A 71486-nucleotide genomic window follows, 5' to 3' on the forward strand; every position below is an offset into this window, starting at 1 on the left:
ATAGGACTGGATGGTTTAAACAACAGAAATTTACTTTCTCAGTCCTGGAGGCTGGAAGTCTGAGGTCAAGGTGTTGGCAGGTTGGGTTCTTCTGAGGTCTCTTTGCTTGGCCTGCAGATGGCCATCCCCTTGCTGCCTCTTCACATGATCATCATTCAGTGCACGCCCCCCGGGGGTCTCTGTGTGTGTGCAAATTTCCCCTTCTTATGAAGACACCAGTCAGACTGAATTAGGGCCCACCCTAATAGCCTCATTTTAACTTAATTTAGTCTGTACAAGCCCTATCCCCAAATACAATTACATTCTGAGGTACTAGGGGTTGGGACTTGAATGTAAAAATTTGGAAGGGACACAACTCAGCCCATACGGGCTAGGTAATAAAAGGTGATACAGTTTCTTCTTGGCTTTCTCTTGGGACAGTGCATCAGTCTGGGTCCACTCAGGAAAGAAATCACATAGCAATTTGAACAGACTTAGTTTAATATAAGAAAGTATTAACTTTAACAGGGGATTGGAGTCATGAGGGATTGGCTAGTAAGAAGTAAGGAGAACTCTAAAGAATATAAAATTATCAGATGCAGGAGAAGCCCTACTCTTGAGACCCAAGGAAGGAGTCCCCCGGGGTTAAGATCCAGACCTTGCTGGAGATGGCAGAGATGTGAAACTGTGCTGGTGAAACCTGCTGGAAATCTGGAGCTCACCGGAAGTCCACCCTCTAGGGTACTGGGCACGTTTTACTGGAGGGACTCTGTTACAACGCCCCCTGAGGGAGGGAGTGCCAGGGGAGGCTGCTGGCCCCCGGTGCTGTGGGCAGCAGAAGCTGAAAGTGGAGAATGCTGCAGGAGCCTGGTGCCGAAGGAAGCTGACCCCCTGCAGGAGGCGGGCCCTGGGGAAGCCGCATGTGGTGCAGGAGGCTGGTGCTGGAGGAGTGGCCCGTGCTGCAGGAGCCTGCCTAGTGAGAACATTGAAACCAGGAAGCAAAGCCTTTCCTCCTAGAATGTCTCTCCACTGCCCTCTGCGGACACTGCTTCAGTGTCAGCTGGAAGGAAAAAAATATTTCCAACGCCATTTTCCCAGAGTGGGCAGAAAAGATGACTCCGGAGCTGAGAAGCAATAAATGGATAACTGGCACAGTCCACCTCTTTGACCGCTCTGCTTCCGTGTGTGCGCTTTGACGCACATTTGAACTCTGTACGGCAACAAAACAACTCTCTCTCTCTATCTAACAATATGAGGCTATCCTTCTTTCCAGTGAGGAAGTTCTCACCCTTTCCCCAACAGTCATGGGATCCATCACTAGCTATATTAATGGCTCCTCAAACTCAGTAACAGTCTCCCTGAATATTCTGTTGCCTAAAATGTAAAATTAAGTTCTGACAACTTGTGTATAAAGTAAAATTGGGAAGGAGAGAGAGGCAAATGGTGAGCATATCCAAGCGTAGCAATCAAAGAGAAAGTACACAAAGCTCCTACGGTTCTCCTTTCTGTAATCTCTCACAAGGCCATAGTTGATACTGATGGCTTTCTTCTCTCACTACACATTCCATATTTCCTCTGCCCTTAATGAGAATCTCAGCTGGTTGGGATTCTTTTCCTAGAGGAGTGACCTAAACTTTCATTCCTGAGAGGTTTGAGCCCTCAATCATCCTGCCTTTTGTGGTTACTGTAGTTTTTCATTAACTTTTACTATTTTCATTAACCTTTATTATTGCTGGATTTTTCATTAAACTTTGCTAATCGTCAGTGTCCCGGGAGGGCAAATCTCTGCCCCTTCCAAGACGGAGGAGATCCAGTGTAATCAACCTGCCACCAGGTGGCTGACTGGTGCCCACGGGGAATGGTGCCACATCAAGGATTCAATACTGGTCTCTGTTGTTGGCAGATGAGGCACTTAGTAGCAGTGTTTACCGGGTCAGCCTTGGTAAGGGGGAGTCCACATTGCTGAGACCATGCATAGGCTCCATTCCTCCCCCCTGGTCACTTTGATCATGGGCCCACTTAGCAAGCACTAGGGTGGCTGGAGAGAGAGGCTGACTGACATCCACAGAGGACGTCATTTTGTCCACCTGATCATGAACTGTCTCCTCTGCAGTGGATGCCTTTCGTTGGGCATTCACATGTCCATCAATATCTTCACAGTCTGTGCCTGTTCAGAGAGGTCCATCCACATATCTCTTCTCCAGACTTTCTTGTCACCAGTTGTGAGGGTTCATTTTATGTGTCAACTTGGCTTGGCCACAGTGCCCAGATATTTGGTCAAACATTATTCTGGATGTTTCGTGAGAGTGGTTTTTGGATGAGATTAACATTTAAATTGATAGATTTTGAATAAAGCAGATTGCTCTCCACAATGTGGATGGGCCTCGTCAAATTGGTTGAAGGCCTTAATAGAACAAAGTCTGACCTCCCCTGAGCAAGAAGGAATTTTGCCAGCAGACTACCTTTCAACTCAAACTGCAACTCCTCCCAGAGTTCCCAGCCTGCTGGCCCGCCCCAGTAGATTTTGGACACACAAAGCCTCCACAATCAGAAGGGCCAATTCCTTAAAATATCTATCTATCTATCTATCTATCTATCTATCTATCTATCTATCATCATCTATCTATCTAATCTATCTATCTATCTATCTATCTATCTATCTATCTATCTATCTATCTATATCTGTCTATCTATCATCATCTATCATGTTGATCGTTTCTCTGACTAATACACCAACCTTCCATTCCCGTTCCTTCCAAGTCTTTGATCATGCAGCCAAACCATTAACAACTGATCATGTATCAATGTAGATTCACACTTCTGGCCATCTCTCACTCCAGAAAATCAAATATACCACCCAAAGTTCTATCCACAGGGAGGATTTTTCTTTACCATTGACCTTCAGGGGCATCCCTGAGTGAGACGGTCATGCTGCAGCTTATAACGTTGGGGCGATATCGGCATCATATCACGCAGACCCATCTGTAAACCATGCTTGAGTTTTCTTATCCTCGGTAAACTGATCCTAAAGAACACCCCCGAAAGCCCTAGGCATGGGTTGAGGGAGAGGAGGCAATGCGACTGGAGTTGGTATCAAAGGAACCTGAGCCACCTGCTCCTGCAACTCAGCTATCCCTCCCTCACCTGCACGAGCACGGCCTCTTATCTGCCATTTCCATTTGACGACAGACTGCTGCTGCACACGTCCAACCTACGACTGGGAGGGCCCGACAACATCCAGATTGTTTTGGGCAGCTCAGGCCACATGGCCACCTGATGTCCCACGGTTGGGTGCTCAGTCTCTAACAGACCCCAGCAGCAAGCCAGAGTTGGTTCTCCAGAGGAGAGGAGTTACCTGAGGGGAGGGTACAGACATGCTCCACCGTCCTAGAGTCTGCACATTGAGGATTCTCCTATTGGCGCTTTCCAGAGCCTCCATTGAGCATCCCTATTTGCCATAAACGTCAATCATCAGATGACTCCCAGCCCAGCCACTGTCTGTTTGTAAGTGCATGGGAGACCTTGAACAAGAATCACCACGAGATGTAATAATAATCACTGACTGTTCTGCAGACCCTAGCCTCACTCTGGTTTCACTGCATCCCCTCTAGCCCCCTCCAATTTGATGTCCATGTTTCAGCCAAAGGGAGATTTTCAAAACCCCAATCTGACATAACCTGACAGTGGCTTCCTGCTACTCTCAGGATTAGACCAAAATCTTCAGGGGACGTCGCCCCCACCCCCGGTGCTCTGCCCTGCCGACCTCCCCATTTCACCTGCATTTGCCCCAGGATTCCGGGCTCCGGGCCCATCAGCCCAGCCCCTGATTCTGGACAGGGCTGTCTCCCTTCCACCCCACAGCCCATTACCTGGCTTACTCCTACTCGTCCTTCAGGTTCGGCTCAAATGCCGCTTCCCTCAGGGAGCCTCCTGAGGTCACGTGGCCTGTCCAAAGGTTCTCACAGAACCTTCCTGAGGTAAATTTACACTCTTATCTGCGATTTATTCTATTACTGTCTTATCTCCAAAAATTTAGTAAAGGCCGCCCCAGGGAAGAGTTTGCAAATATTCCGCCATTTTATCCCCAGATGCTGGCACAGTGCTGGGAGTACAACGGTTGTTGTTGTTTTTTTTAATAAGTGAATGAATGATTAAGGAATGTGCTGGGGGACCGGGATGGATAGGAGGCAGAAGGAAGAAGCCTTCGGCACCAGTGTCTTGATGCCTGTTCCGCATACACGGGGGACAGGGCCTGGGAGTGGGCACAAGTCCAAGACCAGGGTCTCCCCCGTTCTGGGCCCCATTTGCTCTGCCCAGGACAAAGTTCCACTCAGGGCTGGGAAAGTTTGTCAACAAAGCTGGGAACTTGAGGATTTCGCAATCCTGGTTAGCTGGCAGTTAGCTATTGGGGACTGACTGACGGCTTGCTCTTTGGTGCCTTATTTTTAGTTTCTGTAAGTTTTACTCTATTTGGTGATTTTTCAAAACTGGGAAAAAGCAGTTGCCTCGCTTCATCTGCTGTGCTCCTGGGGTCGGGGCACAGCCAGAACTGCTCAGGGAAGGAAAGTGGATGGAAGAGGGGCTGGGCTGGGCCTGGTGCCCCCCGAGGGCTGGCCCCATGACCCAGCAGGCTCAGGGCTCTGGCCCCCAGCCCCACCCTGGCTGTCTGCTCCCGCCGCAGTGGGCTGCTTCCCTACAACTGTCAGTTCAGCAGTGTTACTGACCATTCCCCTCCCCCATGTGCCAGCCACAGTGCCAGTCCTGGGGCAGCTGGGGTGAACACCATGGCTCCTGCTTGCAAGATGCCCAAGATGTCTGGCAGGGGAGACAGCACGGGACAGGTTGGCCCCCGGCCCTGCTTCCTTCAGGGCCCACTGGAGTGTAGAAAGCACACTCACCATCCCACAGCCTGAGCCTGACATTAGGGGCTGTAGCTGTTGAGAGTTTTTCAGCTAAAAGTGCCAGACACCCCAGTTCTGACTGCCTTAAGCGGAGTGAGTGCCTTCCTATTAGTGGCTCTTAGAAGTGAAGAGTTTAGAGATTGGGAGGGGCTTGCTTAAGGTGCTGTTTGATTTTGAGCTCAAGGGCTGACACCTCCTCTCAGCCCCTTGCTTTCTCTCTCTTCATCCCTCAGTCAGGCCTTCTACATGGCTTCCCACAGTGACAAGATTGCAACAACAGCTCCAAGACTCAATCACTTCAGCTTCAGATAGTGAGGGAGCAGCATCTTTTCCCAGCATTCCTAGCACAGGTCTCCCCGGACCTCTCTGGCTATAATTGGGTCAGGTGCCCACCCCTCAACCAGTCAGTCTGACCGAGGAAAGACAACGTATCAATTGGCTTAGGCCTGGCCTTGGAGTTAGAGTCCAAGACTTTATGGATAACAGAGTGGGGAGGGATCCCCAGGGAGGTTGGGGGCTACTTCCAGGAGAAGAGAGAGGATGCTGGGGAGGTAGAAGACTGGTGTCCAGTCAGCTGACCTTCCTCATTGTCCCCATAGTGCCCAGGGACATCAGCAAGAAAGAAGTTCCTGAAGGGCTTGTATTGCCAGGGGAATGGAGGGGCCCCCTCAGGCAGAGGGATGGGGTAGACACAGATCCTGCCTCCACAGGAAGGTTCGATGATTTTCAAAGCCAGCTAAGAGAGCTGAACAGAGGGGCCCTGTGCCCAGGTCAGGTTTCAAGAGCAAAAACAGGTAGGGCTGAGGTAGGTGAATTAGAGGGAAGCTAGAGCTTCCTGCTGGAGGAAAAGATAGAACAAAAAGGTACATAGCAGTGGGCAGGGAGCCCAGTTCTAAGACTGATGGTGGGGGAGATTTGTGGGTTGGAGGGTCCACTGACTGGTACCACTGCCACCCGAGAGAGAGGGCTGTGCTCAGGTACCTGCTCAGGAGGAGCATGACTCCCTTCCAGGGCCACACTGAGCCTTCCTGTCCGGCCCACTCCCATTACACTGTCTCTTCTCTGGGAACTTTCAGCTCTCGCCAAGGGCTAACTAGACCTCTATCTTCCCCTTCGAGATATACGCAATTTCCCCATGTGAGTGGGCAGGGTATGGGTGAGATGGGTGGAGAATTTCTTCCAGATGCCCTCATCTTGGCACTACTCAGGCACAGGGTTACTCCTGGGCATACTGGCTCTGGTTCCAGCCCACAGACACACTTCCTGTACATACTGGGCTCCACCGGTGCTGACTCTCTTCTCCAGTCTCTGGACCCTGCTAAGCTGACTTTGCAGGCAGCTAGAGTCTGCACATTCCCTTTACAACCAGCTGGTTCAGCAGTATCACTGGGGACCCATGCGTAAGCAGAGACGGCTGGCTTCCCGTACTCCCCTAACCCAAAGTGCTGGGGCTCATGCGAGTGGACGGGAGGCCTGGAAGGGGGCTGAGCACCTGCTCTGGGCTGGCAACAGTATCCATGGCTTTGGGGGCTTGTCTGGGATGAAGAAGGTTGATGGGGACAATGAAAAGAACCAGGAACCATGTCCAGGATGACAGAAGCTGGCTTGAGGAAAAGGACTCACACTGGGTCTCAGAGCCTCATTGACTCAGCGGCACAGCTCCTGTGTGGAATGTGTCTGTCAGGGAAGGCAGGTCAGACAGGGGAAAAAGGCTCCTGAGCACGCTAAACAGACATCACAGATACTTCACCTACTAAGGAAGGCTCCTCCACTCCTCACTTTGAGCCTGTTTCCTCTTGTTTATTCAGTGCTACGGGAAGTCCATATGGGCAAGCCCCCAAGTGAGCTTGTTCCCCCCAGCCTGTGCCTCAAGGTAACTTCCCTTATGGCCTGAATCACTGCCCTGGACTTTTCTCTTTGCCTTCTGGTGTCCGCACAAGACTTGAACTTCCCGAATGCAGAGGCTGTGGCTTATTCACTGAGGTCTCCTCACCACGTAGCCCACGCCTGGAGTGTGGAAGGTGTTTAATGAATGTAGAATGATGCCTCCCTTAGTGTAGACCCAGGTATTTGGAACTTGGAGGAGCAGGGAGGAGGATGACTGGAGTGGGACTGCCGGTGTGAAGGGGGATGCAGAAACCCACCCAAGCAGACGCTCAAGGATTGGGAACTCACGGAGGGCAAGCAGGTCTTAACTTCGGGAGCCTCGGAGGCAGCAGTGAACTTGAAGGACAGTGTTGACGTTCCTGAGGGCTCCAGGCCACTGAGCAAAGTTTAGAGACAGCAGAGTTCCGAGAGATTGCCCAAAGGTCTCTGTCCCCAGGGTGTGTGTGGGAAAGGTGGGGCTGCTTTAAAGGTCCATTCTGTGAGATTCACTCTCAGCTGCTTGAAACCCGCTCCACACGCCTCCCTCCCCTGGGTCTCTGACAGCCCAGACGTTTCTGTGACAGACCGCTGTCTCCTGTCTGGTCTTCTAGACCCTACAGGCAGCTGTGAAGCATGTAAGAGAGATTTTCAAGCTTTTTTCAGGATTTTAGAAACCTAATAGGTAAGGCTAGGCTGGCGAAACCAAGTGGTAACTCTATTTGCTTTGGGCTGGAATGAAATCAGCTCAGTGTGGTAACGGTTACGCAGTCTAATGAGTAGTTATGTGTATCCTAGTTAACAAAATAACGAAAAATGAAAATGAGTAGTTAGGTCCCCTCTCCCCAGCACCCAGCTCAGCGGACTCTGGGTGATCTTGTGGAATTGTTACTTGATAAATTCAGTTTTTTGGGGGAAAGCCATGTGGAGAATGAGGCAGAAATATGAAAATGCCTTTGGGGCTATGAGAGAAATGACTAGCAGCTTTCCTTCCAAGCAGCTTCCTCAGGGACCTGGGGGCCGGGAATTGGGGAGGAGGCTGGTGTGTGGCACATTCACCCCCTGGTGGTCAGTGGGGAGCACAGCACTTGGAACCACAGGCGAATGGCATCCTCCATTCGGGAGGATGGGGGAGGATCCTCCATTGGGGAGGAGGAGAGAAGCCATGGATCCTCTAAATCATAGACCGGCCATTGCTCTGGAAAGTTGTGCAGCAGAGAACGATGGTTCCCATTCTGTCACTCATTGGTCTTGGCCAAGGTGCATGACAGGTGTGTGTAGTTATGACACCTGTTGACTGGTGCCTGACTAAAGGGAAAGCTGCTACCATGTTGTTGTTATGTGAGATGTTTGCTGTAGAGACCCTTTCATCAGCTTAGGGAAGTTCCCTTCTATTCCTAATTTTTTTCATGAACGGGTGCTGAACGTTTTTAATGCTTTCCCTGTATCAAATGAGATGATCATAAGGTTTTCTCATTTAATCTGTTGTTCCAGTATCTACTTCTGAGTAAAAACCACCCAAACAACAATGACATTATTTGCTCATCAGTCTGTGCTTGGGGCATGACTCAGTAGGGACAGCCTATCTCTGCCCGCCCACTATCAGCTGGGAGGGTTCAAAGCCTGGGGACTGGAATCATTCGAAGTCTCCCTCATTCACATGCTTGACAGTTGATGGTATTGGCTGTCGGCTGGGACATCATTTGGGACTTTGGGCAGGAACAGTTATATGTGGCATCTCCATGCAACTTGCGCTTCCTCCCAATATGGTGGCTGGGTTTCCAAGAACAAGCGTCCTGAGAGAGAACCAGGCAGAAGCCTCTGATTCCTTAGCCTCTGGTGACCTAGCCTCGGAAGTCAAGCAGCATCACTCCTGCCACATTCCATTCATCAAGACAACCACATAAAGTCCTACTGAGTATCAAGGGTAGAGGAAATAAATTCATCTCCTGATGAGGGAGTGATAAGATCTGGAAGAGTATGTAGTGCTAGAAATATTGTGGTGGCAATTTTCGGAAATTACACTGATAGATTTTCTTTTTTATTGTTTTTGCATGTAACATTGCATTTCTTTAAAATTTTACTGTAACAAAGGCTAAAGTTAATTGGTATCTTTTTCCTCCTTCCAAATAATGTATTCTCCTCAACCTAAATGCTACTGTTGCCATGTATTTTAGTTTCATCTTGGCTTTTTCTTTCTAATTTTTTTGTAAAATTTCAAATCCCACGAGGCATTATTCCCACTGTTTTGTACAATCAGTGTTTGTTTAGACTTAATATTTACTGCTTTGTGTGCTCTTCATGCTTCTTGAATCTCAGACCTTTTAGCTGGAGTGGGTGCCTTGCTTTTCTGCCTGAAGTAAATCTCTCGGAATTTTCTTTAGCGAGTGTCTGTTGGTGGCAAATTCTCTCAAGTTATGTTTGCTGAAAATATTTTTGTGTTGCCTGGTATAAAATTTTAGGTTGGTAGTTGTTTTCTCTCAACAAATTGAAGATATTATTCCACTGGCTTTTAGCATCATTGTTACCAACGAGATGTCAGTTGTCACGCTGTTGCTCTTTTTCTCTCTGGCTGCCTTGGTGATTTTTGTCTTGGGTGTTCTGCAACTTCATTATAATAGGTCTAGGTGAGAGTTTCCTTTTATTTAGCCTGCTTGGGACTTGTTTGAATTTCTTAAATCTGTGAATTGGTGTCTGTGATGGTTAATTTTATATGTCAACTTGACTAAGCTATGGTACCCAGCTGTGGTCAAATACTGGTCTAAATGTTGCTGTGAAGGTATTTTGTAGATGTGGTTACCACATTTACAATCAGTAGACTTTAAGTAAAGCAGGTTACCCTCCATAATATGGGTGGGCCTCATCCAATCAGTTGAAGGCCTTCAGAGCAAAAGAAGAACAAGGAATTCTATCTCAAGACTCTAACATAGAAATTCTGCCCCAGTTTCTAGACTGCTGGCCTGCCCTGTGAATTTTGGACTCAAGACTGCAACTTCAACTCTTGCCTGGGTTTCCAGCCTGCCGGCCTGCCCTATAAATTTCAGACTTGCCAGCCCCCACAATCATGTGAGCCAGTTCCTTAAAATCTCTTCCTCTCTGTGAGAACCTTGACTGATACAATGTCTAATCAATTCTGGAACTTCTCAGCCATTCTCATTTTCATTTCATTTTCTTTAGGACTCCATTTGGATTTATGGTGTACTTTCTTGCTCTATTTTCTATGTTTATTAATCTATCATATTTTCTATCTTTTTGTTTCTCTGAACTACATTTTAATAATTTCTTTAGATCTACCTTCCAAGTCATTGATTTTTTTCTTCAGCTGGGTCTTTCCAGAAGTTTTATTTTATTCTTTTTTTCAACTATGCTTAGGCAGTTATTACAGTTTCCTGTTTTCCACATGTATTTTCAAGTTTGTCTTTTATTTCTTTAAACATATCAAACATAGTCATTTTATAGTTGTGTCTGATGATTCCATTATCTGAAGCCCTTGGGCTTCTGTTTATGCAGCCAGTTGTTTTTGCTAAATCTCATTCATGGTGGCTTGTTTCTTTATTTGGTCTTTTTTGTTACTGAAATCTGCTCATTTTCTTGGGATTTTACAGGGGATTGCTGCAAATTAAATTCTCAAGCATATTTTCAGTGTGAATTTGGGCTGCAAACTCACATGAGGTCCAACTTATGCTTTCTAATTCTTAGGGGTAATTTTTTCCACTCTGTTTTAAGCCAGGGCTTGAGATGGTTGACTTTTCTTGCAGTCTCCTGGGTGAGAGCTGGGGGTCAGTGGGTTTGCTTCTATTTTATCCTCATTATCTCCAAGGGTATAACTCTTTTGTGGTCCCAGTTTTCTTTTGTTTTTTTTTTTGAAGGGGAAGATTTTCCCTAAGCTAACATCTGTTGCCAATCTTCCTCCTTTTTTCTTCCTTTCCCCCCCTACAAGCCCAAGTACATAGTTGTGTATAGTTGTATGTTCTTCTGTTTTGTCTGTATGAGCCGCTGACACAGCATGGCTGCTGACAGACGAGTGGTGTGGTTCTGTGCCCGAGAACCAAACCTGGGCCGCTGAAGCAGAGCGTGCCCAACTTTAACCGTTAGGCCATCAGGGCTGCCTCAGTGATCCCAGTTTTATGGAGGAAGGATTTCCTGATAGACTGACCACCTGAGTGGGCCCCGGGTTTTATCTCTTGTACTTTGGGCTTTGGAAGGATGTGAAACCAAAGCTTAATCAAGCTCACCTGTTTCACAAAATCCTTTCAGGGCTCTGCTTATCTCTCTGAATTTCTACCTCCACTCTGTTCCTGATCCAAGAATGCTTTACATTTTTGCTATTTTAATGATGCTTATAAGAGAGTATTATATATTTTATTCGAGATTTTTAGTTTTCAGTAGAGGGAGTAATCCAGATACCTAGGTATCCCATATTATTGGAAACCGAAATGCCTATATATTTTAATGTTAAACCTTGCATTTCTGAGGTAAACCCAAATCTGTCATGATATATTATATATATATCATGTATACATAACATACATTATTGAAATGCGTTTACTAATAATCTGATTTTTACATCTTTGTTTATAGTTGAGATTGTCCTGTAATTTTTCTTGCTTGTCCTATCCATGACTGATTTAAAAAAAAATCCTGGTAATATCAGTCTTTAAAATGAGTTGGGGAGTGTTTCCTCCTTTTCTCCTAGACTAAGACCCAGAGAGAGAGGATGCGACTCGTCCAAGGCCACGTGAGTTTTGTAGCCTGATCAGAACTGAGGTCTCCTGACCCTGAGCCCAGGGCTCCTCCTTTGCCACCCAGCAACAGAGGGCACAAGCTGGCCAACCCCTCTGCACTGAGCGTCTGGGTTAGGAAGGTGCTGAGTAGTTGAGTGGGAAATAGTACAAAGGGATAGGTGCATGGATGCATGAATGGATGATGGATGATGGATGGATGGATGGATGGATGGATGGATGATGGATGGATGGATGATGGATGATGGATGGATGGATGGATGGATGGATGGATGATGGATGATGGATGGATGGATGCATGGATGCATGAATGGATGATGGATGATGGATGGATGGATGGATGATGGATGATGGATGGATGGATGGATGGATGGATGGATGATGGATGATGGATGGATGGATGATGGATGGATGGATGGATGCATGCATGAATGGATGATGGATGATGGATGGATGGATGGATGGATGATGGATGATGGATGGATGGATGGATGGATGGATGGATGGATGATGGATGATGGATGGATGGATGGATGATGGATGGATGGATGATGGATGGATGGATGGATGGATGATGGATGATGGATGATGGATGGATGGATGGATGGATGGATGGATGATGGATGGATGGATGGATGGATGGATGGATGATGGATGACGGATGGATGGATAATGGCTGGATGATGGATGATGGATGGATGGATGGATGGATAATGGCTGGATGGGCTTTCCCCCTCTGAGCTCTATGGCCCATCATGAAGTGGGTGGTTCAGTGCTTATACCTGGCCTGAAGCAACCTGCATGGGTCCAATTCCCGGCTCCAATCTTTAATAGCTGAGAGGTCCTTACATCTTTCAACCCCAGCTTCCCCATCTGTGCCCATCAGGCTGTGACCAGGGTGAACATGCTCAGCACAGTGGCAAGCCCAGAGCAAATGCAGGACATCTCCCATCCCAGACGGCAAGGTCAGGGCTCCCTTGCCTGGATTGTGCCAAGGCCCTGGGGCTCAGGTGGAGTGGAGCCTCTGTGTGTGGTGGTGGAAGGGGGCTCCTATTGTCCCTCCCAGCTACAGCCGATCAGCCAAACCTGGTGAGGCTTGGGTCTGTGTTCACCATGGAGATGTCACATGGCACTGCCAGACCCCCCCAGAACCTCCCTCCTCCTCATCTCTGAGTTGGGGAGCCCCCTTACCTCCCCCTGGATTCTCATTTCCTGCCCCTCTCCTGGCATAACCATCACCGAGTTTACACTTTTGAAAATAAAAAGCAAGAAAGGAAGATGTCTTCAGGCAAATTCTGCTTCTGCCCTGTGACCTGCAGCCTCCAGCTAAGGGGGTGTGCAGAAATGATTTCCTGGAACCGGCAAAGAAAACCGATCTGGGAACGAGATACAAATGGCGCCTCAAGAAGTCACTTTGCCCCCCAGCTCTGTGTATAGGCTGCAGGGCTGGAGCTTCTCATAAAGGATCCTGACTGTGGGCATCTCTTCCCGACTCCACCTTCCATGACGTCACACTGGGAGCTCGACATTGAGCGTGGAAACTGCAAATGCTACAATTCGGGGAATGTTAAACATTTACCAGCACAGCACTGGGCAGGAGCCACGGCTAATAGCAGCAGGGATGGGAGCGGCTGGGCCGAAATTCGGAGATAAAGCCAACAAGAGTCCCTCTCCTTTGTCCAGTTTATTTTATTAAAATATACAGGACTGAATATTGGTGGGCACTGAGAACAGGAACCACCCTCCCAGGCCGCACCGAGGGAGACGCTTCTGCCATGCAGACATGCCGCCAGTCCCCATCCCAGTGTGGGAGACAGACCCCTCCTGGTTGGACATATGTAGCCAGTCTGGCCCGAGGCCAAGGGGGGCAGGGGAAGGGTGGTGACCCTCTCCTATGGCCTTGGCCCCTTAGAAGCAGAGCTACACCAGCTGGGAGGGCCGGGTTGGGGGTGGGGAAGGCGGAGAAGATCCCTGAGCCAGGGAAAGCTGATGCCCTCCTGGAGGAGGGGAGAGGGACCCCCCAGTCAGACTGGAGATGGGGTGTCAGTGCAACTCCAAGGGGGAGGCTCACCTGTGTGTGGGTGTCAAGGGTCCCCCGTGGCCCAGCCAGGCCAGTCTCCACAGCCCCTGCCACCCAGCCTTGCCTCCGAGGGCCCTGCTCACCCTCGGGCCAGGACTGAGCAGCGATGTGGGGGGGAGGCAGCCGATGGAATGTATCATACGGGGATCTTCCTCGGAGGGCCCTTGCTGCCTGGGGCTGGGTTCCTTCTCGGGGAGGCCTGGGCAGGTGGGAGCAGCATCTCTCTCTCTCTCTTTCCTGGAGACTTCTGTCAACCTGCCACCTGGCGTCATGCCCCTCAGCCCTCACTGCTGGCTCTGGCTTCAGGCTTCCAATGGCTTCCATCCCCAGAGCAGGACCCAGCCAAGCAGAGTCCCCCGAGTTTGTGCTTTTGAATGTTGGTGAGCTGGGCTGGGCTGGGCTTCGAGTCCCCACTGCTTCGAGGCACAGAACTGACCCCCGTGCTCCTCCCCCAGGGCCACCTGTATTGGGGCTGCTGGGACCCAGGCCTTAGCCCCTCAAGGGGCCTTGTCTTGGAAAAGCAGTGTCCTTGGCTCCCCTCGTGGGCTGCTGCCTGAGCTGCTTGGGGGGCTTGTGCTTTTCGTAGGGGGCTGAGGTGAGCCTGGGCGGAGGGGTGGCCACACTGCTCCAGGACCCTAACCAGGAAGGGGGCGGTGCTCAGCCAAACCGCTGGGCCAAGGGGGACGCGGCAGAGGGGAAGGGGAGGGACAGGTCCCTTCCAGGCCCGCTCCGCCGCCCCCACCGGGGCTCCCTGGCTGCCAGTCCCTGGGCCATGCGACCTCTTCTCAAGACCAACAGTGACCTTGGGAGAACAGTCTAGAGCCTGAGGAGTATGGGCAGCCCCCCTGAGCCAGGACTGGGGCAAAGGAAGGCTTCTCCCATCCAGTGGCATTGGCAGACAATTCCCCTCAGATTCTCCACCAAGACACCCAATCCCTGAACTTGAAAGGCCCCCCTTCCTGGGGTGCAGGGAGAACGGAGCCCACTGGCCCCTCACCACCTGAGCTCGCCCAGCTCAGTGGAGCGGCAGGCATCCTGGGACCCCAGGGAAACATGTCCCCGAAGCAGCAGGCTCTGTCCCCATCACCACCTTTTTCCTCATCAGAACTCCCTGGACCTTCAGCTGCCCCTCCAGGGTCCTGCAGTGAGGGGCATTCTGGGAGTGTAGTCGGTGGGCAGGGAGTGGCTGGGGGGACAGGTAGGCCAGAGCAGCCCCCAGAACCTGGCCCATGTGTGGTGGGCAAGAAGGGTGGGAGGAGGGCGGGGTGCATGGGCTCACGCAGGCGGGGCCTTTGCTCTGGAGACCGCACCCTCCTCTGCAGGGGACCTTGTGCGCTTTCCTGGTGACACCCAGGGCCAGCGGCCAGCAGACTCTGTTCTTTCAGCTGCCCATCCCAGAGGCAGCTTCGCCCTGCTGGCCTGGGAGGGGACTGGCCAGGGGCGTTCGGCTCTCATCACCTTGATCCAGCTCCCAGCCAGACTCAGTCTTCCCTCACCCCTGTCCCCCTCTGCCAGCCCAGAGGAGTGGAGAGAGAAAGAGCGAGTGTGTGTGTCTCTGTGTGTGTGTGTGTGTGTGTGTGTCGGGAGCAAACTGTTCACTTTTTGCAAATATATTAGAAAAAAGTTTCTCATGGAGGCTGCTTCTGGCAGGACTGAGGTTTCTTTGGGGGCAGAGGTGGCAATGGCCACTCAGGGATCCCCCCACATGTCCTAGATGACATTCTCGAACAGCTGCATGGAGCTCATGATGTTCTCATCCTGCGTGGAGAGAAGGACAGGAGGCCTGGGTAGGCTCTCTGTGGGCAGGGCAGGGCAGGGCAGGGCCCAAATCCGACCCCCGTGAGCAGACTCTCGTCAGGGGCTCCGAAGCCCGCAGTGACTGCTCTGTCTGGCGTGCTGGGCGAGGGGCAAGCTGGTCAGGCAGCCCGTCTTCAGCTGCGCGGGCTGACTGCAAGCCCGTGCGGGAGATGCTAACTCACTGAGGGACAATCCTCCCTGCTGCACACGGCCGGAGCAACTGGAGGCCGCTCTGGGAGGGAGGCAGGTGGCTGAGGCCAGTGGAGGCCCAGTGTCCTGCCCCCCAAAGGGTGCTCTGCAGCGGAGGGTCAGCAGCAATGCTGGGGAGGCTCCAGGCGCCTTCCCCCAGCGTGACTCTGTCCCGCGGGCCCCAGGGCCTAATCACCCTCCCTAAGGACACCCACCCCGTCTGCCCCTCTGATGCGAGGCACTACAGGCCAGGGCTGAGGGACGCCGTGCCCACGTGGGCAGAGGGCTGGCAGGACCGCGTGGGGAGGGGATGGGCTCAGAGGAAAGAGTGAAAGTGGAGCTTGGAGGTGGGGAGGGGCCCGGGGACAGGCAGGGTGTCCTCAACTCCCGATGCTGCCCACCTTCTGACAGGTCTCCAGGAACTCGTCAATGGTGACCACCCCGTCTCGATTCCGGTCCATTTTCTGCAACCCAAGCCATGCCCTCAGTGAGTCTGTCTCACCAGGGATGGCCCCTGTGCAAGGCCTGAGGACACGGCAGTAGGTGGGCTCCCTCCACCCTAACCTGTCCCCTCTGTCCCCTCCCCTGGATCCAGGCTACAGAAAGAGCCTCCCCAGCCACCTCCCACCCACAGCTGACCTCTCTGGGTTCTTCCTAGTCTGCTCTCCCCGCCGCCCCAGCAACCCCCTGGTGGCCTCCTGGGCTTATCCCTCCCAGAATGCATGTCCCCACTCATCTGACCCCTCACCTCCCTGATGGGCAGCCAGGGCAGATGGAACAACCGAGGCACAGGACAGCAACAAGTCTAGAGGGCCCCCAGCCAGTGGGAGGTGGAGCCTTCAGCCCCTCTAGTCCCCGTGAGCACAGAGCAAAGTCACCCCAACTCCACTCCTCTCACAGAGAGTCTCCTCGGAGGAGCTGGAGGAGCTCTTGGAAGACACCAGAACACTGGCCAGGGTGTCGGCTGCCTTGGAATCCACGAGGCCCGGTCTGCCCTGAGATGAGGTTCAGCAGATTGGGAGTGGGGATGGTGTTTTAATTCACTCCTCGGGGTCCTGACAACCAGCCAGGTGGGGGATGCAAGTTTAACCTCACGGGAGGGAGAGAGGCTCAGAGTGGAAGCGGCTTGTCCAGGGTCGCCCTAAAGGCAGAAGCCCCCTCCTCTTCTGGCTGCCCTTCCCTGCATGGCCCGGGGCTGGAGCACTTACCTGGAAGAACCGCTCTACGTGCTCCAGAGGCGCGTCCTCCCGCAGGATGGGGTAGGTGTGGCGGCCCATCATGTCGTAGATGGACTTCATGATGGCCAGCATCTCCTGGAGGGGGGCCGGGGGGCCGCCATGAGCCCGGCTGCAAGGATGTAGGGGGGTGGGAAGGCTCAAGGGGAGGGGGCTCCATTACAAGGTGGGGGGCACCTCCAGGGCAGGGGTGAGTGAGCGGGGGGGGCCGTGCGGGCTGGACAGAGACCAGCTCACCCCCATGTAGTGTGCCCAGCACGAGCTTCTGACTCCAAGAGACGCCAGAGATAGGTTTTAATGTGCAATCTCCCAAATTTGAAACTGTAGTGATTTTTTCATATACAAAAAAAATCTGGGGCAAAAAAACTCTGACTGTAGGCCTGTGTGGTAAGGCCCCTGTTTGTACCCTGCCTGAAAGGACCACACTGCCTACATTGATTGGTGGGAGCCAAGGCCAGTCCCCCACCCCAGCTTGTGTCTCCCTCAGGCCCTCCCTGCAAGAAAGGATGATCTGAGAACACTTGCTGAACTGGATGTTCCAGGTGTCCAGGACCAGGAGCCCGGGAGTGGAGAAGAGCCCTTTGGCTGGCTGTCCCCCCCAGGGCTAGGTTGAGAGCCATATCTCTGGACACGGAGGGGTACAGGACAGCTGGGGCAGCAGGAGAGAGGAGGGGAAGAGAGGTTGGGGTGCGCAGCAGTGGGAGGGGAGGCGGGGCAGATAGGCCACCACCCCAGCCACCCCCGTACCTCTTTGGTGATGTAGCCATCTTTGTTAATGTCATAGAGGTTAAAGGCCCACTTGAGCTTCTCGTGGACTGTCCCTCGCAGGAGGATGGAGAGGCCAACCACAAAGTCCTATAGAGGAAGGGAGGCTGAGCAGTGACAATCCAAGCTCGGATTCTATTTCCAGTTCTCTGTGTGGCTTCCACTGAAATTCACACCTCTATTGGGGAGGAGCCTCCATGACAGAGCGGGCAGACGGTGTCCATTAGGGCAACACGGTGTGAGTGTGTGCGCGCGCGTGTGTGTATACATGTGCACGTGTGTGGCAGGGATGGCATGCTGGCTGATACTGATCTTCTCAAATACAGATATTCAAATATACGGTGTCTTAGACCCATTTAACGCATCGCTACTGACAGAGAAGACCTGAGGCACTTTTTGATATAGGGGAGCGCTCTACTTGATCCCTACTCAACTTTTAGATTTTCTGGATCTGAGGAAGCCTGTACCACAAGAGAGAAAGACTAAGGGAAACAGAGTCAAGCAATTTGGGAGAAACAAAACTTATTCCTGAAGAAAAAACTTAACAGCAACTATCAGATTTAGAGATTAGAAATCCGGCACCCTAAAATAAGACTAGGATGCTATGAAAAAGGATAAGTGAGAACGAGGAAGAGCTCTTAGGAATTCAAAAATAAGAAAGCAAAATGGCAGACTCAGAAGAAGGCTTGGAAGAGCAAATGGAATCTTCCATATAGTAGCATGAAAAGGCAGAGCTGGAAAACGGGAGAGAAAATAGGGAAATGAGAGGTCCCCTCCAGAGGGGCCAATACTCTAACAGCAGGAGTTCCAGGAAGAGCCGGAGGGAAGCGTGTCAGAGAAGCACTGAAGGACTTCCCAGAACGGAAGGCTGTGCGTGCCCAGGGCCCGCCGAGGCCCAGCACACGCGTGAGAGCAGCCCGCAGTGTCGCCTTCAGGCATACAGCATGATGACATAGCCAAGAGAGGATCCTATACGCTTCCAGAGAGAAAAACGAAACCAAACAGAAAAAACAAAACCAGGTCCCGTACAAGGGTCAGGAATCAGCAGGCTTTGCCTTTTGCCAGCAACACCCGAGGCAGGAAGCCAGCGGGGTGATGCCGCCACCGTCCGGAAGGAGCACAGCTTCCCCCCATAGCTCTGGCCCACACAACACAGCAAGCAAGAGTGAGAACAGAAGACGCTTCCAGACATCCACAGGCTCAAGTTACCCCATGTGCTCTTTCGTAGGAAGCTGCCGGAAGATGGGCCACCGAAAAGAGAGAGTAAAGCAAGAAAGAGGAAGGTGACAGATTTTGGAACCCACAGACACGACCCAGGAAAGAGGGGAAGAGGTCTGCAGAGGGCACCAGGTCCCCTTGGAGGCTGGGAGGCATCCGCAGGGAGATGCCCAAAAGACAACTGGAGAAGGGCCTGGTGCTAAATTAATGAGGAGGCCACAGACACCAGGCAGCTGAGCAGTCAGGGCAACATTTAACTGTGGGCAAAATAAGAATGTGTGCAGGAGAGGAAGACATCATCACAGTTACTGCAAGGCTCAGATGGGGGTCAAGTTCACAGCACAAGAGTGAACCGCGAGTCCCCGTCCAATCCGAGTCCTACAGTTCTGTCGGGAAGCCAGGGGTGGGAAAGGCACGTGTGCGAGGAGGCCTGACTCCTCATCACCCACGGCGGAGCCGACAGGCAGCATCTGAAACCAGGCAGCCAGGAAGGAGCAAAAGAGCGTGCTGTCGGGAGACGAGCGGACACACAGCGACAATCGGCTGATTGTCAGGGGAGGTGGCTGCCTCCGCGGTGTGTGCGGGGGTGGCTAACTGCTGTTTTTCCAAAGCACACCCTGTAAATCTATTGGACTCTTAAGTCACGTGTGTGTGTAAGGGAAGAAAATGAAAATACATGAAAGGAGAAACAATGGGAGGGCCCCGGCACCTCTGTCCTCTCATTCTGTCTCACAGTCCTGGGCCTGCCGCGTAGAAGCCCTCAAAGTCAGTCTCAACCGAGGAATGACCCCACTCAGCGTCCCCTAGTGTGTGTGATATAGTCATGACAGTACTAGGAGAGAGTGGGTGAGAATGTCTCCTGGATAACACACAGATGACCCCAAGTCCAGCCAGCCCATGTCCGGATGCTAGTTCTAACTTTACAGCCTCACACAGCACAGTTTCACGTGGGACCATCGCTAGTTGTAAGTCCTTGCTCTTAACTTTGAGGTGTACGAAGCCTGTCACCCCCACAGTCCCTGCTCTATGGCTGTCCCTGAGGCAGGGCCCAGGGAGGGTGAGGGTGGGTGGGTGGGCTCCTGCAGTGACAGTGACCCCAGGCTAAGACACCCCCAAGTGCACACACGGAACACTCGGCAGGGCGCAGAGCAGGAGCCCAGCCAGCGGGTGGGAGCAGAGGGTGTGACTACGGGGGTTGTGGGCATTCTCTCTGGTTACTGTAGTCACACTGCTCAGCTGATGGCATAGGGAGCGGGTTACTGCAGGGGGAGGTAATAGAGAGGCAGCCACCCCCTCCTCCAGACACCCACCCGGTCATAACTCTCCAAACGAGCAGCTTGGCCAACGTCACTTCAAACCCGGCTGGGGAGCCTGACTTGATCCTGGGTACTGAAAAGGCATCAGCAGTCTGAAGAATCATTTTTAAAGCTTTGCACGTTGCTGGCACGATGAACGAGTTGAATCAGACAGGCCCTGGATGGCACGAGGCGCATCTGTGTGTGCGTGGCCGGCGCCCGGCGGGAGGGGAGGCCAACACCAGGCTCCCTCCCGTGGGCACATCCCGAAGGACCCAAGAGGACCAGAGCAGCTGCTAGACCCTGAGGTGGGACGTGGGACGACGGCTCCTGCTTGGCAATGCTGAGTTTTGCTTGATTTGTCCTTTTGTTTTCTGTTACTCTTTTTGGTGAGGGCAGGGAAGTTACAATATTTTACCATATCAATAAACTTTAATTAATATATGTCTTGTCTCTCAAGAATATACAAAAAGGATTGATTTTGCAAATATTGATAAGCCGAGCTGACTTTCCATTTTGGGGGCATATTGAAAGGTGCAGTCCGAGGCAGTGAGGGGAGCCGAGTGTCACCCTCACCCCTCAGGATCCTTTCTGGCCACGGGGACCCCAACCCATGGTGCACCAGGATGGGGCTGTGCCACTTGGAAGGTCCCTGGGGAGATACATGCCCTTCTCCCCTCCTGAAAAAGCCTTCCTAGAGCAGAACACTGAAATCAAGAAGGTCCTCGAGGTAAACAAATGTACCTGGATGGAACTAGAGGAATTAATTCCACATGCAGAGAAGCACATGGAAGGCCCGGATGATGCCAGAGATGAATGACCTCCTGAGAAGGTGCTTAGCAGAGGGGCTTCAGCACCAGCACCCCCAACTCAGCCACTGACAGCACCTCCCCACACAAAGACCCACCACCCACCACCTTAAAGGAACCACAGGCCCCTCTCCCTCAGCGTAGTGAGAGCGATGACCGCAGGAGGGGGAACGGGACCTCCCTGACGCCTGCCATGCCGCCGGGGCAGGCTCAATCCTCTGACGTCTGAAAAAGAAAAGTCATCCAGCAAAGCCCTGGCTGGGTCCACGTGGCTGGAATCCCCTAGATTCCTTCTCACACTTTGTTCCCCGAAGTCTCAGGTGCCTCTTAAGAGACACACGAGAAATTGGTCAGCAGGAGGGGCGAGGGAGGACAATGCATTTTCCCAGTTTACTGCTTTGAACTGATGGGATTTTTTACTGTGTGCAGGCATTACTGAACTTTTTTTTAAAAAGACGAAAACATTGTACGTTTACACACGCACTGGCCGTGAGAGCGTGGCCCGGAGCGGGCGGGGCGCCCGCGGTCACCGAGCCAGGCGGCGGCCTGGGGTGGCCCACGGTCTGCGTGTCAGTGTGCCCGGGGGGCTGGCGGCATAAAAACACCCGGCGCAGCGTTACTGCCGGGTTATTATTACCCCCGGATCCCCAGGCGCTCTGAGCCTGCCCCGATCGCCGCCCTTGGCCTGGACGCCGGGCGGGGCGGTTATCGATCCAGCCCGGCTCTCCGCGAGGTTTTCCTCTCTGAAGAGGTTTCAGCTTTTAGCCTGCAGCTATTTTTAGGGGTCTGGGCTCCACAGATGGGGCCTCTGTCAAACGATCCCATGTGGCCAGGCCTGGGCGGAGCCCACATGCTGCGTGTGCAGAGCCCAGCGCGGTGGGGCAGGTGGCCGGGGGCAGGCTGCTGACAGCGGGGGCACCAGGCCACTCACGGTCCCAGCTGGGATGACCCCGGAGCCCGCTCAGGCTGGGGTGCTCTGCCTGTTTTCTGGCAAGGGGGTAAATGCTGGGGCTGGGTGCCTGAAATGGCACCATTAGCGCAGACCTCTGAGTTAACCTTGCCTCCTCTTCAAATGCAAATTCAAGTCAGGCATTACCACCTCATGTGCCTTAGTGCCTCCCTTGGCCTGGTGGGGCTGGAATGGAAGAAAAGGGTGGCAGACAGCAAAATCAAATCCCAATGATTTCAGTTGGGCCCATGGACAGTTCACTTGTTCCGGGGGTGACACACTGGACCGTTTACAGCCAGGACCATGTCTGAGCCTCTGGACAGCCTCGGGAGGGTGCCACCAGGGCAGGGAGACTACCCCCACAGAAGGCTGCAGGGACAGAGGACGTGGGAGGGGTCAGCAGGGACCTACCTCGAAGCGGATGGCCCCGTTCCCGTCGGCATCGAAGGCATTGAAGAGGAAGTGCGCATAGGTGGTGGCATCTGGGGAGAGCAAGGGCAAGGGCTGGGGTGTGTTGGGGTCCCCTAGCAGCTCAAGCCCCCATCCCAGACAGCCCCACTGAGGGTTCCAGTTGCGTCCTGGGCTGAAGTCCCCTCTTCAGACAAGACAGAGGCAGCACCAGGCCTCTGGAAGGCAAGGGGTGGCAGGGAGGGTAGAGGTGGAGATGAGGGTGCCCTCCCCGTAAAAGGGACACCCACCCTCTGCAGAGCTGCCACGGGACGCAGTGGGGGGCCTGGCCTCAGACTCACCTCCCTGAGGGAAGAACTGCGAGTAAATGAGTTTGAAGGTGTCTTCATCCACCAGGCCCGTGGGACACTCCTGCAGCAGGAAGTCACCCCTCTCAGCGAACTTGGCCACCCCCTGCCCCACACTCCGACTCTGCAGGGCCAGGCCTCTCTGCTCCCACTGAGCCCTGGGCTGGGGAAAGCCTGGTTGGAGCGTGGTGAGGCAGGAGGGGGTAGGTGGAGGGGGGTGGCTGGTCCCCCCATGCCAAGCTGGTCTCTCTGTATGTTCCTCCTCTGTGCCAGCATCGAGGCACACAGAAAGGAGCACAGTGCCTTCAGAATACTGACTCTGGGTCTTGGCCCACCCTCCCAGACAGCTCTCCCACAAAACATGAGCCCCATAAAGGCCCCTGGGATATTTACTGTGCCATGGAGAAGTTTCTAGAAGGTCTGCCTGGGCCAGAGTCCCTCCTGTCCGGATCTAGGGATAGGAGCACTGGGTGGGTCAGGGCCTTCCTGGGGGAGTGGGGAGCACTCACGTTCTTGAAGCCCCTGTAGAGGGACTGCAGCTCCTTCTTGGTGAACTTGGTCTGTGCCTGCAGCTGGTCCAGCCCCTCTGGTTGGTGGCGCACCGTGGACAGCTCTAGCTCACTGTCGCTGCTGTCTGGAGGAGGACACAGACCCAGGAACATGTAGCCCCGTTCCTCCATCTTGCTCCAGTGTGGGCGCCAGGCCATGGGCTGAAGTAGGGACTGGAGGGAATCTCCCTGCATGACTACCATGCATGGCCACACAGGCTGTGCACTGCACAAATTGAGGGGCTATGGTGGAATAGCACACTCAGGAGTTGTGCTTCATGGCTGCTCTGCTGCCTTGCTCCTCACACAGAGTGGGCCCTCCCCACTCGCCTCACCTCGAGTGTGCCCACCCTCTCAGCCACACAGTGGGATGGGTGCTGGGAGCTGGTCTTGTCCTGGAGAGACACTGAACACCTCATCCATGTAGCCCTCCTTGACTTCCCCCAGGAATGCGGAGGGCGCCTCTCTTGGCCAATCGCAGCCTAACATGCTCGCTGCTGCCCGGCCGCATTTGGTGTGGCGATGTTGTTCACATTTGGGTGGGAGATTGGACCTTAGGGGCCCGTAGGGCAGGGACCAGGCCTTTTCTTTAATAACAACACATCAAAATGTTAACTATCCACGGCTACCTATGGGGAGGAGGTGGATTTCAGGTGATCTTTACTGTTTTATTCACGGTTTTGTTTTTTTTTTTTACATTTTCCTAATTTCTTTTGGTATGGCATGCATCACTTTTATAGTACACAATACAGCTATAGACAAAACCCCACTGAGTTCCTGCACCTTGCTGAGCGGCATGCTCACATAATGACAGAACTTCCCACAGAATGGGAAGCACAACCCCGATGCACCGACCCACCCTCAGCCTCCCCGTGCCCCTCGCAGAACGGTGAGGCCCCGATTATCTGCACAGCTGCTCGCTTGCTCCCTCTGCAGGGTGAGCTCTGCGAGGCAGCCTCCCCGCACTGCCCATCCTGTGCCCGCAGAGCCTAGCTCGGTGCCGGCCCCGGAGCTTTGCCCCTCCGAGCCTGCTGAGCCCTCTGCTGGGCCTGCCCCGTGCCCGGGCCTCTGCCGCGAGCACAGCCCACTCCCACTCACCTCAAGAGCACCCTGGAAACTGCCCAGCAATCGGGCTCTGTTGCCTGGGTCCACGCACACCCCAGTCTCCAAGACAGCGATTTCATACCTTCCTTCTCTTTAAATTTCCAGTACTCCCACCCCATCCTTACCCTCACGTTGCTTCCTACTTCACTGAGAGAATAAAAGCCACAGAAGAAAACTTCCTCAAGCTCCTACCACCACACCTAGCCATCTACCTGCATTTGGCCCAGACACCACGTTCCCTCCTTCTCTGGGGATGAACCGCCCCTGTTCCCGGCTAAAGCAAAGCCCTCCACTTGCGCAGTGGGTCCCGACCTCCCTCACCTACTCAAGCACGTGGCTCCAACAATTCTTCCCACTCTTTCCTCTTTCTTCATCGTCTTTCTCCCCTCCCTTCTGGATCATTCCCATCACCACAGGGACATACTGTTAAATCTGGCAATCCTTCGTCAAGTTAAGTATAGCAGACATTGCAAGCCAGCAACCCCACTCTGGGTCAATGTCCCAAACAGAATCTTACGCAGCTAAGGGGACCTGTATAAGGATGCTCACGGCAACAGTATTTTTGATGGGGGAGCTGGAGGCATCTGAGTCCATCACAGGCAGGATGGTGGGCACAGTCTGGGGGATGCACACCAGGGAGAGCTGGGCCGTGGGCAAGAAGCAGACATTTCAGACTGGATGAAAAAGTAAGATCCAACTCTGTGCTATTGACAAAAAGGATGCCCTTACTACAAAGACATGACAGATTTAGAAAAAGGATAAGAAACCTGGTGTGGCTATATTAATACAGAAAAAAGTAGACTTCAAGACAAAAAGCACTGCTAGAGACAAAAAGGAACATTTCAGAACGATACACGGATTAATTCATCAAGAACAACCTGAAATATATATACAGTAGTGCCCCTTATCCGCAGGGCATACGTCCCAAGACCCCCAGTGGGTGCCTGAAACCGTGAATAGTACCGAACCCTGTATCTACTACGTTTTTTCCTATACATACATATTTGAGGTGCAACAGCAAAACTAGCACTATTTTTTTTTTCTTCTTCACAATTTCCTGGATAGAAGATCCATTCTTACCATAGATCTTAGCAAGCTCAGCATATGATTTTTTTCTTTCCTTATTAAGTCAAGAATTTTCGCCTTTTCATTTAAAGGAAGCACATCATGGCTTCTCTTTGGCATATCCGAATTGCCAGCATCACTACTTTTACACTTTGGGCCATTATTAAGTAAAATAAGAGTTACCTGAACACAAGCACTGTGATTCCTCAACGGCTACTAAGTGACGGAGGGCAGGTAGTGTATACAGCGTGGATGCACTGGACAAAGGGATGAATCATGTCTCAGGCGAGATTTCATCACACTACTCAGAACAGAGCACAATGTAAAACTTATGAATTGTTTATTTCTGGAATTTTCCATTTAATGTTTACAGATCACAGTTGACTGTGAGTAACTAAAACTGCAGAAAGCAAAACCACAGATGAGACGGGACTACTATAAGTACCTAGTAATAGAACTTCAAAACACCTGAAGCAAGAAATTCAGAACTAAAGGGAGAAAGAGATAAACCACAGTTATAGTTGAAGATTTCAATATTCTTTTCCAGCAAATGGTACAAGATATAAAAATTTTGAAAAACACTATCAACCAATTTGCCCTTATTAATACTTATAGAACACTATGCCCAACAACTGTAGAATACACATTCTTTTCAAGAGCACATTCTATGGTTACCAAGATACACCAGATGCTGGAAGATAAAACATGACTATGACCACAACGGTATTAGATTAAAATCCAAAACAATAAGATATCTAAAAAATTCCAAATATTTGGAAATTAAACAACACACTTCTAATTAACCCACAGATCAGAGAAGATAAATCGCAAGGAGAATTTTGAAATATTTTGAATTGAATGATAATGAAAACACAGCATATCAAAATTTTATGGATGCAGTAAAGCTGTACCTAGAGGGAAATTTTTAGCTTTAAATTCCTTTATTAGAAAAGAAGATAGGTGTAAAGCCAGTGATATCAGCTTCTAGATCTAAGCTTTTCAGAATCTAGAAAAAGAAGAGCAAATTAAACTCAAGAGTTATTAGAAGAAAGAACATAATAAAAATAAGAGTAGAAATCAATGAAAAAGAAAACAGACAAACATACAGAAAACTCAATAAAGTCTTTAAAAAACTCAATAGGCAAGTCACAGACTGGAAAACATATCTGCAGTACACATATCTGACAAAAGACTGATTTCCAGAATATATAAAGAATTCCTACAAATTAACAAGAATACAACTAATAACTCAATTTTTAAAATAGGCAAAAGATTAGACCACTGCATAAAAGAAGATATACAAATGGTCAACAAGTACAAGAAAAGATGCTTGACAGCATTAATCGTCAAAGAAATGCAAATGTTCCAATGCAAAATGCAAGATACCTAATGATCTATCATTTCAAAGACACTGACGCCACCAAATGTTGGCGAAGACATAGAGCAACTGCAACTCTCATACGTTGTTGGTGAAAGTGTAAAAGGGTATAACCACATTGGAGAACTGCTTGGCAGTTTCTTATAAGCATACATCAACCTTATGACCTACTTACCTAGCATAAATGAAGACATATGTCCACAAAAGACTTGAACAAGAAGATTCACAGTAGCTTTATTCATAACAGCCCCAAACTGGAAACTGCCCAATCAATCAACAGAGGAATGGACTTGTGGCATGTTCACATAACAGAATACTATACTCCATTAAGAAAAGAATGAACTATTGATATATGCAACAACATGGATGCATCTCAAAAATATTATGCTGAGCAAAAAAGTCAGACATGAGAGAGTTCATACTGTACGATTCCATTTAGATGAAATTCTAGAACAAGTAACACTAATGCATGGTGATAGGAGTACAGCAGGTGGTGGTTAAAAGGGTGCATACAATTGTCAAAACTCACTGAACTGAACACTTAACATCTGTGTATTTTGTTGTATGTAAATTATATCTCAATTTAAAAAAAGAAAATATACTGCTTAGACTTCTGCTTTCAGTCATGATGGGGTAGTGAATGTCAGACTTACCTTCTCACCACAAACAACTTGAAAACTGGAAGAAATATATGAGGCAAGCGTTTACAGGCTTTGGACTATAGCACAGATCTTTGAGAGAAGGGAAACATATGAAGTGAGCTCCACATTCACCCTAGATATTGGCTGGGGACACTTTCTGGCCCATGATATAGGAAGTGGAGCACAATTCAGGGAGCAGCAGTAGGGCAGAGATGAGGCAGAGATCAGAGTTGGGAGCTGCTGAGGCAGATGGATTTCTAGAGTAGAGTCCTGGAGAGGAGGGAACCGCACAGAGGAGGAGCCCCAGAAGTTTGTGTGGAGGTTCCCCTTGGGATCTTGGCCAAGGGCTGGACTACATATGTTCAGAATGAGATTCTGTGAGGCCCAGATGAGAGCAGATGTTGGAGGGTAGGGAGACAGAGACCTGAAAAGACATCTCAGAGTTCATGCAATAATGGGAAAAGCTGGAGTTCTGGCTCAGCTAGAATGGAGACACCTCCCTAAGCACCTCCAGCATTCAGTTGAAACCCCAGGAAGGCCATGCTTTAGGAGTAAGGATTGTGCCCAAGGGTAAGGGCTATGCTCTAGAACTAAGGACAAAGTCAAAACAAACCCACTCTACCAAAATCTAAAATAAAGTCCTGTCAAGATCAAGTGGATCTGCCAGTAATTTAACTGCCTGCCAAACTAAAATTCAACAGCCTTTATATTAAGATAATATAATCCAGTTTCCCTACAATATACCACCTACCATATCCAATATCCAATAAATAATTAAAAGACATGAGAAGTAAGAAAATATGACCCATAATCAACAGCTAAAGGAGTCACCAGAATTACTAGTTTTTTTTATTAGAATTATTATAAAAGAACTTTAAAACAACCATTATCAATATGTTGAAAGCATTAAAGGAAAGAAAAGAGTGAACAGATGGGAACATTAAAAGAGAAGTAAAAACTATAAAAAATAACCAAATAGGACTTCTAAACCTGAGAAAAAAAGTAACTCAATATCTAAAATAAAAATATACTTGATGATCTTAAGAGAAGTTTGAACACTGCAGAAGAAGAAGAGGTCAGTGAACTTAAAGACAGGTCAATAGAAATTATCCAAACTGAAAACAAAGAGAAAAAAATATTAATAAAACCATGCATAGAGTCTCAATGACAATATCAAGCAACCTAATATGTACGTAATTAAAATACCAGAAATAGAGGAAAGAGAAACTGCGATAGAAAAAATATTTGAAGAAATAATGACCAGAGTTTCACCAAATTTGCTGAAAAATATCAATATACAGATCTAAGAAACTCAGTGAACCCCAAGAAGGAGAAATAGAAAGAAAACCACACATAGGAATATCATGGTCGAACTGATGAGAAACAAAGACAAAGAGGCAATCATAAAGGTAGCCAGTGGAGAGATGGAGACCCTACAGGAGAACAGCAGTAAGAAAATCAGCTGACTTCTCATGAGAAATGATGGAGACCAAAAGACAACGGAATAACACTTTAAATATTTGAAAGAAAAAAATCTGTTAACCTAGAAGTTTATATCCAGTGATTATATGTTTCAAAAAAAAGGGTGAAATAAAGGCATTTTCAGATAAATGAAGGATAGAGAATTTGCTGTCAGTAGATTTGCACTAAAGAAATGCTAGAGGAAGTACTTCAGGATGCAGGGAAATGATACCAAATGGAAATCAAGATCTGCAGGAAAATAACTGGAAGCTAACAGAAGTATTTTGAACTGAATGCATGTGAAAAGATAACATATCAAAATTTAAGGGATGCAGCTAAATCAGTAGTTAGAGGGCCATTTAACACATTAAATGCCTATTTTAGAAAAGAGAAAAGATTTTAAATGTTTCCACCTCAAGAAGCTAGAAATAGAAGAGTAAAATAAACCCAAAGCAAGCAGAAGGAAGGAAATAGGAAAAGATAAGAGCAGAAATCAATGAAATCAAAAACAAAAAAATAATAGAGAACATGAATGAAACCAAAAGACGGTTCTTTGAAAATATCAATAAAATTGATAAAACTCTAGCAAGAATGAAAAGAAAAGAGAGAGAAGACACAAATTACCAATATCAGGAATGCAACAGGAGGAATAAGTATAGACTCTACAGACACTAAAAGGATAAAAATGAAATATCATGAACAAGTCTCTGCACACAAATTCAATAACTTTGATAAAATGGACCAATTCCTCAAAAATCACAACTATCCAAATTCACCCAAGATGAAAAAGAAAACCTGAATAGTCCTAACCAATATTCCTCATGAACATAAATGCAAACATTCTCAACAAAACATTAGCAAATTGAATCCATCAATGTATAAAAAGAATAATATACCACACCAAATAGGGTTTTCCAGGAATGCAAGACTGATTCAATATTTGAAAATAAATCAACATAATCTACGATATTAATAGTTTAAAGAAGAAAAAACACATGATCATATCAACTGACGTAGAAAAAGCATTTGACAAAATTCAATGTCCATTCACGATAAAAACTCTTCAGAAAATCAGGAAGCCAAGGGAACTTTCTCAACTTGATGAAAGGCATCTACAAAAAGCCTACAGTTAACATCACACATGATGGTGCAAGACTGAAAGTCTTCCCTCTAAGATCCAGAATCAGGCAAGAATATCTGCTCACTTCTCTCCTCTCCTATTCAATATCATACTGAAAATCCTAGCCAGTGCAATAAGGAAAAAAAGAAAAAGAAAGGGTAAAGGAAGAAAGCAAGAAAAAGCATACTGGTTAGATCAGAAAGGAAAAAACCAAACTATCGCTACTTACAGATGACATGATTATCTATGTCGATAATCCCAAAGAATATACAAAAATTCCTCCAATAAATGAGCTTAGTAAGGTCACAGGATACAAAGTCAACACACAAAGATCATCACGTTTCTATAGCTCAGCAATATACAATTGGAAACCAAAATTGCAAACACATTACTACTTACAATCACTAGCTGCACAAATGAAATACTTAGATATAAATCTAACAAAACATACACATAGTCTGTAGGCTGAAAACTACAAAACGCTGATGAAAGAAATCACAGGAGATTTAAATAGGTGAAGAGACGTACCATGTTCACGGATTGAAAGAGTCAACATCCTAAAGATGTCAATTATTTCCAAAATGGTCTACAGATTCAACACAATTCCATAAAAATCCCAGGATTTTTTTGTAGATACAGACCCACTGATGCTAAAACTTATATGGAGAGGCAAAGGAAATAAAAAAATAGCTAAAAGAATAAAGCGGGAGAAATCAGTATATCTGATTTCAAGACTTTTTATATACCTACAGTAATCAAGACTGTTTGGTGTTGGAGGAGAGATAAACGCACAGATTAGTGGAACAAAACAGAGAACCCCAAAAAAAGATTCACACAACTATGACCGGCTGATTTTTGAAAAATGTTAAAAAGCAATTCAATGGATAAAGTATAGGTGTTTTTCAACAAACGGTGCTGGAAAAATTGGACATTCATCTACAAAAATATGAACCTTGACCTAAACCTTATATATTATCCAAAATCAACTCAAAATGGAGCATAGACTTAAATGTAATACATAAAACTATGAAACTTCTAGGAGAATATATTCATGGCCTGGTTTGAGGCAAAGAGTTCTTAGATATGACACCAATAGCACGATCCATAAAAGAAAAAATTGATAAACTACTTTTTAATAAAAATTAAAACTTTTGCTCTGCAAGAGGTACTATTAAATAGAAAGGCAAACTACAGACTGGGAGAAAATATTTGCAAATCATGTATCTGACAAAAGATATCCAGAATATATAAAGAACTCTCAAAACCCAGCAGTAAGAAAACAAACAACCCAAATTAATAAATGGGCAAAAGACTTGATCAAACACTTCACCATGGAAGATGGTGGCATCCTCCCATTTATGCCATCCCATTTACAGATGGCAAATAAGCACACGAAAAGATGTGTAACACCATTTGCAATTAGAGAAATACACACTAAAACCACAATGAAATACAACCACACACCTCCTAGAATCACTTAACAAATACTGACAGCATCAAGTGCTGGTAAGGATGTGAGTACCGGGAACTGTTATACTTTGCGGGCAGGAATGAAAACGGGACTGCCACTCTGGAAGTCAGCTGGCCAGTTTCTTATAAACATACATATGACCCAGAAATCCCACTCCTGTTTATTGACCCAGATGAAATGAAACCTATTATATTCACACAGTAACTTTTATGCAAATGTTTAAAGCAACTTTATTCACAATGGCCAAAACCTGGAAATAACCCATATGTCCTTCAACTGGTGAACGGATAAACACACTGTGGGAGATCCACACGGAGGACTACTACTCAGCAACGAAAGTGAACAAATTTTGACACGGGCAACAACGTGAATGAAGCTCAAGTGCATTGGCTAAGTGCAAGAATCCAGACTCGAGAGGCTACGTTATGTATGACCCCAACTATATGACATTCTGGAAAAGACAAAATTTGAGAAATCAGAGGGAAGGAGAATATTTCAGGGGCTATTGGGGGCTAGGGGGCAAGGGAGGGATTGACTACAAAAGGGGCAGGAGGAGGAAGTTTTCTGCGGTGATGGAATTGTTCTATATCTTGACTGTGGTAGTGGTTACATTAACATGCATTTGTCAAAATTCAGAGAACTGGACACCAAGAAAGGTGAATTGTTCTGTATATAAATTAGAAAACATAAAAATTAAATAAAAATTAGAATAATTGCTATAGAGGAGGGAGGAAATAGGGGATAAAATAAATAAAGAAAGCAAGCGGTTTTAAATGAGTCAAGACTGATACTGTTTCATGAACCAAAGAATATGATTAACTTAATCTTCTGTGCCTGAGGGCCAAAAAATAAAATAAAACAAAAATCCTAAACCTGCTGCTTTCTTCCATTGAAACAAAACAAAACAAGGAGGCCAGCCTGGTGGCGTAGTGGTTAAGCTCGCACACTCTGCTTTGGCAGCCTGGGGTTTACGTGTTCGGATCCCGGGTGTGGACCTATGCACAGCTCATCAAGCCATGCTGTGGTGGTGTCCCACATACAAAACAGAGGAAGATGGGCACAGATGTTAGCTCGGGGCCAATCTTCCTCAAGCAAAAAGAGGAGGATTGGCAACAGATGTTAGCTCAGGGCTGATCTTCCTCACCAAAAAACCCCAAACAAAGAAAAAACAAGAAAACAAGGAAACAAAACTCCCTTGACCCTACTGTCCCCTTAAGCTACTGCCTTTCTCTCTTGTTCTTTAACTCACGGTCTTCTGTTCTTCTCCTTCTATTCTCTCTTCGATTTACTCCAGTGGGGCATCTGCCCCACTATTCCAAGAAAACTGCTTTTAAAAGGATCACCAGTAATCTCCATATTGCTAATCCAGCGATCACTACAGTATCTTGATTCCTAAATCATACAGGGGCCATACAAGAATGAAAACTATAGTGACAACATGGATGGACCTTGAGGGCATTATGCTAAGTGAAATAAGTCAGACTGAGACAGACAATTACTGTATGATCTCACTTATGTGTGGAACCTAAAAAAAGCCAAACTCATAGAACAGAAAGTCGATTGGTGGTTGCCAAGGCCTGGGGGGTGGGGGAAAAGAGGAGATGTTGGTCAAAGATGAATAAGTTCTGGGGATCTAATGTACAGCACGGTGACTGTGGTTAACAATACTGTGTTTGTGTACTTGAAAACTGCTAAGAAAGTAGATCTTAAATGTTCTCATCTCCACCACAACAAAAAAACGGTAATTATGTGAGATGATGGAGGTATTAACTACCCTTATGGTAGTAATCATTTCATAAATTTACACAATGTTATATGTCAATTATATCTCAACGAAGCTGGAAAAATAAACAAACAAAAAGAAAATTATATGCCCATTTCACTTTTGAACATAGATGCAAACCTTAAACAAATGTGAGCTAACTGAATCCAACTGAATTAAAAAAAAGTACACTACGATCAAGAAAATTTTATCTGTAAGAGTATAAGAAGGGAAAAGCATATGAATACCTTAATACAGAAAAGGCATTTGATCAAGTCCACATCTATTTATAATTAAAATAGACAAACAAAAACTTTTAGCAAACTATGATCAAAAGGAACTTTCTAACTTGATGCAGTTTGTATTTGCAAATCATATATTTATTTACAGAAAATATTAGATTTAATGGCAAAGGCTCAGACACATGCCCTTTAAGATTTGGGACAAGCCAAGGCTGGCCACAGCCACCACTAATTGATGTCCTGACAATGCTCTAAAGAAATTTCAAAAAAGAAATAAACAGCATAAGAATTGGGAAGTAAAAGATAAAACTAACATTATTTGTAGATGACATGGTCCCTAGAGGGACCAAAAGAATCAATATACATGAGAGTTCAATAAGGTTGCCAGATACAAGATTAATTTATGAAAATCAATAGCAATTTTCTACACCCATAATAACCACCTAGAAAACATAATAGCAATAAAAACTAAAAAGTATCTAAGTATTAACCAAAACTCCAAGGACTTTTATAGAGAAAGATAATCTGAATAAACGCTACATTCCATCTTAGATAGGGCCACATAATATTATAAAAATGTCATTTCTCTCCAAAGTAATGTGTAAATTTAACACAATACCAATTTAAAATTCAGTTGGACTTTTAAGGATCTCAATAAACTTACTCTGAAATGTATATGGAGGAATAAAAAAATCCATAAAAATCTAGAAAGGAAGAGTAAAGGGGGAGTTTCCCTATAAGATACTAATACATATTGCACAGTCACTGTAATAAAAATTGTGTGGTTGGTACAAGAACAGACAAACATACCAGTAAACAGACCAGAGAGCTCAAAAAGACACCAAGGTAGAAAGGGAACTTCACAGAAGATTCGGAGAAAGGTCAGATTGTTTAGCAAGGGGTGTTGGGAGAACCGGCTCAGCACGTCAATCTGTAGGGATCCCTTCCCTACACCACGTGCAACAGTGGGCTCCAGGTGAACTAAAGACCCAAACGGGAAAGGTAAGCTGCAGAGTTAAAATAAAATGTGAAGGAATCTCTTGCTAATCCAAAGATGGTGAAAGATTTCTTAAAACTTCAAAAGTTCAAACCATAAAGGAAAAAAATTGATGAATTCTACTACATCAAAATTAAGGATTTCTGTTCAACAAAGGGCCAGTTAGAGACACCCAACAGAATGGGAGAAGACAATGTGCAGTATTTACAACCGATGAAAGAGAATGTCTAGAACAGATAATCATCAGAAAAGGGAACAGGAAAGATGAATAAACGTATGAAACACAACCTCATTAATAAATAGGAAAATGCAAATTATGATGAGAATGAAACACCTCCTAGATCGGCAGGAAATAATAGCAATGAAGTAAGAAGGCTGACAATGCCAAGCACTGGAGAGGACGCAGATCAATGGCAATTTTTAAACACGCTAGTGAGTGTGCAAACTGGTACAATGATTGGGGAAAACCGTTTGCATTTTCATACTAATGATGTATACGTTTGCATACCCTAGGGTGCAGTAATCCTCCCCTAGGTATCATGCTAGAGAACTCAATGCCCAGGAGACACACACAAGAGTAGTCATTGGCGCACTCTACAGTAACAATAGCTTGAATCAACCAAATGTCCAGTGACAACAGAGCAGATAAACAGATTGTGGGGCATCCACTGGATGAAATATTATACAGCAGTGAAAAATGAATGAACTATAGTAACACCCAGAAATATGGATGAGTCTTAGAAACATATTGTTGGATGAAAAACCAGTCCTAGGAGACCAGCATGATTCCGTTTTTTATAAAATTCGAAACCAAGAATAATCAAACAATACATTTGTAGGGATACATAAGAGATAAAATTATAAATAAAAATGAAAATCCAGGAATGAAAAGCACAAATCTGGCTGGTGGTAACCTCTACAGAGTGGAAGAGGAGAGGAACTCATAGAGAGAGGCAGGCTGGTGATGCTCTAGTTCTTGGGGGAAGGATGGGCTCACTGGTGTCCATTATATTATTCTTTGTCACTTGCATATCAAATATATACATATTTGCATTTATTAGAGCTTAATGGAAATGTTTAAAAGTAATTAGAGTCCCTAGAGCAAGAGAAAATGAGAGTGAGAGAGAGAGAACACACCTCTGGTTTGGATTAAACATCGGACACTTGGAAAATAAAAGAATAGCAATTCTAAGAGAAATGGTCAAAGGATATACATAGGCAATTTATAGGTAAGGAAACTGAAAAAGCTAATAAGCGCACACGGAGGTGTTCAAAATCATTAGCACGAAAAAATGCATATGAGAACAATGAGGAAAAAATATTCCACGTATTAAACCTGCAAAGTCTGAAAGCTCCTTATAAAGTCAAGCCTCAGTTGGGGGATGAGGGCTAACGTCTCCCCGAGCTCAAGACTCACCTGCCTGCTTGCCACCTGCGCCTGGATGTCTAGGAGGTTCTCAAATGGAAATGTCCAAACTTAGCTTCCCCCCAAAACCTGCCCCACCCACAGCCTTCCCCAGCTCAGCTGATGGCAACTCCATCCTGCTGGGTGTTTAGAACACAACAGGCAGAGGAACTCTCTCTTGTTTCTTGGCTCGGGAAATATGTCCCAGTTCTCTAGGCCCACCTGATTTCCTGGGTCTGTGGACCCTTCCCCACCCTCCTTCCTGAGGTGCTGGCTGCCCCTTCCTCAAGGAGCCTGATTCCACAGTCCCTTGCACAGTCCTCTGGCCTAACCCTGGAACTGTCTGGACCCGGCTCAGAAGCAGGGAACCTGGCTCCTGCCTCTTGACTCCCATCATGTCCAGCCCACTGCTGGGGACCCCGCGTGCTTCCAGGGGATGCCGGGGCCTCTCCTGGCTCTTCCACAGGAGAAATCCAAGGGTTCCTCGCTCTGTGGCTTGTTGCAGCGGAAACACAGCCGGATCTCTTAGGCGCTGCCATAGGCATCACACCCACCTCCTGCAATTACAGGCTGTGCTGCAATTAATGGACCTAAAGAGCCATTTTGCACAGCTTTTCTCCACACACTGAGGAGGCTTGCTCACCAAACTGTGAAGTCAACCTGCTTCTACTGTCTCCCTCCCTTCTACCCGCCCTGGCTCCGCCCTCCTCTGTCCTCTCCAGGGGCTAGTCCTGGACACCCCAACAAGTATCCATTGACAACCAGGGGTCAGCAATAAAGACTGAATCTCTCTATCAAATAAGCACTTTGTCAAGGGACTGAAAGCATGATGACCTTCTAAAGTTGTTTTAAAGTTGAATGTCCCAAAGTCGTACAACAGGGTGATGGATGATGAACTGGGCTTCTTCCCAGCACGTGAAGTCCCAGGCCAGGTTCCTGTCCTGCACTCCAGGCAGCGCCTCTGTGCAAGGCCCACCTGCGGGGCTCTGGGAGAGGTGGCTCCACATCTTTCACTCACTGAGCTAAGAGGCACCAGCTACTGGGTGAGGGGTGCTTGTTGGTCTACCCCAACGCATGAGCCCGGTGAAGCCTCCCTGGGCTGCCCCTGGCGCCTTCTCAAGACTCCCCTGCAGGCCATGACATCTCTGGAGCCTCCTTCGCCTTCAGCCATTACCCACCTTTGCTCAGAACTCCCAAGTGCTGTTCACGCCCACTGGCTCTAGTTCCTCCTGAACCCACGGGTGCATCTCAGCCCTCACTTAGTCCCTGCTGGTCAGGTGACTCCTAGACCTTGGGGTCCCACAGAGGAACCCCAGGAACGGTGTGGGGTAAGGGGAGGCCTGTGGGGCAAGACTCCCTTTTCAATCAGAGCAGTGCCCCTTCTATCTACTGGGCCTCTGAGTAAGACTGCATTTGAGATTCCGTGGCTTAGCCGTTTTGAAACCACTGATTGTTTTTAGACATGCAACAGTCAAGGCCCTGACTTGGGGAAGGAGGGGGCTTTGCCCAAGTCCCCCAGCCCACAGCAACATCCGGCTTCGGGCTCCACCCACCTCTCTGTCTGCAGAAGCCACCCACGCAGAGCCCACCTCTCTCCTTCCCTTCCCCGGAGCCTGGTCCAGGAGGCCCGCAGGCAGCACCTTCCAACCACGTGGGACCCAGTACCCTGACCTTACAGAGCACATGATGAAGGACGCCCACCATGACGGAGGGCCTGTCAAGTGCACCCTCCTCTCCCACTAACTTCTAGTACACAGTTAGTGATGTGTGGCCCGGGGGGATTCTGGGCTAGGACATTTTTGGCAAGACATGACGAGAGCTAACCCACAAAGTGCGTACTCTATGCTGGCACTGCTCTCTGAGCTTTGTACACGCTCACACACAGTCTCCACAACGGCTCTACGAGGGAGACTTCTCCCACTTTGGATTTGGACCCAGACGGCTGCCTCCACTTTGGGCTCCTGACACCTGCTCTGTAAGAGGCTGAGATGAACTGCTGTGTCCACGGCCCCTCGGCCCTGTGGAGTTAGAGACGCATCCAGGATGGGTGTGCCTGAGTTCGGAAAGGTCCTGGCTCTGCCACTCCCTGGCTGGGTAACCTCGGGCAAGTCACGCATCCTCCCTGTGCCTCAGTTTCCTCATCTATAAAATGGGCCTGCTGTTGAGGACAAAATTATGATATGCACAAAGTGCCTAGCACAGAGAGCGCTCACGAGATGCTGGCTACTGTTGCTGTCATCAGCATCTCAGATCTGGAGACTCTGCCCGGGGGCTGCAGGAGTCCTGAGGGACTTGCAGTTGACAAAGAGTGGTGGACCGTGCCAGGGGGAAGGGCATCCAGGATGCGCAGAGCATCACCAGGCCCCCAACAAAGGTAGCAGAGGGTGCTGGGGGGGAAGGAGCAGGAGTCACGGTGGCCCCTTGGCCTACTCCAAGCCAAGAGTCAGCTGTGGACCCACCAGGCTCCCAGGTCAACTTCGCAAGGCCAGGCCCCTGTGCTGCACAGACAGCAGCTGCAGAGGGTTGGGGCCACCCCATGGGGGGAGGAGCAGGATGGTGGGCCGGGCCATGCATACCTCCATTCTGGGCACCCCCCATTCTCCCCCTTACACCTCTGTTCTCTTCATCCACCTCTACTCTGGCCCTCACAGGCCAGCTTGCCTGCCCCCACTCCAGCCAGAGGGACCCTCCCCTCAGATGGCATCTGCCCAGGGCTGCCCTAAAAGGAGGGCTAAGACCCCACAATACTTGTGCTCCTGGTAGCCTCACACTGCCTGGCATACAATGGGTGCCCAATAAGTGTGTGCTGGCAATGGCATATAATTTATACTTACTCGACACTTGCTGTTTGCCAGGCAGTGCTGGGCACACTCTGGGGTCATTAGCTCAGGGGCCCTCGGAGAGCCCACATTGGGTGAGGACGAGGACATAGAGAATTTCAGGACAGCATCGCCTAACACATCCCCAGGGGGCGGGAAGCCAGAGGGATCAGGGAAAGTTCCCGGGGGAGATGGTGCCTCTAATCCAACCCCCCACTTACAGACGAGGAAACAGCTCAGATGGGACAATCGACTTGCCCAGGTTAATGACAGCATGTCAGGGACTAAATCAGGGCTGAAAAGCAGCTGTCCCAACCCCCAGCCAGTGCTCCTTCCAGAACAAGGTTTTCTCAACCTCACTACTGACATTTGGGCCTGATCCTTCTTGGTGGGGGAGCTGTCCTGTGACTGCAGGACATTTAACAGCATCCCTGGTCTTTACCCATGAGATGCTAGTAGTACCCTCTCCCCAACTGTGACAATCAAAAATGTCTCCAGACATCGACAAATGTCCACTCAGGAGCAAAACTGCCCTCAGCTGAGAGCCACTAGTCTAGACCTTAGGAAATCTGAACCGGGAGGAGAGAAGCAGCAGGCAAAGGCAAGCCTGGGGCCACAGACGTGGACAAGAAGGTCTGGAGTCGGGGCTGTACCAGCCTTGCAGACCAGCCCCGGGGCTCACCGGCCCAGGCTCACCTCTTGCTGGCCTGCCCCACCCTATGAGTCCCCCAGATTTGAGCTCCACTTTTAACTGGTTCAAAGTGCTTTCATTCACCACATGCTTATGAAGTGGATAGGGGAAAATATTCTGTTATTATCCTCATTCTACAGATGAGGAAATTGAGGATTGAGGAGGTGACCAAAGTCACCCTGGAAGCAAGTGGCCAAACCAGGCTGGAACTAACCCCACAGAGTCGCCCAGAGACAGAGACTGACAGGAGGCCCAGGGCAGACAGAGGAAGGCCTGTTGACTTCTGCACCTACTTCTAGAAGGCTGCAGCCCTAGAACCTGGATCCATTAGTTTCTTACAATCCCCAGGGGCATCTTAGCCCTGGCCTCTTACAGATGAGAACTACAGAGGCTCAGAGAGGACAAGAGACACACACAACAGCCTGCACTCATGCCTGGAGGGGAGCTGGGCACCTGCTCCTTCCCTCAGCGCCAGCTCTCATTCAGGCTGGGACCGAAGGGTCTGGGCTCCTCACAGCCTATCTGACAGTCCCTTAGACACTGCCTGCCAATGGGCCCTTCCAGGCACTTAATGGGCACTGCTCCCCATCAACACGTAACATCGGGAACTTAGAACTCCCTCCCTCTGACGCAGGCAGGGGAGGCCTGTATGAGTGACAGAATGTTTTCAATGAAATCAGTTCTGTTGTTACCAGTAATCATTCCATTGCTAATTATTGGTGAGACCAATGGTTCATGAAGTTTGTGCATTTATTATACACCAAGAATGGTGCTGGGGGCCATTAAAGCCCCACTGACTAGTTACAAGTCTGCCATAGCCCTATGGGGTAGGGATTATTATTGACCCCACTTTACAGATAGTCCAACTGAGGCTCAGAAAGGTCAAGGGAGTTTCACAGCTAGTATGTGTGGGTGACAGGATCCCAGCTCAGACCTGGTTGACTCTGAGGCTCTGTGCTCCACCCACTGTGTTAAGACCCCAGAAGTGCAAGGGGGCTGGTCTACCAGAAAAGAGAAACTCATCAGAGCCTGAAGTGGGTTTTTAACAGGTTGAATAAAGCATCTGTAGCCTTGTGCACACTATCCACCTTGTAAAGAAATCCCTTCTCCTTAGAAATCACAAAGGCAAACTCCAGACCGGCCCAGACCTGTGAGCGGGTGGGGTCAGTTAGGAAGGTTTTGTAGTACTAAGTAGAGAGAGGCTGGCTGGGGCTCCCGGCCCCTGGTGGTCCTAGGAGGGCCCTGGAAACAGGGAAGAGAAATGGAGGGGACATGGCTTCCCTGAGCACGAATCACCCCCCACCCCCTCCACAGACTCCAGGTGGGGAAAGGACAGGGTACAGGGGATGGGCTAGTGCCCTGCAGGAGGCAGGGGGCCTCAGGGGCACAGCAGTATGGGATGCTCATTCCTTCTCCTCATCCTAAGCACCTGCATTTCCCACTAAGTCCCTGTCATAGATTGCCCCGGCCAGGGTCAGCATCCAGTCAAGTGCAGGCCCAGCCTGGGCAATTTTCCTCTCCAAGTAAAGTCTACAGCTCAAAGTGGCACCTCTCAGAACCGCCTTGAGCAAGTCCCTCCTCTCTGGGCCTCATGAACTCACCTAGAAAAGGCGTGACGGAGCCCGATTTCTTCTGAGGGGCACATGGCCATGGACTTCAGGTAAAGAGCCAGCCCTGGACTCTGAAGGCAGAATGGAGGGAATGCCTTGCTTCTGGGCCCTGTGCCCCTTCCTGCCCTCAGCAGCCCTTGGCAGGGGTTTGGGGCACATCCCCAGGCCGGAGGGGCTGCGGGGCAGTTCGGAGGCAAGGGCAGGTTCTTCCTCCCTCCCTTCCCTGGGCCTCTGGGTTTCAGTCCCAGGAGCTGGAGACTGGCAAGGTCAGCAGAATGCTGAGGCAAGCAGGATGCCCATCCTCCTCTGAGAGGACAGCAGGGGAGCATAGGTGACAGGAACAGGACAGGCTGGCCCCTTCCCCACAGTCCAGAAGTACAGGGATGCAACTGCCTCTTTGGAACTGGGGGGAAGGGAAGTTACAGCCCTGGTGGGTCAAGGTCCCCTTCAGAATGGGTGTGCCCTGGAGGCGCTCCCCTCCTAACGTGCCCAGAAGTCTCAGGGAGGTACCAAGGATTGGAAAGCAGCTCAGAGGGCACCTGTGCGGGGTCCCAGGGAGGCTGTCAGTGTCTGATTAAGACTGGGTCTGTCTCCTTAGTGAGTATTTTATTGGGACAGAAAAGCAGGGCCTGAGGATTTGGTTGCTGATCCCGTGGGCCCGAGCCTTGCCTGGGGAGGGGGAACTGGATGTGGGATAGGGGGCGAAAGGGACGGCCTCAACACGCAGCAGAGGCCTCATATTATTCCCCGCCGCCGCCAGGCGCCCTAGGCTAAGGGTCCTTCCTGTCATCTTCACCCTGCGCCATCTCCCGCCACCGGGAGGCCCAAGCCGCCTGTGCTCGACCGGGGCGGCTCGGACGGGCGGGCCTAGGACGGCCAGGGATGCCCGCTCAAGGTGTCACCCGACATCTCGCTCACACCCACCCCAAGCGCCACGGCTCCGTCCCCTCTGGGGCTCCTCGGAGCCCGAGCCCTCTCTGCCCCCTCAGGCTCAGGCAGCCCTCCGGAGTCGAGAGGGGGTGGCAGCTCAGGCGGCGGGGCGCAGGTGCCGGAGGGCCGCTCCTCGCCCGACCCGCGGACCCGCGCCCCGGAGCGCAAGTGCTGCTCCCTCCTCGCAGACCGCTGGCCCCCGGCAAAGCGTAGCGGAGGGGCGGGTGGCCACGCGTTACCTTCCATGGACATGGGCTCCAGGATGCCGAACTGCTTGAGGACGGCGATGAACAGCAGCACCACCACGGCCATGGCGCACAGCTCCATGCCCTGGAGGCCCATGGCGGCCCGGGCTGCCTGGGGCCGGGGCGTGCCCCTCGCCCGCGCGCTGCCTCGGGAGGCACCGGGGCCGGTGCAGCCCGCCCGGCCTCTTGGGGAGGCCGCGGCTCACATGCCCCCGGCAGGCGGGGCTGCGCGTGTCGGCGGGGCCAGGGCCCGCGGAGGGCGGCGGCGGCGAGCTGGGGCCGGCCCGGAGGTTGGACGCGGCGCGGCGGCGGAGCCCGAGCGCAACTTTCCGAGTCAGCCGGCAAACTTCGAGGCGCGGCGGGGGCGCGGAGCGCAGCTCGGGTGGCCGGCGCAGGCCAGAGGCGCCTCCATGCCCGGCGCGGGCGCCGCGCCTCTTTCGCCCCCTCTCCAGCCCTGCGGGGTCCCGGGCGCGGGGGCGCGGCGGCGGCGGCGGGGATCCCCGGCACTCCCGGCCGCCCCAGCCTCCATCGCGGCTCCCCGCGCGCTCATTGGCCTAGGCGCGGCGACCACCCGGGGAGGAGTCCCCTGCAGCCCCCCCGCACAAGCTCGGGGAAGGGGCGGAGGGAGGCGGCCCCGCCCCGCAGGTCCAGCCCCCGGACGGAGCCTGGCGCGCAGCCTCCGCTACCCGGCCAGCCCCTGGGAGGGCGCGCGGTCGGCGGTTTCACCCAACTGCCTGTGCAGGGTGGGGGCTCGGGGTCGGAGAGGAAGGGAATCGCGGCATCGCTCTCTGGGAGGAGTCGGGGTTCCACTCTCTTGGCCGGGGGTTGCTGAGCCTGTCCACCGCCGCTGTCCGTCTGGCCGGCCAGCGCAGAGGTGGCCTTCGGAGAATCCGGGAAGCCCTCTCGCCCCGGGGTGTTTCCCACAACCATCAGCCCTCGGCCGGAGATTGAATTTGGCCTTGGTCTGGCCCCCGTTGAAAATGTAAAAGTTGGTATCCAAAGTTCTCCGGTTCTGGAAACCCGCGTGCGCTCGAGGCTTTAGGAGGGTGTGTGGGCTTTGGCATTCGAGTGAATGGAGTTGAGTTCCAGTCCCGGCTTCGCAGCGTGACCTTGGTCGGACTCGCAGCCTCCTCCCCCATAAAGAGGGGCTGGTGCCTGCCTTTCCGGCTGTGGGAAAGAGCTAAGCGGATGCCAGGTGCTACGCGCAGGCTGGGCAAGGGAGTGCTAATTAGTTTGTGGATCGCTGTCTTCCTGCCCGGGGACCCTGGGTAGGAAAGGAAAGCCGCCGAAGGAAGGAGAAACGAAGGAGAGAGGAGGGGGCGTGGCAGGGCGGAGCCCAGGATTCTCTGAGCCCCCGAACTCTGGGACTTGAGGGCTGAAGCCGTGACTCTCGGCTGCCCTCCAGCGGGCGCTGCGCACCGCGGGTGTCCTCACCAGCCCCGCGCTTCAGAGGGCGGGAAGTGCGGGCTGCTGTGAACACCAAGTTCTTCGGTCCTCCGGGTGTGTTAGTGGAGGGGGAAATCCCGCCCGGCTCCAGGCCTGTGAGTGTGAGCCCTGCTTGGATCTAGGGCGTGAAAAATAGCAGTTTCCGTTTATGGAGCCTATGCTACCCACTCGGTCATTCATTCAACAAACACTGAGCGTGTTCTGCGCCCCAGGCACAGAACTCGGTGCCCAGGTCGGGTTAGAAACCGCAACGTGCGCTGCTGAGGGCCCTTCCGGAGCCGGGCACATGAGCCAAGACTTTAGGTTTCCTTGTAATCCTCAAGGGCTCCCCCAGGGGGCATTCCTCTCCTCCCATTTTACAGGTGAGAAAACCAAGACCTAGAGGGTGGATTGTGGAAGGGGGCACAGGTATGGCCCAGGCCTGCTGGATTCCAGAGCAGACGCCGTCCCAGGACACCACAGTTTCCGGTGGAAACCGAAGGGGAGAGGCCGCCGCGTTTCTTTCGGCCTGTGCAGTTCAACCTCACTGTTTAACACACCTGGTTAAAGGTCTGAGTTATTGGAGACATTTTTAAAGAACTGTAAATGCACAGCTTTCAATTCCATTTAAGTGGGCATGCGGCGAGTCTCCACTGACCAAAGGAAAGAGTTCTAAGCAGAGACGCTAACCATCGTCAGAGAACACGGCTCTGCCGGAGCACAGGAGCTGCTCGAGTGTGTAAAAGTCTAGAAAGGTTAACGAGCCTCCTGCAATCTAATTTATGCACTTAAGTGCTGAGCGACATCTAACCTCTGTCCCAGCTAGTTAGCGCCAAACCTCAGGCAATGGCCTGGTTAAGACTCCAGTAGTACATAACCTCTCTAAGCCTGTTTCCTCATCCATGAAATGGGGATGATAATCTAGCCTCCCCAGGAGCTTGTAAAATACTGAATGAGACAAGGGCTGGCACGTGTGACGGGCTCTGATGGCCCCTTATGATGTTTTTTCAGAGCTGAGGGTGTACAGGGTGCCAGATGTGAGATAAGGGAGTAGAGAACCCAGCAAGCAAAGGAAGCCATCTCGGGGGTCCTCCTAAGACTGCCCCAACCCTGTTCCCCTGCCTCAGTTTCCCCTGGTGCTCCTGAGCATCTTCCCCACGAAGGCTTCAATGACTACCCATAAACACTGAGCTATAAACAAGACATCGATCCCCTGGCTATGCAGTGTAAAATATTAACGATGCCTAAGTGGATACCAGGGCTGAGAGCACAATGTCCGCTCGGCATCAGCAGCCCGGGCCATGGGCCTAATGGATGGGAAGCCGACTCCCCCGCTCGCTCACTAGCTTGGGGTCTGCCAGCTCTGGGGCCAATCCAGATCCACTGAGGCTGGGCTGCTGTTCCCGTCACGGCCCCCTCTTCCCCAGGACCTGCAGAGGGAAGCTGGCAGACAAGCCCCCAAGCCCTGTGCATCCTCCCCACACCCATGAAGTGCCAGGCCAGGGCTTTCCCAGCTGCCTCTAGCTCCCCTCCCAGGGGGTCATTTGCCCTGGCATGCATTCACCCCCTCCCCAGCATCCCCCAAGTGCCGCATGTGGTAGGGAGCATGCTGGGTATTGACAGTGCTTCTTGCCAGCTCCCTGCCTTGGGGGAGGAGGAAGGCTGAGGGGAGGGGCGCGTACAGAGAAATCCCTGCCGGGCAGGGCGCTGAGGGCTGCCGCAGAGGTAGGGAAAGACGAGGGGCAATGTGGAGGGAGCAACTCGCTCTTCTTCAGATGATGGGGGAAGGCTAGGGGGCCCTGAGCCCTCTCTTGAAGACCTCAGGTTGTCTGAGAGGCCCTGGAAGGCCCTGGTGTCCTGGTCTAATTTAGAAATTTTCAGACACCCTGCTGCTTTGGGGCCAAACCTGGGCTTGCACCCCACACCTGAGGTCATGGTCTTCCTTTTGCCTGGAATATTGATGATGCCACTCTAGTTCTGCCTCCAGGAAGCCACCACAGACTATGCCAGCCCTGCATTAACCCTCTTCTCTGAACCCTCACAGCCTCTGCTGCCTGGGCCACACCATTCTGCATGTGTCGGCTGTCTGCCCAGACATCTTCCGTGTCATCTCGTGCTCCTCGTTTCTCACCACGGTGACACTGTCAGCTCCTGTGGGCTGGGACCCTGTCAGTTTGACCATCATTCATTGGATGCCCCCAGCCTACTCTTCCTGACCGCCTAGCTGCCCAAGATTTCAGGAGGTCTTTTGACTCTTGAGGGAGGGATTGGGCTGGACACATGCTGTCCAAGGTACCCATTCCCTGCAAACAGTTCAGCAAGTTGTTCCTATCCTGACTCTCCTGGAGGGCAGGCCTCCCTTGGTTCTAGTGCATTCTACTGGGCAGAGTAGGCATTATTCAATGTATTTATCCTTCTCATATTTCATAAGAACCAGACAAGAATGCCCAAGAGTGGAATTCCACACCCCAAAGAAAGGCGTCCAGGACTCCTCCCCGTGGATGTCCCCAGGATCCTCAAAGCAGAGCAGCCAAGCCAAACTCTCAGTCTTCCCCAAACCTGCCCCTCTTTTGCGCTCCCTACCTCAGCTGCTCAGGCCAAAACCCTGGCCCTTAGCCTAGAGTCCGCCTGTCCCCACTCCTGTCTGGTCTATCACCAAGATCTGGTACCATGATTCTTTCTCATCCATCTCTACCCCACTGCCACCATCCCGGCCACGCCATTGTCCCTCTCTCCTGGACTCCTGACATCCAGCCCCAGTGCCTCTCCCCACCTCCAGTCTGCCCTCCTTTTGTCTCTTCTCCATTCAGCAACCAGAGCGGGCATCTCAAGACGAACGTCAGACCCCGTTCTTCTCCTGCTTAAAACATCCAGCAGCTCTCTGACTCCACACTGGTTGTGTTGGCCTGCTCGGCGTTCCTCTCTCTGATTTGGCAACAGCACCCCAATTCCTTTTGTAGATCCCCCTGCCTCTGCCAGCTTCACACCAGTGGTTTCAGAGGTTTGGGGATATAACTGGTCGATCAGTGTCAATTCCTCTCTCCCCACTCCACACCAACCCTCCACTGCCAGAGTGATTGGCTCAGGGATGGGCCCCAGATGGGAGCCAGGACAGTGAGAGACCTCCATGAGATTGGCCCTGGGACGAGCAGGAAGGAGGCACTCTCTTTTACTAAGGTAGCTTAGTAGCCACCCTGCCACCATGTAGCGAGCCTGAGAATGTAGCCACCTCACGAGAAAGCAGAGCAGAAGGTGGAGAGAAAGAGACTGAGTCCAGTCGACAATGCTGTGTGCCTGGATCCAGCTGTGCCTGATGACACATCTAAACCTACATCTTTCAGTTTTATGAGCCAATAAATCCTTATTGTTGCTTAAGCCGGTGTGAGTTGGGTTGCTGTCCCTTGCAACCACGAGGGTCCTGATGAATGCATCCTCCATTACTCATAGAACAAAGACCAAAACCCTTAACAAGCCCCGTAAGAGCAGCTGCCATCTCCTGAGCACTCACCACGTACCAGGCACTTCAACACAACTCATCTGCTTCATTCCTCACAGCTCCCAATCAACTAGAGACTTGATAAGAGGAAGAAATTGAAGCACAGAGTGGTTAATGCTTTGCTTAAGGGCACACAGCTGATAAATCACGGCATTAGGATTTGAACCCAAGCAGTCCAGATCCAGACCTGTGATATATCTTCTTTTGGTGAGGAAGATCAGCCCTGAGCTAACATCCAATGCCAATCCTCCTCTCTTTTTTTTTTGATGAGGAAGATTGGCCCTGGGCTAACATCCGTGCCCACCATCCTCTACTTTATATGGGACGCCGCCACAGCATGGCTTGATAAGCAGTGCATAGGTCTAGCGCCTGGGATCCAAAGCTGTGAACTCTGGGCCCCTGAAGTGGAGTGTGTGAACTTAACCACTAGGCCACCAGGCTGGTCCCCCAGACCTGTAATTTTAATTCAACACCGCCCTGCCTCTCTAGACCTGCGCGGTCGGGCCTTCCTCCTCTCTCTTGCTCACGTGACCCCAGCCACACTTGCAGGTACCTAAGTGAGCCCAGGACTCTCCCACCTCTGGATCTCCGTGCATGCTCTTCCCTGAGCCTTGTAGGCCCTTCCTCCTGCTCCTCACCCAGCTAACGCCTACTTGTCCTTTGGGTCTCAGCTTAGATGTCACTTCTGCACAGGTGTCTTTCCTGACTTCTTCCCCTTAGTCTCTACCATGGCCGCCATCCCTTTCCATCTTTGCAGTTATCACAATGTGAACCTAGATATTTGCTCATGTGTTTGTTTCTGCTCTCCCACTAGACTGTAAGCTTCTTGAAGATACAGGTGTTACCCGCCTTGTATAAGTATTTTATGAAATAATTGATGGGATGTCAGATGATGCCTTTTCCCCAATTATTTCAGCAGAGGCTGTCCTGGTGTCATTAACAAGAGCACTGGACTGGGAGTCCAGGAGGACCAGGGCCGAGTCCCTAGTTCCAACCTTAACCTGTTGGCAGGCTGGTCAAGGCATACCACCTTTCTGAGCCTTCCTTTCCTTCTTGCAAAATGGGGTCACTTGGTGACATTTACTTGCCTGTCACACAGTGAAGTATGAGAATCTGAAAAGCTGAGGGATGTGAAAGTATCCCAAGACACACATGAGGGACCTTATTCCTGGAGGAGCCTGCTTCCTTGGAGCCAGGGCCACCTAGAAAGTGACACCAGGTCACTTTATCTTATGGTATTGCCCGAGCCCTCCAATCAAACACACCCCTGAACCCATCCACACAGTCTCTGTTCCGGCCCAACTTCAGATGAAATGTGAGAGGTTTATGGCTACAAGTAGCAGAAAACCTTCCATTCATTTAGCTTAAACCATAAGGAAATGTACCATGTCACATAAAGGAAATCCAGCAGGAAGGCGCCTCCGGGGGCAGTCAGCTCAGATCCAGTGGTATCATTAAGGACCTGGGTTCTTGTATATACTTACACTGCCAGCCTCAGAGCATCTACCTTATCCACAGCCTGTTCCCCTCATGATTACAAGATGGATGCCTAGTTCCAGACATCACATCCTGACATGACAATGTCCTGGGAAGAAAGAAGGGACCATCTATTCCCATGTCTCTGTCTTGTAGTGAGGAAGACTTTCCGTTAAGCTTCTCATGAACAATCCCTCATGTTTCATTGGCTGGAATTATTTCACATGCCATTCCTAAAACAGTTGCTAGCAAGAGGATGAGACCACCGCTGAGCAGAGACTGCTAGCTCTCCACCAAGGCTCGTTCTCCTCTCTTCTACAGTAAAAAAGTCTTAACTAAGCACGTGGCTGCCTGCTGGCAACAGCATTTCTCAGACCCCTTTGCAATTAGGCGTGGCCATGTGACTATGTTCTGGCCAGTGGCAGTGATGAGTGCTGCATTGCGGACGGAGGCCCTAAGACAGCGAGTGCATCTCCTCCTCATTCCCTCGTCTCTTTTCCCACCAGGTGGAGCCCAGATATGCTAATGACCAGCCTCAGCAATGCAGGTCATGACAACCCTGGGAGCGGCAGGGGTGGGGGTGGAGCTACAGGATGGAAGGGACCTGGGGGCCTGAATGATCGCATGGAACAGACCTCCTGCCAATCTGGAACACTCATCCTGAGCTGCTAAGGGAGAAAGAAATAAACTTTAAAAAAATTCCTTAAGGAAGGAGATGAGATCAGATGAGAGCTGGCTATTTTGAAAACTGAGGTGGAAGGGAAGAGGGAAATACCAGATATTGAAGGCTTCACAATGTTGCAAAAGCGAACTGCTTTTGGACCAAACAACAGAGACAAGACTATCGCAAAAAGCATTTTTCTAAGGCCCTTTAAGCTTTGTCAGTCAAACATCAAGCCAAACAAAGGTGGCCTCCCTCAGGGGAGAGAGCGCTAGAACAAGGAAGCCAAGAAATAAAACAGCTACAAGAACAATATTCAGAAAAGAACTTTGGTAGCAGTTACTGAACACAGAACTGACCGGAAGCAAATGGACCAGAAATCAACCAAGTCTTTGAGGGACTTATATTGTGGTAGAAACCAGAAGCCTGGCCCAAAGCAGCCTGTGACTAATCAAGATCTGGAAAAACTCTTGGCCCTCCCACCTTGACCAGCAGAAAACTTGGACAGCTTTGTGGCCCCAAGGGAGGGCACACTTCCCAACACTGCTTCAAATGTGCCAAGAGGAGAATGCACAAGGAAGGCCCTCCTGGAGGGCGAGGCTGGGCTGTGGAGGACAGTGGACAAGGAGGTGGTCCCAGAGAGCAGAAAGCTGAGTTTTCTCCTTCTACTGCCAGGGCGGGTAGCCCAAGAATCCTCACTCTCCAAATCCACACATTTCCTAGATTCAGATAGTGAGAATGACTTTAGTGGGTTCAGGTCATGAGTAGTGTAATGCATTATCTAAACCTATTAGATTCCTGAGTTTTGGATAACAACTATGAGAGTTCATGAAGAAAAAGTATATCAAAAAATTATCAGAATCTGTTCAATTCCTGAGTTTGGATAGGGAGCGTTCTGACAGCAATGATGCTTGTATTTGCAATTTCTATTCAGCGGGATTTAACAACTGCTATGGACCACTGTCTACTGTGTGTTTCCCATTCTTACCTTATCTACCTCAAGGAGGGAGGAAGTGTGTCCTGTACATGGAAGAAGGATGTGCACAGATTTTTGCTGGTGGACAGTGACAGAAACCCCCGGTCATCCACCAAAATCTATTCTACCCTTCCATGGTGATAGACAGAGCTGTTCCTGAACATGTAGCTTGGGACCAAAACCCCCACAGCCTGGGAATGTGACTAAGTTCCCTCCAGCAGAATGTGAGCAGAGGTGAAGTGTGCAACTTCTGGGTGGAGCCCTTACTGCATTGGGCATGGCTTCTCCTCCCCATTCCCACAGCTGGAGCCCAGACATAGTGGTGTCCAGCTTTAACCGTGTAACAGTGACAGCTCTAGGAGTTGGCAGAGACACAATATGGAAGGCACCTGGGCCCTGAGTATCTACATGGAGTGGAGCCACCCATCAATCTGAACACTCACCTCAAGATGGTCACAGGAGAGAGAAATAAACTTTGTCCTTAAGCCACTGGATTTTGGGGGTCTCAATGTTATAGCACCTGATCTACCTTAATTAATACAAACATGACGGCTCAGATCAATCAAGACCACCCCCTGGGGCAAAGGAGCTCTGCTAGTGGTGAAGGAGGAAGGGGGACACTTGAACCTGGGGCTAAAACCAGAACTCTCTAGAGAAGGAGAAGGTAAGGGGTAGATTGGGGCAGACAAGCAACAGTGTCTGCACTAATACTCCCTTTATAGTATCTAGGTCCAAGGCCCAAGTAAAGCAAGTCAACTTTCTCTGACATAGGGCTTTAAAAAGTCTTCAGATGGTGTCTCATCAGCTTCTACTGATGGATCTCTCCTTGGGTGGGGCTTAGACAAGTCAATGCTGCAAGTATTTATTGAGCCCTTACTCTGTATGTGGTCCTGCTGAGTGTTTCACAGAGGAGTCAGCCTCCTTGTGAAGACATTTCTTAGATAGGCCATTAGAAATTTCCTCAAATTCGAGAATACTCACTGCCATTTACTGAGCCAGGTATCTGTTAGGTGCTTTACAAGAATTACCTGGTTTCATCCTCAAGTCAATTTTAACGATGGAGGAAATAACGCCATTTACCCTGTGGTAGAGAATTCCAGTTGCATAGTCTTAGTATCTGTTCTTCCCTTCTTTCTCTCTAACAGAATCCTAATTTTGTCAGGGGCGACAATGTGCTCTACTAAAAAACTACATTTCCCAGCTTCCTTTGTGGCTAGAGATGGCCATGTGACACAGTTTGGACCAATGGGATGTAAACAGAAGTCATTGGGTGGGGCTCCTTGGAAACCATCTTAAAGGGAATGGGACAGACTCAGCTGGCATACACCTCTTCAGCATTTCGACCAACTCCTTTCTGGAATGGAGTTATGATGGCTGTACCTAGAGCCAGAGAGAAGGATACAGGCTCCTAGATTCTGATGACTTGAGCTGCCAAACTAAACCTAACAACTACCTACCTCTGGACTTCTCATTACTTGAGAAAACAACCCCTATCTCATTTGAGTCACCATTACTTAGGTTTTCTGTTCCATAAAGTGAAAATCAATTCAAAGGGTAGAGAAACTTAGGGATCTAAGGGTAGAGAAACGTAGGCTTCAGAGATGTGCCCAAGTGTTCACAGCTGGCAAGAGGCAGAGCTGGGTTTGAATTCACTCTGAAGGCAGTGCCACAGACAGATGGCTGGTGTGCTCCACCTCTGCTGCCTCCCGTCCACCTCCCGCCCTGGCCACATTGGCTCCTGGGGGCCTCTGCCTTGCCTGAGGTCTGCATGTTCCTTGCCAGTCACCAGTCTTGGGGCTAAGAACTTCCTTATAAAGTTTCAATCCCCAACTGAGGGCTCCAGCTCTTGGTTCTGCTTCTTTCCTCAGGTGGCCCACCCTCTAGCCCAATGGTCGAGCTGGGTTTCTTGGCCCCGGTCCTCACCAGCACTCCTTAGCCTAGCTGCTGCCTTTTCTCTCAGGCCCTGCTGCTCAGAGAACAAGCCTGGAGGCAGAGAAACCCCTGATATGGACAGAGAAGAGCCTGGGTGAAAGATGAGGGCGGGTCGGACTGAGGTAGAGGCAGGAGGACTGCAAAGGAGGGAACTTCATCAAGAGAAGTGAATGAGCCGACAGATTCTACACATTCAAATGCTGCCTTGGAGGAAAAGCTGTAGCTTTTAAGGCTCTGCTAATACGGTGATTTTCTTATAACTTATATTTATAACAAAACTGTAAAAAGATCGAGATCATTTGTAATGGCAGTGTAGTGTGGTGCGCTATTAAGTGCAGGCTTTGTAGTCAGATGTCTGGATTCAAATCCTGGCTTTTCCACTTACTAGCCATGTGACCTTGGGCAAGTAACTTAGGCTCAACAGGACTCAGTTTCTGCAACTATAAAATAGGAATGATACCAGTACCTATGTCACAGAGTGAGTGTGAGGCTAAAATAAATTAGTTCATGTAAAACACTTAGAACAGTGTTCTTTGCCTGTTTAAGATACTCAGTAAGGTCTGTAGCTTCTATTATTTTCACAGAGAAAGGATTCGTTGCAAATCCGAATGACACACTCAGAGACCAAGCAGAAACACGGGTGAGTTTGAATACATCTGTATTTTTAACCACACAAGTGCCATTACCTCTCTCAGCCCCTTTGAGTGCAGAAAAGGAAGATTCCAATCATGATGGAGTAGCTGGCATCAGACTTACATTACCATTAAAAACAACTATAAAATCTGGACAAAATATGTAAAGTAACTGTCGGACAGCAATTAATATAGGACAATGATTCTTGAGAGAAGAGAATCACACTAAATGATCCCCACATTCATTTTATCTTTATCCCTGGGTTTATTTTCCCAAATGCTGGATAGCAAAACCTTCTACCACTGGTGGTCACACTGGATGGAGGAAACAGAGATCAAAGTTTTGGACTGCTAAGGTGGCCATGATTTGAGGGGGCAAGGGTCTGGAATGGAGGGAGCCACAGAAAAGGAGCAGCCCCAGAGACCTACACGAAAATATTCCTTGGGTCCTTGGTCAATTATTAGACCATGCATGAGCAGGGAGAGACTCCAGGAAGGCTTGCAAAGAATATCTGCTGGGGAAGGTAAGAGCTGAACAGAGATTTCAGAGGTCATAAAGCTCTGAGGAAATATTGAGATTCAGGCCCAGCCACCTTTGGCTTTCTGTTGATATCCCAGAAAGGTCACACTTTAGGATTAAGACCATGCCTTAAGAGAAGAGCTACACTCTGTAAATAAGGGAAAAAGCTAAAATAGACCTGCCTTAACAAAGCATAAACGCAAGCTTTAATGAGATTTGTGTGATTTGCCAGGAATGTAACCACCTGCCAAAACAAAACTCAACACTCTTTACAGGGAGAGAAACGAATCCAGAGCCTCTACAACATATCATTCACAATTTCCAGCATGCAATAAAAAATTACTAGACATGAGAAGAAGAAGGAAAAAGTGACTGATCATGAAGTTAATAGAAACAGAACCCAGAGATGACCCAGATGTAGGAGTTAGCAGATAAGGATTTCAAAGTAACTGTAATTAGTATGTCTTTAAAACTAGTAAAAGAAATGGACAAAATGAATGAAAAGATGAAGTTTAAATTTTAATAGAGAATTGGGATCTTGTATCAGTTAGAGTTTGATCAAGGAAGCAGAACCACTATGAGTGATATGGAATAAGGGCTTTATTATAAGAATGAGACCTTACACAATTGTGGGAGCTGGGGGAGAAGTCTATGGAAGGCTGTTGTCCCTACATATCTCTGAAGTTGCTTCAGGTCAGCAGGACCAGACGATATGAAGAAAGGCTGATAATGAAGTGGGAGAAAGTGAGAACAAACAAACTCACATCTGTCTCTCATTGCCTCCAACCCTGACAGCATGGGTGACCTGCAGAAGAAGCTGACACCATCTGCCATGTGGAGCTGCACGTGCGCCTGACCCACTATTCAACAAAACATTACAAAGCATGCCAAGAAACTAGAAAATGCAACTGATATTCATGAAAAAAAGCAGTCAATAAAAACTATCTCCGAGTATTTCTAGGTGCTATATTTAGCTGACAAAGACTTCAAAGCAGCTATTATAAATATATTCAAATAACTAAAGGAAACCAAATTTAAAGAATTAAAGGAAAGTATTACCAATGACTTAGTGGATGGAAAATCTCATAAAATTATAAAACAACCAAATAGAAATTCTGGAGAAAAATGAAATAACTGAAATTACAAAATTCCTTAGAGGGGGCCGGCACCGTGGTGTAGCAGTTAAGTGCACGCACTCCGCTGCTGGTGGCCCAGGTTTGGATCCTGGGCACGCACTGAGGCACCACTTGTGAGGCCATACTATGGCGGCATCCCATATAAAATGGAGGAAGATGGGCATGGATGTTAGACCAGGGCCAGTCTTCCTCAGCAAAAGGAGAAGGATTGGCACGGATGTTAGCTCAGGGCTGATCTTCCTCACACACACACAAAAATTCATTAGAGGGGATCAACAGCAAGTTTCAGCTGGCTGAAGAAAAATTCAGTGAACTTGAAGATAGATCAATAGAAATTATCCAATCTGAAGAACAGAGAGAAAAAATATTGAAGAAAGGTGAAAAGAGCTTCAGATACCTGTGGGCCAATTTTAAACATAGCAACATGATGAGAGTCCCAGAAGAATAGGAGAGAGAGAGAAATGAGCAGAGAAAATATTTGAAGAAATAATGGCCCCAAATTCCCAAATTTAATGAAAAACATAAATCTACAGATCCAAGAAGCTCGAAGAACCCTAAATAAATGATGATAAACATGAAGATATCCACACCTATACACATCACAGTCAAACAGTTGAAATACAAGGATAAAGAGAAAATCTTGAAAGCAGTAAGAGAAAAATGACACATCACATACAAGGAACATCAATAGCTGATTTTTTATCAGAAATAGTGGAGGCCAGGGAGCAGTGGAATGACATACTCAAGGTTCTGCAAGAAAAAAGAAAAAAACTCTACCAGCCAAGAATTCTTTATCTAGCAAAAACTATCTTTCAAAAATGAAGACAAAATAAAAGACATTCCTAGATAAACAAAGACTGGGAGAATTCATTGCTAGCAGACCTGCTTTACAAGAAATACTAAAGGAAGTCCTACAGGCTGAAAGGAAGTAATTCAAATCTACAGGAAAAAATCAAGAGTGCCAGAAATTGTAATTATGTGGATAAATTTAAAAGACTATATAAATATATCTTTTTCTAATTTCTACTGTTAACTTCTTTAAAAGTCATACATTTTCATAAACCAGTAATTATAACACTGTATTCTTTGACTTATAATATTTATTGATGTAATATATGTGACAATAATAGCATACAGGAGAAGAGAGAAAAAGAAAATGTATTGGAGGAAAGTTTTTATATTTTACTGGAATTAAGTTAATATTATGAGGTAAATTGTGTAAAATTAAAATACATATTGTAATCCCTAGATGATCCACTAAGCAAGTAACTCAAAATAATGCAGTTTTAAAAATCAACAGAGGAATTAAAATGGAACACTAAAAAATATCTGTTTAGCACAACAGATGGCAGTAAAGGAGGAGCAGAGAACAAAGGAGACAAATAGAAAACAAGTAGCAAAATGGCAGACATAAATCCAAACATATCAATAATCACAGTAAATGTGAATGGTCTAAAAACAAATGGAAGGATAAAACTGGGAAAGAATATAAGGAAGATGTGGAACAAAGTAAAAAAGTCTAACAAATGTGAAATTGGAGTCCCAGAAGAAGAGAGAGAGAAAGAGACAGACTTGGAATTTGAAGAAATAATGGCAGAAAAATTTCCAAAACTGATGAGAAATATCAAACCACAGCTCAACAAAACCCAGGCAGAGTAAAGACAAAGAAAACCACAGCCATGCACATCACAGTCAAACTGTTGAAAACCAACGGTAAAGAGAAAAGCTTAAAGGCATCCAGAGGAAAAAAGACGTTCAGGAGAAAAACACGAATGATGGTAGACTTTGCAACAGAAATCATAGAAGCCAGAATACAATGGAAAAATATTTCCTGAAAGTGCTCAAAGAGAAGTAACTGGCCAACTTATAATTCTATACCCAGAAAAAATGTCTTTCAAAATGAAGGGTAAATTGAGACATTCTGAATTAAAAATGGAGAGAATTTGTCATGAGTAGACATATTCCACAATAAGTACTAAAGAAATGAAGTTTCCCATGTTGGAACTAGCTTCTGGGAATAAGTCTTTGCCCATTACAGGAATCGTGGGATCTCTCAGAATCTTGGGCCAGAATCAGGGCCAGTGGTCTCTGGAAGGAAAGAAACTTCATGCTCCTTAATTAAGCAGTTCTGGTTCCCATGGTTCTTGTGGTCTGGAAAGACTTGGAAGGCATGAGAAGACTGAGTTACTTGGCCATGTGGACATGTCTCCAAGTGCCACTATGGTAGTGGACCCCTCACTGCCTACTTATGGGAAAACTCTCTTTTGATGATCCACAACATGTTTGATTTTCCCTTGGTCAGGAGGAGAGGATCTCTCTTCATGCCTCCATCCCCATTCAAGGCATATCCAAATTCCCATCTATTGTCCCAGGGGTTTCCAAGGGTCTAGTAATACTGGACAGGTGATGGAAGGAGGGACCCCTGAGGGCACCTTGTCCTTGGAGCCCCTCATCCTACTCCCTGGTCCCCTGTGATGGAAGATTCCCATTTCCTCTTTCACTTGAAGGACTTCTCATCTCTTCTTGTGTTTTTTCTTATCGTTACCCAGCTCTAGTCCAGGAGAACCAAGCAGGTGCAGAATGACAGGAACTAATAAGGCCAGCTGTGGCTCTTCTCAGCAACTTCACTTCAGACCCTTAGAGTTTATACAAGGTCCACCATGTTGGCTTGTGTGTATCTTTGGGTAAATTTATGTTTCTTAGCTTTCCCACCTCTCTGTGTTGGCAAGAGGGCTGGATAATGATGAGTCAGGAGATCCCGGGATGTGTAATCTAAGCTGCGTGGCTTCTCACCTCTTTGGGCCTCAGTTTCTTCATCTCCAAAGTGGAGGAAACATTCCTTAACCCCTGGCTTGCCCCCTTATATTGTTGTTGTGAGAATCAGGTACACTCACGCATATGAGTGCTCTGTATGCTGAGGGGCTCCATGCACGTGTTAACTAGTGTCGTGTGAGGTAAGCCCCTGCTGGATCTAGGCTGGGGCCCTGTGCACAAAGGTATACGGGAAGCATCGTTGGCCAACTCAGAGTCTGCTTGTTTGCCCTGGCGTTCACTCCAGTCAGATGGGGTCATCAATCCTCATGTTTTATGACACTGATGCTAAGTGCTCTCCAGTCGCATCCTTGCTGCTGATCTATGAAGATGTCTGGACATAAGCATTTTTTTCTTTGAACTCGAGCCGAGGGCCCAAGGGTGTCTTGGGGAATTTCCATTTGGGATACTTGGTGCTGGTGTCTCAGCTTCTGCAGTGGCCTCTGGCGGCTCAGGGGGTTATGTTTATTATAGATGCCCTGCGTCAGCTGGATGCTGATGAATGACTTGGGAATCAGCACCTTGGGATCTGAGATGGAAGACAGCAAGGGAGACGCTAGGGCCCTGGACAGGGACTTGGAAGTCCTGGATCTGAATCCTATATTTGCCTCCCATAAGCTGGGAGGCCTCAGCCAGCCCGCACCTCTCTCTGAGCTCAGTAAAGTGAGGAAATTGGGCAATAATAATAGTAGCAGCTTTGTTTCTTGAGTGCTTCCTATGTGCCAAGCACTTTCCTAGGTACTCACATACATAATATTACTCAATCCTCGCAACGCCTTTGTTAATATCCCCAGTCACAGCTTCACATAATAAAGGCTGCAGGATTCGCCCCCGAACTGCTCTCCAGGAGCGTTGGGATTCTAACACGAGCACGTGCACCAAGAAGGTCCTTGGAAACACACAAGCGTTCCCCCTTCTCTGAGGGTAGCTTGGCCTAGGGTGGGTACCTGTGAGGCCATCCTGGAGGAGGGTCAGAGCCCAGAGGAGTCTGCTGGCTAGACCCAGAGGAGGAAAATGGTTCGGATTCTTCGTTCAGTCCAGAGAGACGTAAGATTTCAGAGTCAGAAGAGGCCTAGGCTCACTCGTGCATGTACTCATTCAACAGATATTTTACCGTATGTCTACTCTGTGCCTGGCGGATACAGAATTAACGTGGCTGACATGGCCACTGGCCTCAAGGAGCTTACGTTCTAGACGGGGAGACAGACAACGAACAGTTATGATAGTGATTGGCAAAGACCCTGACGTCAGAGAAGCTTCCATCCCAAACTCGAGGCCAAGAGCAGGTTTCCCTGGGGGAGCTTGGACATTTCCAAGTCCAGGTCTGAAGGCAGAGAATGGGGTGAGGAGTTCTGGGGGCGGATGGACCAGGCTACGAGCTCCAGGGCAGCACAGTGTGACATGGAGTGAGCAGGGGTGGGGAGGACGGGGGACTGAAGGTAAGCCAGTACAGTGGGCCACAGAGAGCAGAGGGGGAGGCGGGCCAGGCAGGGGCCAGGAGGTCAGGCTAAGAGGTCGATCAGGGCTTCATTCCGAGGGCAATGGAGCGTTTGTTTTGTTTTCTTTGTAACGACCACTGTAGCCGCAGGATGACTGGATTAGGGGTGGGAAAGGCTGTGATTTCCTTGCCACTCCCATTTCACAGATGAGACGAGTGAGGCCCAGCCAGGGGCTGTGAAGCCACACAGTGGCATGGCGGGGACAAGAGTCCAGGCATCTCAACTCCTTGGCCAAGGCTCCTTCCTCAGCCCTCGCCTTGCCCGGACTAGAACATCTAAGAGACACCTGGCAGCAGCTTATGTGGGTGAGAGGGGCACACACAACCCTCCCACCCCCCACCCCCCAGCAGCAGGAGGGGTTGGGCCTCTGGCTGCGCCGCGCTGTACCCAAGGCTCCAGGGCATGAGGACAGGCACATGGCACTGCCCAGGGCTTCCCTGAAGTCAGCAACCCGGCCTCTTCTCATCACTCACATATTTACCAAAAGATCAGAGTCTGGAGTCCAAATGTGAAAATCACGTATGAACAGCTGAGTCTGTGCAGCTGCCCACCACAGCCTGAGGCAGAAGTGGAGGGAGGATCTAGTGTCAGAACTCATGCGAGATAGGAGGTTTCAGGTTAGTACAATCTTACACGTTATAAAGCAGTTTCACGTCTATCCTTTCCTTCAGTCCTTAAAATCTGGGAGACGGCCAGGGATGTAATTATGTTTCCCATTTAACAGATGAGAAAATCAAGGCCCAGAGAGGCAAAGAGTCTTCCCAAACATCACAAAAACAAAAGGAGGCAGAGAAGGGTTGAAAACCCAAGTTTGACTGATTCCAAAGCCAGCCAGGGCTCTTAACAAACACCACACTGCCTTCAAAATACTTAGAGCGCGTGAATCTGTTTAACCTCCTCCGACCAGCACTTCTAAAATGTGTTTGACCACAGAATCCATTTTCACATAACTCATATTACTATCCCACAGCCCACACTTGGAGAAACACTGTTCTACCACGTGAGCTTCTAGAGAACGTCCAGCATGTCTTAGTAGCATGACCCCAGCTCTGGAGTCCAGGTAGATCCTCCTCCTTACTGCGGGGCCCTGGAAAAGTCCCCTTCCTTCTCCCTGGGTTTTCTTGTGTATAAAGTGTGGCTTCCTCACTGCATCACTGGAAAGGTTAAATGAAACGGCACTCACAATTTTTCTGTTAATAACTATTTCCTCCTCTCTGTTCTCTCAATAACCGCTTTCTAGAACTCCTTTTAGATGAAAGTTGAAACTCTCCTCTGTGACTCTTAATTCTTTTTCATATTTTCATCTCTTTGTCTTTTAGTATATATAATTTGACAAAAACTCTAGGCTGTAGAGTCAGGCTCATTAATTTGCCTTTTAGGATAATCATTCGCTATTCAACCTATCTATGAAATTTTCTACCTTTCAGCATGGTTTCACTTCCAAGATGGCTGATTCTTTTGTGCGCTTGTAATGTCTTCTTGGATCTCTGAGAATATTAATTGCATGTATTCTTTTCTATACCTAGGATCTCTGACAATATTAACTATACTTCTTCTATTCTATACTTTTTCTTTTGTTTTTCTTAGGAACTCTACTGATTTCTGTGTTACTTCTTCATTTCGTTGAGCTTAACGCTTCTCTTTGATGTTGTTGGTTTTCTGCAAATGTCTTGGGCACGTGTTCACATCTGCAGGTGAAGTGCGTGTGGATCTGTCCCTGCAGGGAGGGCGAGGTGGGGTGGGATGGACGATGGGGGTGTGCCCGCGGCTCGCCTTCCGGGATGAGGCCCCTCCCTGTGTTTCTCGGGCATTACCAGTCACCCAGGGCACTGCTCTGCCTCTCAGGTCCACGTGCCCATGCTCAGCTCTGGTCTGGGTGGGCACCGTCCTGCAAAGACGGGCGGTGGGGGGGCCTCTCACCCAGATGCTCCCACTGCTGCACTCCTCCTGCTCTCTGTTGTCACCCGCAAAATCCCACGGCCACACTCTCTCTCAGCACCTCTGCACTGCATTTTCCTCCTTCAGTCTGATCCCACCTGCCGTCTGCCTTTTGGGGATTCCTCATAATTTCTGGCCCAGTGAGGGCACCCCTTCTTCATTGCGTATCTTTTCTGTCCTTCCTGGGAGAACTAGAAGCGGAGATGCGCTGTCTTGGCCCAATCTCCTTCAACCAACACATGTAAAGTACTGTCAGGAGCTCAGTCTATCTCAGGAGGAGTGCAATAATACTCATGAGGGTGACACTGCCGAGCCTGGTGTGCGCTGGCCCTTAGCAGAGGTGCAACCTGGATCCTGTTTCACAGTTGTGTGCAGTCTGGTTTTTCCATGAGTAGGGATGCCATTCAGGGCCCCCAAACAAAGCACCTTGCAGAGGCCTTCACTCAGAATACAAAGGGAAGGGAGAACCCCTGAGCCACGCACGAACCCCCAAACCACCCCCATTCGCTGCCGCATGAACCTCACCCATATGTTTATCATTTTCCTGAGGGTCTCGGTGGACGAACTCACCAAACAAGGAAACAGTCAAACCTCCGTCAGGAACCCAAGTGAATGAAAATAGGCCTTATGTATATTTTAAAACAGTGGACTCAGAGTAGAAGCAGATCACTAACATGTTGTCCCAGCCAGTACTGCATCCGGTCCTGGCCTCAGCGACCACTGAGTGTCACATGCCCATCATGGGCCTGGCTCTGGGGCATCCGTCCAGGGCTCAGGAGAACTAGTCTTTCCCTTGTGTCTGGGCCTCCCTGGTTCCCCTTTCCAAGCCTCCGCTCTCCATCTGCCTGCTGAGATGCTGTATTAGGGCTCCCTTGATTGAACCTGCTCAGGCAAAGGGATTTATCAGCCCTTAAATCAAACCACAGGAAGAAAAAAGGACAGGGATGACCAGAAGCATGGGCTCAAGCTATGTTCTCCACCTCTCACCTTCCAACTCTCTGATGTCAGCCTCAGTCTCCCCAAATGGCTTCTTCTGTGTGGCTTGATTCTTGGCTACTAGAAGCTGCCATGCGTGTCACAGCCTCCCTGCTCCACACAGGGGGCCACTCACTGTCAAAAGATCTGGGAAGTGTCTCATTGGCCCAGCCAGGGCCAGGTGCCTGCCCTGGCCAGTGGACACTCCTGCTATGATTGGCCTAGCAGTGCCAGGTGCCCACCTCTAGATCAATAAGCATGTGAGATGCTGGGAGCCCTCATCTCAACCAATGGTTGGAACAGGATGAAGGTCACTTTCTGGAACGTGGATAAGTGCCTTTCTGGACAGAATAAACAATAGAAACTTTCTGCAGATGTCAGGGGCCAACCTCTGGGGGTGGGCACAAGAACCTTTAAACATCAGTGTGCATGCCTGGGGTGGCCCTAGACCACTTCTGTCCAGTCTTTTAGCTTTAAATCCCATCTATGTGCTAACGACTCTCAATTTTCTCTCTCCTGTCTCAACCTCTCTCATATCCCAACTGCCAGCTGCCACCTCAATACCTCCACTAGGATGTCTTTAGATGTTTAAATTTCACTTCCTACAGCTGAGCTCCCATGCCCTCCCACACCGGGTCTGCTCCTCCGTTTTTCCCAGCACAGTAAAACCACTCAGATCTTCAGATGCTCAGGATGACAACCTTGACCTATCCGTTATCCTCGACTCCTCTCTTTCTCTTACATCCTTCCTCCCGTTCATCAGCAAATCCTTTCAACTCCATCTTCAAAATGCCTCCAGGACCCGCCTGCTGCTCAACACCTCCGACACTTGCACCCTGCCCCAGCCCGTGGTGCCTGGCGACTGCAAGAACCTCACACCCCCCTGGTCCCTAAGGCTTGTTCTCTACCCAGTAGCAGCAGGAGGGTTGGCTCAGAGAACACAGCAGCTCCTGGCACCGCTTGGCTCAAATCCCTGGGTTTCGCCTCCCCCTCATGAAGAGCCGAAGCCTCACAGTGGCCCACAGACCCTTCTTGATCTGCCCCACGCTGTGCTGTCTCTGAGCATCTCCACATGGGCCACCTCCCTTTTCCCCAGACATGCCAGCTTGCCCTCACCTCTGGGCATGGCCCTTGCTGTCCCTCGGCCTGGAGAGCCTTCCCTTTGGTTCTTCTCTCATCCCCTCGGGTCTTTATTCAAATATCACGGTCCCACCAAGCCTTGCCCTGGACCCCCCCACCCTCTTCCCCGCCTGTGTAATTTCTGTAGCCCTACTCCTTTCTAATATGTAATTTATTTATCAATCTCATTTTACAGCCTGTGAACTCTAGAGGGAGTTTGATCTGTCCAGTTCCCTGCTGTGTCCCCAAGGCCCAAGACAGTCAGACTTGTTCAGTGATTGTACAACTGGGTGCTCTCGGCCTGGCCTGGAGTTGGAGGGCAGAGGAGTCTCAGAAGTTTCATGGGACCAGCGCCAGCCTGGCGACCTCACAGGGACTGGGAACACCACAGCCCTGGTGCCCTGGCCCAGTGGTCCGTCTGCAGTGGTGGCCGCTGGCCCGGGATGGGCCACCACTCACTGGTTTCCTCCTTGTTGCCACAGTGTCTGCCTCAGCCAGGCCTGGCCCCTGTGGCCGTGAGGATTTCACCCAGCAGATGCTCTGATTGGGGGTCAGGTAACTCTTCCCTAGCACCCCTGTGTACCCCCCGGCTGGGCCTTGAGGAAGAAGGGAAGTGTAGCTCAGAGCGGTGCTACTAGTAACCCCTGGTCACCCTGCCAGGAGGGCAGGGCTGGAACATGCTGCAGTCCCCCAGACTCCCCGCCATACGGAGATGGCCCCCAGAGGGCGCCAGGGAGCACCGCCAGCCAGGAAGCCCCGCACAGGAGACCTGGCACCCAGGAGACACTGTAAATATTGATTTGTCTCCGTCCCCACCCCCAGCCCACGGCAGGAGCAGTTTCTGGCCTGAGGCCTGTCCAGGGAACCATTCAGGACGGGCCTCCCCTGTCACTTCAAGATGCCCCTGTGTCCTCCCTCTTCCCTTCCCCATTCTTCAACCCTGCAGAGCTCCCTGGGAGCAGGGGCCGCACCTTCCTGCTCCTGCCTCCTCCCCCACCAGCCCTGCAACTCAATTACTCCAGCCTCTCCTCTCCTCTGCGTCGCTGCTGCCGCAGCAGCCAGAGGTGGGGGACACCGGAACCCGTTAGGCTCCAGCCCCACCCGCAAGTGGTCACAGGCGGGCAGGAAGGCCAGGGTCTGCAGCAGAAAAGGGGTGAGGGGCCTCGGCAGGGAAGATGAGAGGAGGACCAGGGTGGAGACGAAGGCTCTGAGTTGGCATTTTCGGGTTTGCGTTTGGAGACAATTAGGAGCTGAATTATTAAAGATGTGCTAGAGAGAGGCTGTTTTTAAGAAAGCATGAGTAAGCAGGGCTCTCTCACGGCAGCACACGGGATCGAAGGCGATCAATCGTCATAATGGCTGTAAATATTTACTTGGCTTAATTGTGAATGTGTGCACCAGCCACGTACTTACCACGGGGGGCTGTGCCCAACAGACCCCCGTCAGGCCGGCCAGAGGGGTGCAGCTCCAGCCACCTCCCTGCGTCCTGTCCCCTCCCCGCGTACTGCTCCCTGTGTGAGGCCAGCGTGAGGGGCCCCTTGGCCCAGGCTTCCTAAGGGCATGGGCTCTGGAGGCCGATACAGCTGGGTACTCCTCGCTTGGTCGCCCCAGGCGGGCTGCTCAGCCTCCCAGGACCTCAGGACTCATCTGTGAAGTGGGCTGGTGACACCCACCTCAGCGCACAGGAGCACTCCCCGTGTGGTGCTCAGGGCGTCGACACCCAGCAAACGCAGGTCCTGTTGGCCGAGGCACAGTGGGTCGGGACGGGGAGGCCCACCTGGGAGCAGATGCCTGGGGCTCTTGTCTTACCCTGGACCCTTGCTTAGTTAAGATACAAGTTCAGCTTAAGTTTCAGAAGTGGGGTGCTCTCAATAGGAACCCCATAAGCATGAGATGGCTGATGCGGGTCCACTCTGAGGCTCAGCCAGGAGCCAAGAGCCGGAGCATGTGCTATGCACTTACTGTTTGTGGGCACTCCTGGTCTAAGTGCTGTCTTATTTAATCCTTGCAGCAGCCCAGAGAGGAGAGTTCTTCTATCATCACTCCGCATTTCACAGATGAGGAAACTGAGGCTCAGAGAGGTGGAGTGACTTGCTCAAGGTCACATAGCTGGTAAATAGCAGAGCCAGGATGACAGTCCAGGCCCCTCCCACCCTTTCTAGGAGCCCCGGGGCTACGCTGAGACTCACCCATTCTCTGCTGTCTCCTCCTCAGTGGCACCCCTCTTCCTTCCATAGGCCACTAAGAGGTGCCCTGGCCCCCAGCCAGCAGCCCCCATGCCTGAGGGCACATCTAAGGGCTGGCAGAGGGCACAGCTGAAAGGGCACCGGCCTCTGTTTACTCCTCTGCCAGGGCGCGGCCTGCCTTGCAGCCCCTCCACGCTGAGATCCCGGCTCTAATGGGGCCTGCACTGGCCAGGCCGTCTCACTGGTCAGTTAGCCCATCTCTAAGGACCCTCTGGATGTGGACTGAGGGTGTTGTTGCAAGAATAGTACCTGGTCTCTTCCCCAATGCACAGGCAGTCTCAAAGCCCACATGGATCACAGAGGACATGTAGATGGTGAGCGTGTACACACACAAGCACATAGGCACACACGCATATGCACGTGCACACGCACATACATCTGAGCCAGCACATGGTGGCTTCCAGCCCCCTACAGACTCACCACAACCACTCCTTTGTGAGTTCAGCGTTTGGAAACAGCTCAGCCGCCCACCATGCACCCACCGCCCTTCTCGTAGCACTGAGACAGAGCCCTTAGCCTCTCTGTCTGTGTCCCTCGTATCCCCAAACTGGGACACCGAGGCTAAGACAGCTGTGTAGAGTAGAAGAAAGAGCGCTGTCTTGGGAGTTCCCAGACCTATACCTTGGACAGTTAACACTCTCTTCCCAGGCCTCAGTTTCCCCATTTGTGCCATGAGAACTCAGCAGGTCCAAGAGGAAGGCCACAGGGGCTGGGGGAAGGGTAGAGTCTGCCCTTGTATTTGATCCATTTTCCAAGGTCCAGGGAAGATGGGGGGAGTGATTTTAAGATCCCCATGGGGGGGCAAAGATAAACTGCACCCAGATTCTTGCCTCTGCTCCCAGCCCCCCAGAGGGTGCAGGGCACAGGGAGTCCCAGGTTTGTGAAGCACAGGCTGGCAGTAGGTCCCCAAATATCCCCAGTTGAAGCCTGGCCCCAAAACCCAACCACAGCAGGTTCCCAGGTGTGTTTGGGGCAGGGGTCAAGTAGGGCCCTGCAGAGTGGGGGAGGGCAGAGGGGAAGGCGGCCCTGGCTCCTCTTCCCTCCCAGCTGGCCTCAAGCCCTGTTCTATGCCAGGCTCAGTAGGTGCTTCATAGATCCACATTGGATGGATGGACGGACGGATAGATGGATGGACGGATGGACAAATCTCTCCCTCTCTAAACCTCAGGTACTCCTGGAAGGTGAGGATGACGGTGACGCCCACCTCACAGGATCAGCATGAGGATAGCCGAGGGCATAGGGGTGGGCCCCAGCACCTGCCCGACACAGAGAACGCACTCCGCCCACTCCAGTCCCCTCTTCACCTCTGACCACCCCTTGATCTGGCCACAGCAGCTGCTCAGAAGTCTCACAAACTGGTTGTCAAGGAAACAATGGTCCCTGCTTCCAGGCATACCTAGGGGTGTGTGTGTGTGTGTGTGTGTGTGCGTGTGTGTGTGAAGAGCTGGCAGGGGGCTTGCTTGTCACCTCAGAGCCATTGAACTGAGATCCCTAAATGCAGTGGGGATAATGGGATCTTGGGTGGCAGGGCCAAGTGGTGGCCTCTAAAGGCCAAATATGAGATGGGTGTAGTCAGTGTAATGCACAGGCAGCTCTGTCGTCTGTCGTGCGGGACCTCTGGCCTTGGCTAGCTGACCCGGGGTCCCTGGCACTGAACTAGGTGTGCAGCCTCCTGAAGTCTTCCTTGCTCTCTAAAAGCACTGGGTCTAGTGAACAGAGTCTGGCTTGAATCCCCCAAAGAGAGAGCAGTCTTTGTCAAATGCCATTTGACGAGGCACCTGGTGTGTGCCAGGCATTGTGGTGATATGATAGGACAAGTCCTCCGAGGAGGTGACGTTTGAAGGAGGAGAAAGGCCAGCCGTGCAGATGCTCTGGGCAGAGAGGACCGCGTGCGCTAACATCCTGCTGAGGAAGATCAGGGCCCTGGGGCCAGATCCCACAGGGCCCTGAATTTATTCAAGTTTCAAGGGGAACCACCGAGAGAGGTTTTTGGCGGGAGAGGGACTTATTTATGTTTGCAAAGCTGCCTTGGGCTGCTTGCCGGGTGGAGCATGCGCTGCAGGGCCCACCTCCAGGGAGAGACCTTGGGTAGGAGAGGCAGGAAGGAGAAAAGGAAGCAAGGAATGAGCGATCAAGAGCAGCGACTCTCTGGTACTTTCCACCACCTTTACATGCACTGCCAGGGGCTCACAGAGGTGAGGTGACCTACACAGTTACTGGCTGATGGGACGGAGCTGGTGGGGGAGCTGCCCTCCCAGAGCCGGATGTCTGCACACTCCACCCCAAAGCTCCTGGCCCTCACCGTCGGCCACTGCCCTGCCCTGCCCTGCCCGGGCTCCTCGCTCCCCTCTTGGGGCAGCCCATTTGTTTTGGCGGTAGGGAACAATGGCAGCCTTGGCCCTGTGAGACTCCCGCCTGGCCAGAAGACCCGCCGCATGCAATCACCCCGCTGTCAGCCAGACCCCCGGCTGCCACGGCTTAGGGGTTTCTGTGAATCCCTCCTCTCACAGCTCTTTCTGTTTGCCTTTTGAAAAATTAGAAGTGGGTCAGGCTTTCACTGGCTTTTCCCCTCCTGCCGGACTGTGCTGGGTCAATACTCTCCATGATTGCTTCCTTTGTTGCTCGTTTCTTCCTCTCGCTCACTCCCTCGCTCTCTCACTCACTCACACCCTCATCCACTCATTCATTTACTCTTGGTTGCGCTCTGTTCTGAGGCCTGTGCGGTCTCTGCACAGTCCAGTCCCGGGATCTGGTCACTGATCAGGCCCAATCCTCAGCTTTTTCTTTTCTGGGAGGGACAGATCTCAACCAACAGAGTGGAGGGCCCAGGCCTGTGGACCCCACCAGCAGGGCTGCACCTTGCTCTGAAGGGAGGCGGGGGAGAATGTCCTCCCTAGGGCTCAGCCAGAACGCCTGCCCTCCCTGTCTTGTCCCTGGCTTCTGCCCATCACTCTTGTCACTGGGGCGCCCTTTCAACCTTCCAGCCCAGCCTCAGCCAGGCAGGGGTCTGCAACTGTGGTCCCCAGGCTTATATAGACCTCTGATATTTCCCCCCAAATTTGGAAGAGGCCATACAAGTGTCATCTTTTATTTTGCAATGCAAAGGTATTAAAAAAAAAATTAAAAACCCTAACTACTCTCTATCTTTGGCACTATTTTGAAAGAGAATGAAGATGTGAACCATCGAAAGGGAGTACATTTAGTTTACTGACACTCAGTTCACTGCCTGTCTTTCCTCTTTTTCACCTCGGAGACCTGTACCAGCCTACAGACTGACGGTCAGAAGCCTGATCTGTCCAACTTGGGAAGCACTCGTTTTATTTTTATTTTTTTATAATTTTATTTATTTATTTTTCCCCCCAAAGCCCCAGTAGATAGCTGTATGTCATAGCTGCACATCCTTCTAGCCGCTGTATGTGGGACGCGGCCTCAGCATGGCCGCACAAGCAGTGCGTCGGTGCGCGCCCGGGATCCGAACCCGGGCTGCCAGTAGCGGAGCGCGCGCACCTAACCGCTAAGCCACGGGGCCGGCCCAAGGGAAGCACTCGTTTTAGATCATTGTAGTTACCCCCCTGCCCCTGCCCCCATGTCAGGCACAAGCCCAGGGTGTGGACATGGCCCCTTCTGAGACCGTTCCCTCATCCACACCCAAGGAGGGCAGCTAAAGAAGGCCTTCTATGAACACCCTAGGATTCACCCTGCCCTCCTGAGGGCACTAGGGGTGACCTGGGAAGGAACCACTGCCACCCTAAAGCACTAGAGTCCTGGTGACTGGGGCAGGCACTTCATGGGCAGCAGAGGGGAGGGCATGCCTGCTGGAGAGAGGGTCCCAAACTGTTCTGGGCTTAGCTCAGGGCATCAGGAGCCAAGGATGACCTGAGCTAAGGATGTGTCCTGGAACAGAGGTGGCAGCCCGGAAACACCAGATCTCTGTGTCCCTAAGTCCCAAAGATGCGAAGATGTGGGAGTAGGGAGGGAAGGAGGAGGGTTGGTATCAGAAAACGCAGAGCTGGTGATTTAAGATTAAAATCATCCAGCAAGGCAGACATGTTGGTCCCTGCTGCCCCCTGGTGGGCAGATGGGGGAAAGCCTGTCAAGAGAGGCTGGCAAGTGGGCAAGGAGCCAGGGAGCCTGGCTGGAAATGGGCACCAGGCTCGCCAGCCTGTGACGACAATTTCTCCAGGATTTCTCCCACCCTGGAGCCTCTGGAAGCTATTCCTGTTTTCCCTCACCTCCACCCCAGAGGGCAGAGTCTTGGGCCCTGCAGCAGCAGGGACCCCCCCTCCCCAACACACACACACACACACACACACATTACAGTGGGGGAGGGGTCTGGCACAGGGAGGTGGCGATGGGGCCCAAGGGACCCCTGTGTCTGGGCAGGTGGCTCCCAAACACCTTTCTCGGGGCTCCCCGAGAGCCCCGAGTCAGTGCCCACCTTGCCAGTCAGTGCCCAGCGAGCTCTTTCCATTGGCCCTCCCTCTATGTTCCCATCCATCTCTCTCCTGCCCATTCTGATCCGGCCATTTGGAGGCAGGCAGTGGGGGAGGCCAGAGCAGGAGCGGGACTACAGAAGCCCGTTACATCTGTCTGCAGAACCCCAGCCTCCCGCTAAAGCTCAGGGAGAGCATCAGGCTGCTCTCAGTTGGCTTTTAATGAACTTTACCTTGTTAGCAAGGCCCTGGGGAGAGGTCAGAGGTCTGGGAGGCGCTCTGTGTGGTGGGAGGGCACAGAGCCTCTCAGGACTCAGAAAGAGCATCTGGGGAGAAGCCAGGGAGAGGCAGGAGTGGGCTGTGGTTCTAAAGGCAGGCCCCGTCCCAGGGTCCAGGAGCCACAAATGCATCCCAAGCCCCCAGGCCCCTGTGCCTGGGTAAAGGGGATGGGGAGAAATCACTGGATTTAGAGCTGGTCTTTGACCTTGAAAATTGCCCTCTCCAGCTCTGTCACAGATGAGGAAACTGAGGCCCAGGAAGGGGGAAGCCCCAGCCCAGAGTCACACAGTAAATCTCCATTATCACCAGCCCTGCCACTGAAGCCATAAGTGGTAGCACTGCCCTAGTCCCTTACACACTCTGGTGAATCCTCTAAACCACCTGCCAGGGGCTGGCCCCGTGGTGTAGTGGTTAAGTTCAGCATGCTCCACTTGGGCGGTCCGGGTTCATGGGTTCAGATCCCAGGTACCTACACCACTGGTCAGCCATGCTGTGGCAGTGACCCACATACAAAATGGAGGAAGATTGGCACAGATGTTAGCTCAGGGTGAACTTTCCTCAACAACAACAACAACAACAACAACAACAAAAGTGTTAAAAAAAAAAATACCACCCTCTATTATACCTGTTCAGTGGATGAGGAAAGAGAGACCAAGTAACTTGCCCAATGTCACACACCAATATAAAGCAAGCCAATACAGGGGCCCACCAAGGTAGCAAGGTGGAGAGGGTAAAAGGCCACCCCACAGGTGTGGAGATTCTCATATGCATCTGACAGCAACCTTCTTAATGACTTCGTTATTCTTGTGACGATTTTACAGATGAGGAAACTGAGGCTCAGGGAGGTTAGAAGCAATTTGCTTAATGCAGAGCTATGTTAAAGTATTTGAACAAGGAGGCCATTGGATGGAGGTGGCTCTAATGCCTTGGTAGCCTATGTAAGCAAGCCAAAACCTAAGCCAGAATCAAGGCACTCGAATCTGCGAAAACAAAACTTAAGAACAACCAACGCAAACAGCCAACTAGTCTTTCCCAAATAAGGCACCTGCTTAAGCTCTGGCCAATCAAATCATTTCCTTGCCTTGTTTCTGCATCTGCTCTACAAAACCCCTCCCCTAGCTCCTGTCAGTGGAGTGCTCCTAAACATCTTTGGTTTGGTGCGGCTCGATTCAAATCGATGTATGCTCAGATAAACCCTTGAAAATTTTAGTGCGCCTCAGTTTATCTTTTAACAGCTCTGGTGTCAGAAGTGGAATCCGAAGGACAGCCCTGATGGCCCACCAGAGCAACAGGTAACCAGGCTAGGCACCTGCTGAGCCCTGTGTGCTCACTGCTTTCTCACTGCACCTGAAGGTCATGGGTAAGTCCTAGGATAACTGGGCTCTGCAGCTTTTGCGTTTTGAGCTCTCCAACTTTATTTGAACATTTCTTTTACTGGACTGGGTCCAGAGTTGGACTAGATCCAACTTAAACATGATGAGCTCTCTGACTTAAACTGAACTCGGTCCAACTTAAACTGGACTGAGTCCAGGGTGAGGCCTCAGGTAAGTAAAATTTTGTTTTAAGGAAAGGAGAGGAGAAAATGAGTTCCTCTGAATCCCAAGAGTCTGGGACACCTCTATCTGGGACTCTGGCTAACTGTGTTTGTCTGAACGAGTGGGTTAACCTTGCCAAAGATAATGTTGAATTACAGTGGCTGCAGTGGGGAAATTTTAACCTAGATAAGCTTATTCATTTACCAGATGCCCTAGAGCAAAAAGGGTCCCAAACTTTCCAAAAACAATGGGATGCATTTTTGATTGGTATGCCGAAGCTTCTAAGACTAAGTGAATCAAAATTGTCTCTAAAGAGTTCAGTCCTGCCAGG

At 50.1% G+C, this 71486-nt stretch overlaps 1 protein-coding gene across 1 annotated transcript; it reads right to left on the reverse strand.

The window, feature by feature from the left end:
• Positions 1 to 13886: 13886 nt before the first annotated feature.
• On the reverse strand, positions 13887 to 42556 carry KCNIP3 (potassium voltage-gated channel interacting protein 3). Its single transcript, XM_058534560.1, has 8 exons — positions 42061 to 42556; positions 23087 to 23211; positions 22572 to 22641; positions 22234 to 22304; positions 17534 to 17641; positions 16760 to 16864; positions 15953 to 16015; positions 13887 to 15323 (listed from the first exon to the last, which is right to left on the reverse strand). Exons 1-8 carry the CDS (start codon positions 42161 to 42163, stop codon positions 15276 to 15278), a joined length of 693 nt encoding a protein of 230 aa, XP_058390543.1. The 5' UTR covers positions 42164 to 42556; the 3' UTR covers positions 13887 to 15275.
• Between the last annotated feature and the right edge of the window lie 28930 nt (positions 42557 to 71486).

This window comes from Diceros bicornis, chromosome 40 (genome assembly GCF_020826845.1).
Source record: "Diceros bicornis minor isolate mBicDic1 chromosome 40, mDicBic1.mat.cur, whole genome shotgun sequence".
Lineage (NCBI taxonomy): Eukaryota > Metazoa > Chordata > Mammalia > Perissodactyla > Rhinocerotidae > Diceros > Diceros bicornis.

Bases quoted from the DNA above. Each gene is read 5' to 3' on its own strand.
- KCNIP3 (XM_058534560.1), bottom strand. From the start codon at position 42,163: ATGGGCCTCCAGGGCATGGAGCTGTGCGCCATGGCCGTGGTGGTGCTG. The intron at 22,642-23,086 runs GTGAGTGCTCCC...TTCCTGCTGCAG, and splicing joins TCTACAGGGGCTTCAAGAAC to GAGTGTCCCACGGGCCTGGT. The intron at 16,016-16,759 runs GTAAGTGCTCCA...CTTGGGTTGCAG, and splicing joins ACGTAGAGCGGTTCTTCCAG to AAAATGGACCGGAATCGAGA.